This window comes from Phasianus colchicus, chromosome 1, assembly GCF_987193195.1.
Source record: "Phasianus colchicus chromosome 1, bPhaCol1.hap1.1, whole genome shotgun sequence".
Lineage (NCBI taxonomy): Eukaryota > Metazoa > Chordata > Aves > Galliformes > Phasianidae > Phasianus > Phasianus colchicus.
Window position 1 is genome coordinate 117,183,223 of NC_143436.1, and position 69,804 is coordinate 117,253,026.

General features: G+C 38.9%; 1 protein-coding gene and 1 long non-coding RNA gene across 10 annotated transcripts; one reads left to right on the forward strand and one right to left on the reverse strand.

Annotated features, from left to right (window-relative positions):
• The first annotated feature begins 3,404 nt into the window (after positions 1 to 3,404).
• Positions 3,405 to 45,515, forward strand: TAB3 (TGF-beta activated kinase 1 (MAP3K7) binding protein 3). 8 transcript variants are annotated; one of them, XM_090124166.1, is made up of 8 exons: positions 4,067 to 4,371; positions 27,782 to 27,970; positions 29,489 to 30,938; positions 33,788 to 33,948; positions 35,231 to 35,324; positions 36,028 to 36,111; positions 36,998 to 37,076; positions 40,809 to 40,889. In XM_090124166.1, the coding sequence occupies exons 2-7, from the start codon at positions 27,869 to 27,871 to the stop codon at positions 37,033 to 37,035; spliced, it is 1,929 nt and encodes a 642-aa protein (XP_089980292.1). In that variant the 5' UTR covers positions 4,067 to 4,371; positions 27,782 to 27,868; the 3' UTR covers positions 37,036 to 37,076; positions 40,809 to 40,889. The 8 variants fall into 8 exon arrangements, with proteins under 8 accessions (XP_031455136.1, XP_089980292.1, XP_031455134.1 ...); XM_031599274.2 differs by lacking the exon at positions 36,998 to 37,076 and adding an exon at positions 14,553 to 14,624 and having other exon boundaries at positions 4,068 to 4,371; positions 40,809 to 45,515; XM_090124176.1 differs by lacking the exon at positions 36,998 to 37,076 and having other exon boundaries at positions 4,068 to 4,371; positions 29,489 to 30,620; positions 30,765 to 30,938; positions 40,809 to 45,515.
• Positions 45,516 to 52,585: 7,070 nt separating this feature from the next.
• On the reverse strand, positions 52,586 to 58,915 carry LOC116232713 (uncharacterized). Of its 2 annotated transcripts, none has more exons than XR_016459063.1 (4): positions 58,876 to 58,915; positions 55,177 to 55,333; positions 53,557 to 53,673; positions 52,586 to 53,450 (listed from the first exon to the last, which is right to left on the reverse strand). It is a non-coding gene; the product is annotated as an uncharacterized LOC116232713 (long non-coding RNA). The 2 variants fall into 2 exon arrangements; XR_016458993.1 differs by lacking the exon at positions 58,876 to 58,915 and adding an exon at positions 57,538 to 57,658.
• Positions 58,916 to 69,804: the final 10,889 nt, after the last annotated feature.

Below are 69,804 nucleotides of genomic sequence, written 5' to 3' on the forward strand. Positions count from 1 at the left end.
CTCAATAACCTGGGTGTATCTATGTCGTGCAAGTCAGATGAACTTACAGAAGTTGTTGTGTTCTCTGCAGAAGTATAACCACATCTAAGATAAAAAAAAAGGACAGCTAAATTTACAGAATGCTCTACTTCTGCACAACAGCACTGGCTTGGAAGGAGCAAATGACATCATTAACTTAAATTCCTGCTACTATACAGGGAACTCTACATGTTTAGAAACCGACCAGAACATCAGAGTTAACTCTGATGAAAAATACCCCTAGCGGAATTATTCATATATATCACCAAATGGAAAAGCATGGTGTTTCCATAGCTTCAGAGAAAAATATCACCAGTTCTCTTTTAATTGCATCATTAAAGTTTAATATAAAATACCCATGATCATAAAGGCATATATGCAAGCACAGCTCTTCACTTTTCTCACATGATATCCCATTCAGAGTCAAAAAACACTTTATGACACTGATTTTATATACATTACTGACTTGTCTCTTCCAAGTCGTTCTGGTGCCAAAGATTGTGCCAAAACTGCAGCTGTTGCAGAAGACTCTATAAAGGAACACCTGAAATTTTCATGTTTTTAAGCATTCTAACAGAATCTGCATTTCTGTACAATCTGCTTCTTGCACGTCACAGGTTAGAAACTTCAAAAGCAGCAAAAACTTACTTATCAAAATAGCAAAGAGAAAAATTGACAAGAATGCAAGCCAACTCAAATGTGTGTGCTGGCACTAGCTCTAATGCTATCTGCATGGTCACTGTTGTGCTCTAGGACAAAAGACTGCTCTCCAAACAGTAGCAGCATTCTGCCCCTTCCTGCTGAGAAATCTGCCACAGCACTTGAGAATACTAAGGCACGCCTTGAAAAACTTCCAGTGTAAATGCAATTGTGATTGTACCTCAAAAGTGGGGAACAAGAGACACTCAGAAATTACCAGTGAGGGACAACTCCCCCTTGTCTGTTGGACACGTGCCCATTTGCCCATATACCCAACACCCATCAGTTCACCAGACCATGTCAGCTATAGCCCATCAAAGGATATAACTAACAAGTGACAGTTGCTTGGGTTTGTATATCATAAGTCATATGTCATATGTCATAGGTCAAAAAAACCCACTTTAATACAAAGTAATACAATTTTTGAGTGCTCTTTTCTCACAAGTTTATTTTAACTTCTCAGCTTGAGCATTGCTGTGTTTGCTTTTTAAAGCCACAGCACCTTCACTTGGAAATAAAATTCTTCATCCATAATCACTGTGAAAACAATGAACATTTTATTCTGTTCTCTTGGGGTCACGTGACTGACAAATCTTTGAAATTAAAAAAGCAACCAGTGTACCTAGAAGAGTCAAAACAATGCTTTCATTGCAAAAGGAAAAGCACAAAGGGGGATGCATAGGTCTTAAAACTTTTAATTAAATTTGGAACCTAGTAGATGAATTTTGTTCTACATACAGTTTTCAGGGGATAGAATTCACCTTAAGGTGAGGAAAGACCGAGGATATATTCCTTAAAACATAATGAAAGTGAAAGAAGTGAGGTGATCTTATAAACCAGTGATGTGGGATTTACAACTAGATGGTTTGTGACCTTTAAACTGACATAGGGGGACCATAATGTTGTATACGTAATTCTGTTGGCAGAAGTAGAATTACTACAGAAAGGACATTCTCCATTGTGAGCTCTGGTTCTACAGGATTCTAGCTAAATTAAATCTGCAACTTTGTGTGTAAGAGTAAACTGTAACAGGAGTCAGCAGGATTTGGCATTAACATGAGGTATTATTACAGATTCTTCTGCTCAGACTTCATCCCAAGCCAATTTCTTTCCACGTGAAAAATGATATGAAAAACGGTACCTCCTTACTCTAGATACAGTTTCTTGGATTTCTTAATAATACTATCTAGTTCTATGTCTAAAAAGACAGACATATTACTTCTGTTTGTAAACAAAACTATGACAAATGGATGCATGCCTAATGTGTACCTTTCCTTATGAATCAACAATTAAAACCAGTAGCATACTTCAGTGACAACATTACTGACCACACATAACAGGGAAAAAGAACTCTGCCTTTTTAGATCCAAGATTGAAGTTTATAGTGCTTACATTAAAAAAAAATCACAATTTCAAAGTAAACGGAACTAATTCAGCATAGAAAAAAAATATGGAATATTAGAGAACCACTTTATCACATTACTTTTTTTGGCTGCAATTCTTAGGCACTGCAAAATTTTGCCTTATTTGCCAAGAAACTGCAGAAAATTGCCTTATTCCAAAATAAGAAAATTGATCTCTTAGACAGCTGTTCATAAAGAGACAAAGAGGAGAACTAACTATAGTTTTGTTCTGTTTAAAAAGGAGTGTAGCACAGTCTTTAAATCCCAACTTGAGACCTTTTGAAAATGGCTAGCAATAAGTGCCAAAAGCACCAAACAAAACAAAAGAAAAAATAAATAAAATGAAGAAACATCTTCTTTAAAGTTACTACAGAAGTGAGTTTAACAGTGAATTCCATTCTACTTTGAATTATGATTACAGCAGCAAGCACTGAGGTCTATTTTTCAATTTTTTCATCACATGTAATTCATTTTTTTTAACAGTGATGCACTGGTTCTCACACAGCTGTCTAAGAACTGCACTGATTACTCAGTGCAAGTTCTCCTTGTTTCCAGCTGCTAAATCCCATTAGAAGCAGCTAAAAATACTTTAAATACATTCTAACAGTATGTTTTTATATAATCAGTTGTCACAGCTGCCACGTGGTTAACAGGAGACAAAAGAACTGGATCAGCAATAAAAAGAACTTTCAGAGACGTGTTCAGCAAAGCTAAAATGCACAATCTTTGATTTTTTGGGGTAGCAGACCCCTAAGAGCCATATGGATTTTTTTTCTAAATTCTTAAGCAAAGCTTTGGATCTGCTGAGATTAATTGTGAAGTTTCAAAGCTGATTAATTCGCCAGTAGCGCAATCCCACTCTGAAATCTAAAGGCTGATGGAAAACACAATACCAAGTCTCCGCATTTTCTGTCAGAACTCTCCTGCTTTCAGAGTGATGCAGGGAAAGATAAATCAAGCAATTGCTAGATGACAAAACAGTCCATGCAGAGGAAAAATCGTTTTCAAACAAAAATAAAGGATTGGTGGCTGCTAAACCGAAATGGAACTTCGGAGCTTACTCTTTAACTAGCCTGGCTGCAGCACAGGGAACTTATGGACAGACAGAAACAGCAACAGGGAGGTTTGACTCATGTGAGTTTGAAGGAGCTGGACGAAACAAAAAATGCTGAACAAACCAGGGCCAGTATGTGTAATACAGGGCACGGACTCTTCACTAGTTAAAGATCAGCATCTACCCATGGGGCTTTTTCTTACATTTCAAGAAAGTGAGACACAACAATTAACTAGGTCCAGAAGCACTCATTTATATTTATTTATTATGGATTTATATATATTTTTTCCTGAGGAACGTGCACTTCGGGATCTTGAAGTCCAACCAAAGGGAAAGAACGGGTCTCAGATAACAGCACGGTTGCACGGAGATCCTGTTTACTCCTCTGCCTTCTGCCTCCCCCTAAATGCACCGGTCGCATTTGGCTGGTTTCCAACGCAGGAATCAGAACACAGGAATTCCGTAATTAACGTTACACAACCTCCGACACAGGAACAAGGCCTCAAGCCTAAGGAAGATGACGTGAGCAGCGAGTGATGGCAATACAAGGTGCGTGCCCGCTCCCCCCACCGCTTCGCCCTGCAACCCCCGGGGCTTTTCCAGAGAAACGAGGCAGCTCCGTGCCTGCTCCCGTTACTTTCGACTACAATGGGGCCGTGAACGAGGCCGCCCGGCGGCGAGGACCGTCCTTTCACAGCTCCCGCCGCTCTGCCCTAGGGTTGTGTATGGAGGACGGCGATAACGGCCGGCCGCAGCACTGAGGGAACCCCGCGCAGTGGCTAATCACCCCCCCACACCCCCGCGTCCGTTTCTCCCCGCGCGCGTTCAAACCCCGGCCCCGCGCCGCCAAATCTCGCGAGAGCGAGCGCCATGCCGGAACCGGGCCCGGCCCCTCCCCTCCGCCGCGCGGCCGGCGGCCTCAGCGCCGCGCACTGAGCGTGCGGCGCCGCCCGCATCCCGGAAGCGCTTTACGGCCGCGCTCCAGGCCCCCTCCCCCTCTCCCTCCTTCCCCCCCTTCTCGGAGACCCGGGGCAGGCCGGAGAGCGCCCCTGCACCCGCAGCAGGAGCGGGGGGGGGTGCCCCCCACCAACGGCCGCCGTCCCGACTCCAACGGCCGCCGTCCCGGAGGCCCGGGGCAGAGCGAGGGGCCGGGCGGGCATGCAGCCGCCGCCGGAGCCGAGCTCCCAGCGCAACACGGTGAGGGACGGCCGAGAGGGAGGGGAGGCTGGGGACGGGCCGGGGGCGAGGCCTTCGCGCCGCCTCGCCGCCGTCCCGGCCCGGGGAACGTGGTGAGAACGGGCCGGAGCGGGCGGCTGCCCTCGGCTTGGGTTGGAATACGGGGAGGTCGGGTCGGGGCCGCCGGGGCGCGGCGTCGGGAGCTGCGGGTGGCGGCATTGGATGCCGTGCACCCACGCAGGCGGCGGGGAGAACTTTGTGTTTTGTTTTTGGGGCTCTTCGTGCCAGGGCGAGAGGGTGGGCGGCTTCCAGGAGGGGCTCCTGGTCTGCGTGGGCTGCTCCCGGTGTGAGATATAAGGGGTGTAAATAAATGGGAGCGCGGGTAAAAGGGAGCGCTGCTGTCTCTTGGAGGGGCTGACTGCAGCATGATGCTGCTGCCGTGGTGGTTTGGCTCTGGAGGTAGCAGGGCCACGGTTATGTTTATGGTGGTGTGCTTAGTAAGATAAGGGAGGCGACAGTCCCTCTGTACTCAGCACTGGTGAGGCCTCGGCTTGAGTACCGTGTTCAGTTTAGCAGTTTTAGGCCCCTCGCTACAAGAAAGACGTTGAGTACCTGGAGCGTGTCCAAAGAAGGGCAGTGAAGCTGTGAGGGGTCTGGAGCACAGGTCTAATAGTGAGCAGTTGAGGGAACTGGGATTGTTCAGTGTGGAGAAGAGGAGGCTCAAGGGAGACCCTCTGCAACCAGCTGAAAGAAGATTGTAGCGAGGTGTGGGTTGGCCTCTTCTCCCAGGTAACACAGATAGGATGAGAGGTAATGGTCTGAAGTTGCACTGGGGAAGTTCAGGTTGGATATGAAGAAAAATTTCTTCTCAGCAAGGCACTGTTAGAGGCTACAAAGGGAGATGGTGGGGTCACTGTCCTGGGGTGTGTTTAGGGAAAGGATAGGTGAGGCACTGAGGGGCACCAATTAGCGAGCATGGTGGCGATGGGTTGACAGTCAGACTAGATGATCTTAGTGGTCTTTTCCAACCATAAATGATTCTATGATTCTGTGCTTTGTTCAGAGTCTTTTCTTGAGATATGCAGCAGTTTTCCTCTTCTCCTCTTTGTCCATTTCAAATAGATACTAAAAGTAGATAGACTGACCAGTCTTGTTGGTGTGCTGATATGTGCCCATTATTTTTAGTGCTGTTATCTACTGTGATTGAGATTGAGTAGTAAGTGTTCATTTGTAGGCTTGTAACAGATTCACTTGATCAGGGCTGTTCTCAGAGGACTTAGTAGAAATATGTGTAAAACTTACCAGGAAAGCCTGTGTGATCAGAGGTTGATAACTGCTTGGGTAGCTTTGATATTTTTATTTATTTTTTTATTTTTTCTTCCAGACTCATGAGAAGAGCACTGCTATCTTTTGCCCCTTGTCCAAGCATATTGTGTGTTAGCATATTTCATGTAAAAAGAAGAAACGTCAAATTCATTTCCTCTTAGCAATGAGAGAGGAACAGCGTTCTTAAAAATTAAGTATTTCACAACACTTTTTAAAGTCAGCCCTTTGTTCTGCCCTGTGAATTAGTGTTGGCTGAAGGCAGCAATGTAATGAATAATCTAACAAAGCGTGTATAGGCTGTTTCATTTCCTCTATAAAATGTATCAATTTTTACATGTGTTAGTAAAGAGTTATGTAACCAGCATTTGTCTGTCTTTAATCTTAAATCTTTTGTCTTAAGCACAGCGAGATGAATAAGAGTGATAGATGCATTCTGTAAGTTGACTGCACTTTCGGGATTTATTTTCTTCTGGCTCACATCATAACTTTTAATATAGGTGAGTGCAGATAAATGTGAAGAGGATATTGTGAAGTCTGTGTCCATTTTTTTTTTCCTAGATCTCATTGAGGCTCCTTCTTTCTCATAGTCATCACCGTGAGAAAGACAGGATGAGTTGAATAGCTGTTGTGAAAACCTACCTTCTTTTCCATCTGGTTTTGGCAGTATGTCTGTGCTGATGCCTACCCACTGAGTGGCAGAGGAGTAACCGTTTCTAATTCTAAATGATTCTTTTGCATTCTTCCAAAAGGATAATACACAGTTCTTAATGTTGTGTGTTAACAGCTTGCCTCTGTCACCTCTCGAAAGCTACATAGATCTGAAACAAAAGCAAGTTTTTGGTTGAGCTAAGCTATAGATGCTTTCTCCTAATTTTGATCCTGTAATGATTTATAATGTGTACTTGAAATAGGATACGTAGCCCCAAAAATATTCTTGGTTGGATGCAGATTTGCATATTTCTATCATGTCTGCTTAGTCATCCAACTCTACTATGACACATTTTGCTCTAGGAGTGTCTACATAATACTCTTTCCACTACTGTGAGCTGAAGTAAGTGCAGTGTTTGTTGTGTATGTAGTTGTCTCTACACGCATAAATGTAAGTAAATATATCTACAGAGAAAGACTATTTGTTGCTTTTGAATGACAGGTGACAAGCTGAAACTAGGAGAGAGTTGTATATAGCCTCAGATTTTTTCAGAAACATCTGCTGGACTGCTTTTGTAGGCAGGTGTTTCAAGTTACAAGGTAGAAATATCTGCTACTTGTGGTTTTGCAGTGTGTTTTCCTGTCCTTACTACTGTCTTTACACAAACAGGGAGGTACAAAGCCTAAACTGGGAATTGGTAGTTATCTATGTAATGTGGATTTTCTGTTTACTTGTTTCTGTGGAGGCATAATATAATAAAATACTGTCTAAAGAGTGATGTTAACTAGCTTGTGAAAGACCAAGTATCATATTGTTGAGATTGCATGTGTGGTAATGTCACAGTGGCAGTTTTGCACATGGGAAGCAACTTCTTTGACATGGAAAGATGAGAGGGTGTTCAGAAATATTTGTTTAGAGTCATTTCTGCAAATGTTAAAGGTGTTGATTTAAAACATCTCCAGAACAGCTGCTTAAGTTCTGCCAAACCTTGAACTCCTTCAGAGTTACCCATGTGAAAGGCTTTCAAATTAAATATGCAATCTGCAAATTCATCTCCAGTTTAAGGCACAAGATGTTAGACTTGATGCTGCTTTGGTTGGAGGTTTTGTGGTACAAAGTATCCTTTATGATCTCTTATTCTGTGGAGGTACATAATCTGTCAACAAGTCCTGTGCTGTGTCAGTCAGTGCTTAAAAGATGGCACTGTAGTACCAGTATCCAGAAGACTCTTGGATCCTGAACCTTTTTTATTGGCATGAGAAGCTGCAATCATCTGGCAAAATTCAGTGTGTAATAAGATGGTGAGACAAACTGTAGTGTTGCTCGTAAACCATACAGATCAAGATTGTCAGGGAGTTCTTAGTGTTTGTTCTTTTTCTCTCTTTACGGATAAATTATACTATATAGATCACTCAGGGTGAGTCTCAGTTTCATGTCAGAGTGGACCTAATGTTTCAGTGTTTGTGCATCTTCTTGATTTTGACTTCAAATGTTTCTTCTGTTTCAAGTGCTGTTTTGTAACAGCCAACATATCAGTACAGTATCAAAGTGAAGAATTTCATCTCTATTGCGTTTATGTAGCACAGGTTTTTGTTCTTAAGAAGCAATTGTTCTTGGATTCCAGTGGGCTTTATTTTCTCAGGGCCTGAATTTGAAGTAGTGATATTTGAAAAGCATCTCTAATGTGTTACCAGATTCTGTCCTGACCTAACTCTTTCGTAAGAAAATTACTTCTCCTTTCATTCTTTCCAGAGGTTGTATAAAACAGTAAGCAAATAGTAAAGCTACAGAGTTAAAGGTCGTTGTTCTATAGCAGCGTTCAGTAGCCTATCACAGCTAGAGTATACATGTTTTGCTACTTAGTGTATGCTTGCTGATGGATAATTGAGAATATTTTCTTAAAAACATTTTTTGGCTGATTACATTCAGTCAGTCGTGTTCCGCAGTCAATATGCTTTAATGAAATGCTTGCAGTCAAATGAAATTGTATGTCCACTGAAGTGGATATTAATTTGAAAAGTTGATTGGTTTCTGTGAAATCATAGTTGAGTTAAGGATACTTTCAGAAAAAAAAAATATTTAATACTATCAGTGCTTGTCTCATGTATGAGGCAGAAAAAATATGGTTACTTTTCTAAAATGTTTTCAGTGTTGACCGTTCAAATTTGATGAAGAGATCCCCAGCCGTGCTAGTGTTTTAATCTGGTTGTGGCTTTAAGCTTTCCTTTTTCCATTCCTTGGTTATATTTGGAGGTATTTGTCCTGAAGTCTCATCTGTTAAAGACGTTTTTACTGGTTTACAATGTCTTAGGCTACTGAAAATAGCTTGTGAAAGGCTTCTCTTATTCTTTATGTGTCATTGAATTTGTCACACTGTGTATAAAACCTCAAGTGTGATTATTTCTGTTCTATGGGGAGCTTGTATACTTTGGCTTAACTCAAGCATGAATGTTTACTCCTAACACTTGGAAGAGTCAGGGATTTGTTTTCTTCTTTTTTTTTTTTTTTTGTATTGAGCATGCGATAAATAATAGTATAAGAGAGCATAGAGGATTATTTTTTACCTGGATTTTGTGCAAGTTCTGAAAGGAACTTAAAATTTCCCTTTTGCATGTGTGTTCTTGAAGATGAGCTTGTAGAAGCTGTGGGCTGGGTGCTAGAACATTGCTGCTGAAACGTGCTTGGTTTTCTTTCCTGAAACTCTTAAGATCATCCTGATGGGATGGTGATTCTCGCTATCATCGGATCAAAAGTGACATATACAGTTAAGGCAAAGTGGTAATTCCGTACAGTTTCACTGTTCTTTCACAGTTGTTCAAAAAAGAGGTTAACAGGGTACATTGTTACTAACAAACATTTCTATGTCAAATATCATCTTTCTTCCCACTGATGCCTTGAAGGCATTAAAACCTCTCTTTTTTTTTTTTTTTTTTCCTCCTTAGCAATTTTACAAAAATGCCCTTTGTACAAAACCAGGTTTTTGCTTCTGGGTGATCTTATGGTGTACAGATGTGACTTTAGTAATCTGGGGATTGTTGGCTGTGTGTTTTAGTTGAACTCAGAACACCCGGATTTTAAAAAGAAATATTTGAATGCTTTTGTAGATTGGTGTGTGTTTGTAGCTCACTAGTAAGTTTCAAGTGGGCAGTACTGGGCAACCGTTCTTTTAGTGAGGATCTCTGCTTTGTTTCCTGCTGTTATGACAACACTGTGAAAGAAGTGGTCATAGAAGTTTTCTTACTCTTTTTTTTTTTTCATGAGCAGCATTGATCTGTGAAGTCATTTCAAAACAAATCTGCTTGTCTGCAACTGTTTTATGCATTCTGAGTTCATGAGCTTTTGAGTAATTCCTTTGGATTGATGTATGTAGTTTTATAATTTCTTTTACTTCTGTATTGGAGATACTAACCTTCAGTGTGTACCCATTCCACAAGCAGGTAATGACAGTGAGATGAGTCTCTGTTCATGTCTAGATTCCTTTTGTGTTTGAATCTTTTCTTTTTTTTTTTTTCTTTTGCTTTCTTGGTATATCCAGTTTACAGGAGGAGAGGTCTGTGAGAAATAAATCTCAAACTTATCTTTTGCAGTGGAATAACTTTTAAAATGTCAGAGTGACCCTCTAAAATGAAATCTACCTCTTTGCTTCTGAAGCCCTTGCTAGATAAAGCAAATACTTCTTTTGCTTTAAAGAAAGTTCTGAGTCAAGTAAATGTTCCACCTGCCAATCCTTTTTTAGATTTGGGAGCTAAGGTGAATGAGGCTGAAGATAGCCTTAGGCCTAAGAGACCTAAGTAAGATCAGTTTTTTTTGATCAGTCTTCAGAAGTGACCTTCTACTATGTTGGAGAAAAAAGGAGAGAGAGAAATTAAAGGGTCAGAAAGTCAGCAAAGCTGTGTTGAAACCAGAGTTTCGTCTGTGAAGAAGGGTTCTATGAGGGGGAGTTAAAGACTCCTTCAAGTTTCATTTCTGTAGTTGGTAAACATGCTCTTAGCAAGTCTGGAGCAATCCTTGATGTTTTTAGCACCACTGAGTGGATAACATCTCCCTGTACTGATGTGGACATTGAGGGATCTTCAGTGATCTTTCAGTGATCACTGTCTTTCCTGTCGTTTCTCAGCAAGACGCTGAAACCAACCACACAGGCATTGCTAGTAGAGTGACAAACAGCACTTCTGTTTCTGGAGGAGCCACCCAGTCACTTGAAAGCTGCTTTTCCCTAACTGAGACTGCTTCCTGTAAAAGTTGTAACAAAAATGCCTGACAGATCTCTGAAGAGCATATGTTACCCAAGCTGTGATCAAGGCAGGGAGATGGTGGCTTGCGGTATGTGTGCAACTGAGGTCTCTGCTCTTCATTTGCAGAAGTCCTGGTGCAGTTTGTTCTCATGAATGGCTGTTAGCAGGAGGTCAAGAATTAGTTAGCATAATTGGCCAGGTTGTTAAGTCTGATGGATGATTCCCCTCTTGGAAGCAACTGAAAAGATAGCAGAAATGCTCCTACTTTTCTCATATTTTAAGTAATTCTTCTCAAAGGGAACTTTCTGCATGCTTATTTCTTTTTCAAGACAGAGAAAAAGCTTTTCTATTTTATTTTTTAATTACTAGGCTTGGACGCATTGAAACAGTCCCATGGGGATTGCTGTTTATGGACTTAATATTTGTAAGAACTGGATGGAGGGGCAGTGGTGTTAAGGAACTGACAGGAAAGTATCAAAAGAATTTGCCACTCTTATCTTGCATAAATTCTATTTAAAACAAAACTAATAAGATTTTCTTCCCCCCTTCCCCCCCCACTGCATTCCTGTTAAAGTCTACATTTGGTTTGTTTTGTAAAGAAGTCTAAAGAGTTGCCTTAATATCTCATCATTTTTGAACGGTATGAAAGAATTGATAGAATGCTATAGAAAGAAAAGATTTAAGTGTTTATCATGGTCTTTGAGGAGGAAGGAAAAGTAGTTCTGACTTGAACATTTTATTATCTCTTGGTCTTATTCTCTCGTTATGTGGCAGGACATAAGATCCAGGGAGTACAGACGCATCTTAACAATGAAAGCTGTTCTTTCCTAACAATGGCAAATTTCTATTTTGGGGCTACTCAATAAATTTGCTTGAGCGTGATCGTTGGTGTAGCTTTGATAATTGTATCCTCTCGTCCATTTGCAGAGTATTTTTTTAAGATTTGTCAGTCGCAGTTTATAGTAAATCCCCCTGGTATTTTGAGTTAATTTTTAGATGCTATTTTCTTAACTATGTTTATATACTTTTTTTTTGGCCAGTGTTTTTGCTATCAGTAAAAGTGCTTATGGTGAGTGCCACATGCTTACGTAAGCTGCACTCATTTTTAAGTGAAACTATTTATGGCACAGGCTATTTAGTCTGCTCAGAAAATGAGCATTCCACATGCTTTGGTTGGGGGGGGGGGGAATGCATGTAGACTCGCAAAGAGACTTTTGGTCTCTTTTCCTGTTTATTTTGTTGTTGTTGGGATGTTTGGGGAGGTTGTGGTTTTTTTTCATCTGGAGTCTTTTTCTTTTTTTTTTCAATGTTAAATGATGGGGAAATCATTTCTAAGTATTGTAAAATATGTGAATTATGTAAACATTATATAACTGTAAATAATCTTAATTATTATTAAACTGTAAGAGATTGCAAGCAATCAGAAAACTGACCATGATGCTTTTGACTATTTGTTCACAAGTAGTGATGGCCTTATGTTTTCTAGTTAGAATATCCTTGTTGGTGCGTGCATGCAACATGACAGAATGGCTATTCAATAGACAGGTACTCATTTGTTGCAATTGCTGTGGTTATTTCAGCAATATCTTAAGAAAATAGTAAAACAGTGGAATTGCAATTGTATTAAACAGTGTTCAACTAGAGTTCCTGTGGATGTTGTTTGAGTCGGTGACTAAAAAAAATAATGCTTGAACATGAAATGAGCTTACTAAGTTGCAAACTAGAAGATTGAATTATAATAGATTGTAGCATATGTAATTTTATGAAATATGTTAGACATGATGTATAGTTGCTAAATATTTTAAGGTAATTTTAACATTTGCTATTGAGTACCTTTTTAGCAGTGATATATGAGGCTTGCAAACATGCTTTTAGGTGTTTAATTCTTTCATGACTCTAGATTAAACTCATTTCACTTCTGTGTATCTCATAAAAATACTGACATTTTCCCAGCAATATAGTTTGTACAGTTTGTCCCCCTGTGTAAATTATCTTCTGTTCTGTGATTCTTGATTACTTCCTTCTCAGCTCACCTGGGTAGATAGCTATGACCACAATAAAAATCAAGCTAAGACCTCTTCCTGATTCTTTCAAACAAAAGAAAACGATCACTTGGAACAGAAAGTTTTCAGGGAGCTGGAAGCAATCAGTCCCTCTGCAAACTTGGCTTCCTGGCTTGGCTGAATGTAGGTCATTTGGATGTCACAGGATACTGACTGCTCTATCACTTAGCCTTGTAAATAAGATTTCTGGTTATCAGTTTTCTTCTGTGTCTAACATACTAGTATAACCAGTCAGTCACGTCAGTCTCTTCAAACCTATGGCAACTATGAGGTGAATATCCCAAACAGACAAAAAGCTGCTAGAAGGAGTGAGAAATGTGTGGCTTTTGCTGATCTAATAACGAAATAGTCTCATTTGTTGCCCTGCTTTCTGTCTTACCTAAAAGAGGAGTCTGCTTCTGAGATCCTCCTGGCCAGATCTCTTCATGATCTCTTTGGTCTGCCACCTCTCACCCCTGGCCACCTACCTCTGGCCCAGCGTTTTGTATCTATTCTTGCACAACGTTTCATGTGCTTTTGAGATGAAGGAGGGAGCTGATCCACGGAGTGTTTGGTGTTTGTAAATAAAAGCTTTGCTTTAGTAATCAGTTTAATAATCAGTTTGCTGTTTGATCTGCAAAATCTATTCTTGTGCATTGGGAGGAGCAAGCATACAGGAAAAAGGAGAAGCAAATTCTCTTTCCAGAATTGTTGTATTAAAGCTGTTTTGAAACAGTCAGACCAGACTTCCTATGCGATAGTTGCCTCTTGTGCAAGCACCTAATTCAGTTGTTAGTTTGTGCTATAGTATTTTATGCTGATAAATACTTGCTGAGACAAAGGGTTTTTTCACTCCAAAACTGAATTCCTCAAATTAAATATTGTTTTGTAGCTATTGGAGGTTGTGGATGCCCCATCCTTGGAGGCATTCAAGGCCAGGCTGGATGTGGCTCTGGGCAGCCTGGTCTGGTGACTGGCGACCCTGCACATAGCAGGAGGGTTGAAACTAGGTGATCATTGTGATCCTTTTCAACCCAGGCCATTCTGTGATTCTATAATTTAATGTTTCCAGAGTTCAGCAACAGCAGAAGCCCATCTCCTTTTCTGGGATTTTTCTGGGGTTTTTGCTGTTTGCTTGTTTGTTCATTTTTTTGTTCTCAGCTGTAATAACCCATACTAGAGAGAAAATAAAAAAATTTGGATGTGCAGTATTCCTTTCATTTGAAAGTCAAAGGTAAACATTTGAATTTTAATAGTCATTTGCTGTATTATGTTATTAAAATTATTCATGTTACTAAAAATTCTCATCTCTGAGTCCAATTCAAAAATGCATGTTATGATTCTTGACTGTTCGATTTTTGACAGCTGTTATGTAGTAAATGCTTTGATATAAAGGAATAGTCCATAGTATGGTGTTTGAGCCTTTCTTTGTATGTACTGTGGGTTTGCTTTTTTTTTTTTGAATCAGTTGATCTGAGTGAATGTAACTGCATGAAGAAAGTCTTTACTCTTACGCATATTTGGAAGTGTGTTGATTGTTAGGTCAGTGACTCACTACATTATTTTTTTTTTTGACTCTGGTTTTTAAAGTATGTGGAAAATTGTTCTGATTGAAGTGCATGATTGGTTGTGGAAACATGACAATTATCAGGCAAAGTAACTGGTATCCTGTATTTGGGCATGTATGTACGAAGAGTTCAGCTTATATTTTCTTAATGAATTTTCAAAATGACTGTAAAATCTGTTGACTTAACTTGAAAATCTGGCAAAATATATAGTAAGAAGGATAAGCTGTTCACATAACAGAGAATTAGTGGGCCATGGGTGTCTAAAGTCTGAAGAAGTCATTAGGGCTGTTTGGTTCAGTAGCGGGTGTGATTATTCATGCTGTGATTTTAGAATCAAAACATTAGGTTACGATGTTAATTTTATGTATTTTTGCTTTTTCAGCTCTTTTGCTTCTGAAATCTACAAATGTGCAAGTGATAGGACAAGAGATACGAGGTGTCAAGCTAAAAGAAAGTAAGTTTAGATTAGACATGGGGTGGAAATTCTTTAGCCTGAAGGTGGTGAGACAGTGGAACAGGTTGTCTGAGAAGCTGTGGGTGCCCCATCCCTGGAAGTTCAAGGCTGGGTTGGATGGGGCCCTGGGCAGCCTGATCTCTATAGAGTGGCAACCCTGCCTGCAGCAGTGGGGTTGAAACTAGGTGGCCTTTCAACCCGAGCAATTATGTGATTCATGCTGCTTGTTTCTGTGGTATACATTGTCTGTTGGTTCTTGGCTGCGGGGGAATACTGGTGGCAGTTTGTTTGGCTGATGAGAGGTGACTGCAGATTATTTTAAACCTTAGATTTTCCCAATGCTTAGGCTTCTGCTGTATATGGGACTACGCTAGTCTTGCGGGCAATTATGACGCATGTTTTTTCATCTGCATCCTCAGCAAATGATGCTTTTCTAAGACTCTAAGGAGTTAGACCAAGAGACCTGGCTTTCAGATTCAAATTCTTTGGATCTGAATAAACAGTAGGAAAAGTAAAGATACAGGGAGGTTGGTTAAAGAACTATTTAGACACTGGGTTTCCTTCTTTGCTGCAGCATTTAAGTGAAGAAATCACTAAACCATACCAAGTGAAATAAGGAATGTTTCAGGCAGTTCTTTTGCTATTGTTTTACCAAGTTATCTGCCAACCTAACATGGAGGAAAGGAGAGGTCTGACGCAACAGAAACAAGTGTCACACTTAGAGAACACACCTACCTTGAGATGCTGGAGAGCACTGTTGTTTTAGCAAAGTGAAATAATCTAAACATCTTGAAGAATAGAATGAGTTAGTAACCATTTTAACTTTGAACTGTCTTTGAGCATCCCCCTTTTTTTTTCTTTCTTTCTTTCTCTAAAGCAGGATTTTAAGTATAGCTTCTTCAAACAGAAATGAAATCAGAGCAGTTTATCCTACCAGTCTTAATGGAGTACAGTAGGGAAGATCAGCATGAAAACAGTCTCGCTTTAGAGATGTACTGATTGCTTTAAGTGTTTAACATGCATGTTTAATTCATATTTGGAAAAATATTTCTGGTGTGGAATAAAAGTAAGATATTATAAAAACTGAAATTATGAATGCAGACTATCATGAAAAGTTACTTATTTTACTACTCCTGGAAGTTTCAGAAAATGCACTTGATCCATTTATCTTGTATTCAGATTCTTTCCTGTAGCTTGATTTGATGAAAGTGAAATTTGCTCATAACTTTTGCCATCAGACTGCCATGCAAAATCAACTGCTGAAAGACTGACTACTATTAAGGACCTCTTTCCTTTTAATTTTTTCCTATAAGCCTAGATGTATAGAGCAATATTTGTTTAACATTTTCTTGGTAAAACTCATGATTATAGACAGAGGACTCAAGTTATATCATCACATAATTGGCCTTTTTATACTCAGCTATTCATAAAAAGTCATGCATGCCTCAGCCAGGAATTGTGTTAATCTTATCTCCTGGCTCTGAAATTTTCTGGCCTGGTACCAGCCCAGCAGAAACAAACATGGCCTGACTACTAACAACCTGTCTTTGCATACAGTAACAGGAATAATCAAACTATACTGCAAATATAGATTTTCTTAACCTACCGAAGTCATAACGTGTTTTAAATGAGAGGCCAAGCATGGTCTTTAGAATCTCTTCATGCTGGTACATAGCAGAATGACTGAAATTCATAAAGCTTCTAATACAGAGGCCTTTGAAATGTCAGAAAAATTGTTCCCAATCCTATGCTCTGGCTGGAGCGCACAGGAAAGCACAAAAGTTATTTACAATGGGAAATTGAATGGGAAAGTTATTTACAATGAGAAATGGGAAATATCATTTGGGGAAAAGTTCAGCATTGGTTGCTGTCCCTTTAGTGCTGCCATCTGTGGTCTCTCAGCATGCCTTTTTTTGATACTAAAACACCTGATTTAGTGCCAGTCTCTTTGTAAGGAAGAGGATGCTCCAAAGCTTGAATCAAGGAAAGCTGTTGGTTACTGTTCAAGTCCTTTGAAGCTGTACAGTAATTTTGGCAGGGATGTATTAGTGCTTTAAGATGAACACTTCTAACCATGGTCTGATCTTTCCATTATCTGTATTGGTTTTCCTGTTTATGACCCGTGATTAGGGAAGAAGAGTGTCTCAAGTATCTAGATTTTCTTACAGGGATTTGCCACTGAAGCAATTCCACAAATAGAGCACCTACAGCTCTACCTGAGTATTGATTAGTCAAATGTTATCCTGTACTACCAAGATTTTCCTCTCTGATAGCTGGGGTATAGAACTTGCTTAGGAAAACTCTTAGAGCTTTCCATCCACCAGACTTATTTGTATCTTGTTAATATTCATTGTAGAAAAGGCTAAAGAGGAGGTAGAATGAAACTTCTGTTTAAGTGAAGGGGTGAAAAAGGAGTGCCTTAGTATTAGATTTTTGTTTGCAAGACTTTTTTTTTTTTTTTCTGCTAGGGTCACATTCATCTGTTATCTTAAGATGAAAATTATCTCCGCTTATCCCCCAACAGACTTTCTGGGGAGATATCTCTGTATGCAGATATTTTAAACAGTTTAATCTGGACTTTTATACGACATACATACAACAATCTGGTTCTATCTATTAAGGCATATAAATGGTGGAAGACTTGCCTTATTTAAAGGTGTCTTTTCCTTTTTAACTAGAAAATTGGGTAAAGCTGGTCTTCATCTGCAACACATTCAAGCATCTGTGTTCCTATACGTGTGTATTTATAATCATATCTATAAATATGCTTACATTTATTATTGTATTATAATCATACAAAAATGAAAATTAATAGGTAAATATAATTAATGTGGTGCTACATATTATGTAATTTCTGGCATGGCCTCTCTGTGACACTTTGAGGGTATTCATACAAAGAGTTGTCTGGGTCTATCACTGAACGGGCCAAGTCTTATGGTTTCTTAACCAGTTCTCCTGCAATGATGCGAAAGACAGGCATGCTGTGCAACTTCTCCACTGTAGCTTGTAGCAATTAGATGTGTCAAAGAAATTCCTGCACTTGGGAGGTGGAAGCTTAATTAAAAACTTTAAAATGGTCATTCATGTTTTCTGGTGATTAGAGAGTGTTTGGTTCACGTTTTTCTGCACTGTTGTTAGTCTTTGAGCTGCTCCTCTGTATTGCCTCTTCTCTTCCTTGTTTTTTCTTTGTCTGCCCCGTCCCTATTTCTGTCTTATTTTTTGTTCCTTTTTGTGTGTGCTTCTCCACTTCCCTCCTCTGTTTCCTCTGTGTAGAGTCATATCCTCCATTAGCATGTGTTTGCTGTGGATCCTGAAAGGAGATTTTCTTATCTTCTCAATTGACTACGTATTTTTCTAATCTAAGGTTTTCTTCTAGTTTCAAGTGGCCAGAGTGAGACAAGGCTAGCAGCAGGCAGGCCTGAAACAGCATTCCATTGGTGCTTGTAGCACTTTTTTCTCTTTCTGCTTTGTAGTCTTAACTGCTCCTCTGGGTATTAGAGTTCTAGCAAATACAGTAGCAGCCTTTATAATAGATGTTGCTCTTGACATTGTTGTCAGTTATATGAGCTGATTATAAAACAGCTCATTTAAGTTGAAATTAATGCTAGTTACTATCTTGTTTTATCTTTGCATAAAAAGGAATATTCTCCGCAAGTATAAATATGTTTTTCAATCAGTTTCTTTGTGGTGTGGTGGAATGAAAAAGTTTGAGGCCAGTGTTGTTAAAAAAAAAAAAAAAAAGTTGTCTGCATTGTGTCTTGTAGTGTTCTTATATATGCAGTTCTCAGCAGAATATTCTTTAAGTTCAGCTGGTGTGCTTAACACAGAATATATTCATGATATTCCATATAGAAACCTCTGGGATACTTATCAGAAGACTCCTGCTCATCTGGTTGTTTTTAACTGTAGTTTATGACATTCTTGCTGTTACCTCAGTCAGAATTTTATTATGGCTATTTCAGAAGCAGTAAAGCTGATGATTTAGGTGAAACAGTTGACTTAGAACTTTTTTAAGGTAGAAAGAAGAGAAAATGGCTGAAATCTTAACTTCATTGTGAAGCTTTTTGCTGTGGGCCACCCAAATAAATCAAATAACTGACAGTATACCACTGAACGCATGAAGTGCAGCCATGTGCCTTTGTAGAACTAAAAGCAGTCTCAGACAACTGACCTGATTATGCTGCTTTTACTCTGCAAATGGACAGTAGCTCCTTTCAGATTTATTGATAGCGACTCATTTACATAGAGCAGAGCAAATATTTTAGTAGGGAGGAGGCTGAAGAACGATGAAGGTGTAAAGGAATGAGGCATTTAGGTTTATTGTTTGAATATCAATTTGCATGTGAAGCATTTGATTTCTGAGTGTGGTTAACTCTGATGTATTACTTTTTTGTGTGTGTGACAAAGTGACACATTGGTATTTTTCAGTTGCAGCTGTTGTCTTCAGCCTTCTTGAAACCTCTGGCTTCAGTGAATGCTTACTATGAGTTCCTGCAGAAAGAACAGTTTTCATTTTGTGGAAGTCTTGTAGGAGGTCTTGTATTTTGACAGGTGTAAATGCCCATCAAAGCCCACTCAGAATGTCTTACGAGCAAATTCAGTGTGGCCATCCATTTGTGATGCAGGAGCAAGAGTTGATGCTGAAAATCACTTGTCCTGTGTAGGAGCTGTTGAGCATCTCCTTGGCTGGGACAGCATTAAATTCCTCTGGTTGAGAGAAATGCTGGATAGAGTCAAATTGGTAAGCTGTGGATAATTCTCCCTCTTTTGCAGTACTCCAACATATATTCTGTGAGAAAATTTAATGTCACTTTTGAGAAGAAAGCCCACTTTCTGGAGTAATTGTGTATTAGACAATGTTCCAATATTTTTTCAGTTTACTGGCAGAGTTTCTCTCTAGCATAAATCTTGGCTTTTAGTAGCTGTTAAACTTGGAAGTAGGAATAGCAAGCTACTTCACTGAACCCCTGGATTTGTAATACGCCTTTTTCCGTACTCCTTAGTACATGTTTGATATATATTCCCTTAAGAGAATATATTATATCCTTTCTGACTCATTTTGACTCTCGAAGTAGGATGTAACCACGCATATATGCAGCGTTATCAAACTGCTTTTAGCAGGGCTAAAGTTTAGAGTTTGTGAATTAGGAAATCTCTGAACTGGTTTACCTCAAGGTTTTTTTCAGCTACAGCCAGCCTGTAGTTCACAAATAATCAGTCGGTAATCACAGGTGATATTTCCTGTCAAGATTGTCAGTTCATCGTCCTCCTGGCTTTTGGTACTAATGTCATAATTGTGATCAAGATTATCTTTCTGGCATACAAGCTCAGTTGTGCTGACAGCTTTTAGTTTCACCTGATATCCTGCAGAACATTTCTGGGAAGTTAGTACTTGCTGCTTGGTGGTACCATTCCTAACTGTTTCAGAGCATAGAGAATTTGTTGTGTTATACATGTCGTGTAATGAGAGCTGCATCCAGTTGCTTAGTGGAGCAAGAGAGCCATAGATATCTAATAAAGCATTTAGTAATACTCAGTTGTTAATAGAATTAGTAGCCAAGATGCTTGCTTAAAGGATGCTTGCTAAAAGGAGGATTGCTTTAATGGTTCTATAGATTTCTCATTATCATTCAGTTTTTAGTATCTCCTGCTGTAATGTTCTGTGGAGTACCAATAAGTATACTCCACTTTGTGGAGATTCAACTTGTATATAGAGAGATTTTTTTTTCACTCCTTTTCTTTCCAAAACAGTGGAACAAGTAAGTTCTCCAGTTGTCAGAAAGTGATGCTGCCTTACAGGAGAAATTGATTGTGAGCAAGGCCATAAAATAACTTGTGACTTGTTTTGAAACTGTTGGATCTTTGTAGGAAATAACTTTTCCCTACAAACTAAGTCCTTTTCCACCTTGCAGTGTGGTGCCTGTTGTTTTTGTTTCTTTGTTGCAAACACCATGGCAGTTTTTTTTTTTTATGCCTTGTATCAGAGATGGAAGAGGAAGAACAGTAGATAGCATCTAAATGGACTGGTGTTATCTAGTGGTTTACAAGGATGACAGACCATAATAAAGAGCAAATAATAAAGCAAAGCAAATAACAAAGTGCACAGAGCAGTACAAGACATGTATCTAAGAGGAAATAGCATTGATTATAATTCCTGATTCTTTTTCTAGCAGCAGATGTTGTTAAAATGCTTGCCCGTGCTTTATACGTTAGTCCTATTTCCTGGCAATCTCACTGTTGTGTATAAAGGATCTCCTCTATCCTGGTATCTGCTGCCTTGAGATTGTATGTTGCCTTTTGTGTGGTGAAGGCAAGCCATGTTGTATCTCTGTGTTCTGCATCTACAGAAACTGTTAAAATTGTTTTCAATTGGTCATTGCCTAAATTTAAGCAAAAGAAGAAGGAAACAGAGAAGGAGTGTCTTCATTATTTTACACTCCTGTTTCATCAGTGTGAGCTAGCAGTATTATTGTCATGCTTGCTTTGAGTTATGTTCCATCTTGGTATGCATGGCTGTTGTAGACCATCAGGTGACACACCTGTGTAACTGCACAAGGAAATGGAACCAAGAAGTGTCAGGTGAACTTGTGCAACTTTACCATGGTGTAAGAAAACAATTGGTCAGCAATTTGTCAGCTCTATTTTTAGTTTTAGTTTGCTATATACTCCTTCGTATTTCCCACTGCCTTCCTGTTATCCAGGAGCTTTTGAATCTGTTGATCTTCTTTCATACAAGTGAATGAATGTTCATAAGACAGCTTGCCAAACTACTCAGTTGTGGTTTTAGTAACTTAGCCAGTCACTTCAGGTTAAGTGACAGCAGCAAGCTGAGCTCTGCTTTAAACAGACGACTTTTCTTTTGCTTTGTTGAGCTTAACAGATCTGTATGAACTGATGAAATGTCTTGAAGTTGTGCATTGTATTTCTTTCCAGCTTGGCTTCCAGACCGTGAAGCAACATACTCCAAAAGCTGTTATGTGTCTCACGCTGTAAATAAAAAGCATCTCCGTTACCAATGATCATTGTGATCTGTGAGGCGTGAGAGAAATTCTTAGATATACGTAATCCTAAAAATTATTTTAGCTGGAATATTGTGGGGAAAAGTAATTCTTGGCTTTTGTGATGCAGTATGGTTTAACAGTGTGACTTCGTGCCTGGACAGGAAAAAATGCTGTCTTGGCAGTGCTGTAATAGTTTAGTTTTTTACATTTCTGAGATTTCGAGATATTAATTTAGTAAATCTTCGTAGTTGTCACATTACCATAAAAGTACTTGCCTTGCTTAGCTAGATTGGTGACAGCTGTGGGATGAGTTATTTTAGTTTATTAGGATAGTTAAATGGAAATTTAGTGTACAAAATTGTTTGTTTTATTATTCCTAGTACCAGTATAGTATGATGACTTTAAACCATTTATAGTCAGTTTAATATTCTTCTGCAAACATTTTTGATTTTAAGATAACCATGCTTCCAGAGGCTGCTCAAGGATTAGAGGTGTGATTATGTGATTGCATTTGCAGTTGGGTCGCATGCCAGGCATGTTTACAAGACTATAATTGTGTACACATGCCTATTGAACTGTAGGTATGTGTGGGATGGATGCTGTTAAAACAAATACATATTTTTGTAATGTTGATCCTTGTTGTAAAGAAACTCAGTTTGAATGATCTTAAAACTTTATGGTCTTTACTTATGCAAAGATGCTATTTATTGGAAAAAAAAAATATTGCTACTTGACAGCTTTTCTACAGTGTGTCATTATTGGAAGCACCACTGTAATTATACACCTCTGCATCTCCTTTAGTATTGAAATACAGTAGTGGAATTGGGATGTGATCGCATAGCATTGTAGAATTCACTTGCCAAAACCACATTTGTTTGTTAACACCATTAATTTGTTAGGTAAAAACCAAGATGTATTAATTTGTTGTCTAATTCACTGCTTTCAGAATCTGTCAGCAGAGCTAATTCCTTTCTTGTCTTCTCATGATTTACTATTGGCATGCAGTGTCTGGAGAGTATTCTAGCCTTTGGAAGCACATAACCAATGTGATAAAAGTATAATCAGGCAGTACTACGGAGCTAGACACCGTGATCAGTTGCTCCTTTGTTGTTTTCAGAAAGACTTCTTGTGCAGAATAATATTGAGAGGACCATGGGGTGATGACTTGGTGTTGGAAGCAGAGTTTCTTTGGTTCTGACCTCTTGCTTATAGTGTACCTTCTGAGTTGAGCTGCCAGCCAGCTGTCTTGCAGTACCACAACTGTTCTCTAATTCCAGTATGGTCAGAAAGCTGTTGTGAATGAGTTGTAACATAGCGCGGTGAGACTGATCTCACTGCTTTTTCATGCTGCCTCACAAACAGTAAATCTTGGCAAACTTTGTAACCAAAGCTGCAGATGACTCTGGGGTCCAGTGATTTGCCTATAGCTATTCTGGAAGCTAAGCTGATATCTACCAGTAAGCAATCTGCATGTAGGGTAACTTCTTTGAAGAAACTAATAAATGTATAATTCACTGTTTTCAGTTTACTTACATGTCTGCTTTAAAATTCTTCACTCGTAACACAGTTTCTGGGAACTTGCCCATGTTTTTTATTCCCAGATAATAAAAAACACCTTGCACTAGATTCTGAATTTGAGTGCTGAAGATGGTTATGTTTTCCTACTACGAGAAGTTTTTCACCTGTAAATCTTCACCATCTTTCTTCTGACTTAGGTTTTAATAAAGAAACTTCTAGTAAGCAGATTAATCTCTTTAGTGCACCTTAAATATCTTTGTTTATGGTAATGGAGCGTAAGTCTCTCAGTGTTGGGAAGATGATAGATGGTTTAGAAAATCTGTTATGCACTGAACCTGTTGAAGGTGATCTCCACAGTTCAGTACCTGGATGACTTTGGGGTAGGTTTATTTCTATACATCAGACGTCTTGCATTTAGGCAGCTAGAAAGAAATAGTCATGAAACAAGAATGTAGATGTTTTTTATAAGCACCTGTTGTTTCCAGTTATGAATGCTTTTATCTATATTAAATATATATTTTTTTATTCCTAAGCACTCTATGTGCTAGAAGCTTGCCATGTACTTTAGTAAATTACTTTCATGTAGATGAAGTCTAATAATCCTATTTTTTTGTGTGTGCTAGGGTTAAGAATACTGAGTTCCTCTAAAAGGCATTTCAGATTAGAGCAGGGTTGGTTGATTTTTTTTTTCTTTTTAAGATGGAATACAATAAGTAAGGAAAATGCAACAACAAAAGTAATTTCAAGAACTGTTCTTCATTTATCATGACCAAACTGAGAAACATGATTTGAAATTATCTCTCAGGTTGAAATCATCTCAAGAAGAGAGAATGTGATGCATGACACATGCTCAGAACTTCTTGCCATTTAACAAACTGTGATGAGTTGAAGGGCTGCATGCCATGTGCCCACCCTGCTGCTCCCACTTCCCAGGAGTGGGGAGAGAATACAGTGGAGCAGCTTGTGGGTTGGGGTAAGGACAGGAAGATCACTCAACAGTTAGCATCACGGGTAAAACAAATTTGGCTTGGAGAAGATTAATTTATTGCAAATTAATAATAGCAGTGAGAGTTAGAAGCGAATTAAAAACACTCTTCCTCTCATCTGCCTTTGTCTGCCTCCTCCCTCTGAGCACTGCAGGGGAACAGGTCAGTCTATAATGTTTTGTTTCTGCTGCTCCTCTGTGGTCACTCTGCCCTTGCTCCACTTGAGGTCCTTCCCATGGGATGCCATACTTCCTGAACTGATCCCCTGTGGGCTTCTGATATGCTGTAGCTCTTCCAACAGAGCTCCATACCACAGGGCCCATCCTGTGGGCACTGCTTCACACATGTCCCCAAGGGTGGCAACTTCTCCAGCCCTGAGCTGCTCTGGATGGGTCACAGTTCCCTGCCAGAGACCTGCTCCTGTGGGGTTATCCGTGGGCTCTGCCTCCTTCAGGCCTCATCCACTGCTGCCCCATGGGCTCTTCCATAGCTACATGTGGAGATCTGTTCCACACAGTGCCTGTGGGCTGTAGGGAGATGGCCTGCTCCTCTGTGTGCCTCTCCTGGACTGCAGAGAGCTGCTGCTGTGTGCCTGGAGCACCTCCTGCACTGGCCTTGGTGCCTGAAGGGCTGCTTCTCTCTCATTTCTTACTCCTCTCCCAGCTGCTCTTGTGCAGCAGTTTTTCCCTTAGCTGTTCTGCCAGAGCATACCCAGTGTTGCTCATGGCTCAGCTCTCACAGTGGTGAGTCTCTTTGGAGCCCCTGGAATGGCTCTGCTCTGACACGGGGCTCTGGGCTCTGCGCATAGAGGCAACTGGGCATATTAATTTCGTATCTGATATTAATCTAATATTAATTTTGTTCTGAAGTTTCTGTAGTTAAGAATTTGGTGTTGTTTTGCTGTTGTGTCAGCTGGAATTTCATGGTTTGTCCATACTCAAGTTCTAACAACGTTCAGACAAAATGCAGCATTCAGCTTTGCTCACTTTCCTTGAATCCTCTTCTATAGCTTGGTTAAGAGCCTCTCAGTCTGGTGCAGGTGTTTGAAAGAAGTGCACCATGAACACTTAAGTAGAAAAATACATGTATTTATTACAGTCAGTACACACTGCATTCATGAATTTGAAATGTATACAAATCTTGTCTTTGATGCTTTGAACAACAGTGGTGAAAAAAGAAGGAAAAAGATTAAATTTACAAATATTGGGTTAAGTGTACATAAATGCCATTCAACAAATCTAATTTTTAACTGTGTCAGCCTGCCTTTGATTAGAAGTCAGAAAAGAGGAAAAATTGACCTACCTAACTGTAATTAATCTTGTTTTCTCATGATGTCTTTAAATGGTTAATTTTTTATAAACTGGTTTGTTTGCTATTGTCTTTTGGTTTGGATGTGTTTTTTTTTCAAGGCCCAACTGCTATTCCAAACCTTGTAACAATTTGTTTTAAACTGATGAGTCCTGCCTGAGAAAATGTCTCAGATAACCTTTTTTCTGGAATTTCACTCAAGTCATGATTTCAATTGCTACACACGTTGGAGCTGTGCAGTGCAATTGCATTGTAAGTGTTGGCCATCACATAATTTATAAACTTTAACACGATATGCATATACCTAATTTATTTTGCAATTGGATCTCGTTAGTGATGATTCATTTATTTTTATTATAGGTGATTTATTTTATAACAGTAGTAATATAGATCTCCTTCTGAATGTATTTTGAACACGTCGCGGGGTGTAATGGGACTAGAAATGTTGGGTTTTTTCATTCCTTCTTTCAGAGGAGAGGCATCAGTTGACTGACGGAACTGTGGACTTAGTTCATTTTCTCAGCTTATAAGATACGCAACTTACTTTAGGGAAAAAGATTAAGATACTGTCTTCCTGTGCATACAACTTGGTCATATAAAATGTGTTAAAAACTGATGGGTGGGATTGTGTAGGATGGGAATGGTGCTTTGCAAGATCCCCAGTTTTTACTTTAGGCTGCCAAGGTCATCTCTGTCTTACCACAGCAGGGCCAGTTCTGCAACAGTGTCCTTTGATGTCATTGCTGTTGTAACTTCTATGTACATAGCTGAAAGTAAATTCACATTGCTAGGATTTGAGTATCCTCAACTTTTGGAAGTTGTTGGTGAAGTGACTTGCTTCCACAGAGCAGTTCAAAAGACACAATGAACTTTCGGTAATTACAAGTCTGTAGTGTGGTGTACCTCATTGTATTCCCAGTCTGTGCTTGCCATGAAAGAGAAGCTTTGGAGAACTGCTTTTCTAATCTCTTGTGACTCAGCAGCAGCTTGTTGTGTCCATTCCTATCTTAGCTCCATTGTCTGCACCGTAATGTGAGCCATTGGTTCTCAGCTCCACTTGCTTTTGCATTTGAAGAGAGACATGATGCTCTGATTATACAGTGTACATTTATTGCAGTGTATCTTAAATCAACAGGATAATTGAGATATCTCACTGTTTTTCAAACTGGAATTGTATGATTGTAACAGGTGTAACACTGGATACTAGGATGGATTGGATATAACAGCAGCCCAAGCATGTGTGTCGTTTAGTAAATGTTATTTAAGAGCTGGCGACATGCATACTAGCTGGATGGTGGAGTGGGCTTCTATTTCATGTTCCTGAAACTGTTTTACTTCTTTTCAACGCAGGGAAGTAATATTTCAAGAGTTGGGGAAAAAAGAAAGGTGTGAGTGTTGAATATTCAAAATATCCCTCTCCCTCCCTCCCCCCCAAAAAAGGTATTTTACCCTGAACCTGACATTTTGTATTTCTTTGAAGATGTATTTCTTGCTTATGAGACTTTCTTAGGAAAGATGTAGGGAACTGTTGGGAATTATTATGTAAAGGTGGACATAAGTTTCTGACTTTAGCTATCTGATGATTGCTTCTGTGATGGTGAGCCGTGAGTGAGAAAAGCATTTACTGACTCAGATGGTTTTTGCCTTCCTCTGGTATTGATGTTCAAATAGTATCTTTTTGCTCTAGAATACGAGAATCCTAAAAAAGAAAGAGGTTGGCTTTTGTCACTAATCATTTTAGTAATTAATATAGTAACTGCTATACAAAAAAACTTAAATGGATTATCATAGTCCTAAAAAAGGGCGTATTGAATTATGTTTAACTCCCGTTGTGTTTTGCAAAAAATGCTCCTAACTCTTTAAATTTGTGGTGATGTAGAAGTGTTTAAGTCCCATTATTAAAAAAATATTTTTGGATTATTATGCTACTTAATTTTTCAGCCTTTTTTTTTCTGACCTATTGTAAAGAACAAAGGCATGCATGCTTTGTGACCTTAAATGTTCTGCAGCCTCTCCAGATTTTCACTGGGAATAGATTTGTAACAGTACTGTGTTGTACAGGTCAGATTAATTTAAGTCATGTCTGTGTGGTACTGCAAGGGAACTATATAAAGACCTGAGCCAGCACATTTCAGTGAAATGTCATGTTGGCAAACCTGTGCTGTGTTAAGTGTTTTGTGATTAGAATTTGAGAAATGATGGTTCTCAGCACTGTGTTTAAGCTGTTCTCTCTCTCTTTATATCTGAACCTATAAAAGTGCTAGTCATTTATTTATACATGCAACTGGAGAAAGGAAGGAAAACTGTTGCGGTAGCTTAAAAATGTATTTATTTTTTCTTATAGAAAATGCCAGAAGCCTCAGAAGATCATAATCACTGGAAGGTCTGTTGACTTCCATTTTTTGATAATCTGGAACATCATCCGTCTGGCATGGCTCAGGGCAGTCAACAACTCGATGTGCAGGTACTCCATGATCTCCGACAACGTTTCCCTGAGATCCCTGAAGGGGTGGTATCTCAGTGCATGCTACAGGTATGGTATGGAATTCTAAAGAGTCTGTGTAGTTCATTATTGTAGTTTGAAAACTTTCTAGTAATCTACTTAGAGCATCAGTTTTCATTCTTCTGGTTGTATTTTGAAGGGATGGGAGACTCTGCTATTTGTTTTTTTTACACACAAAAGTGTTATCATTTTTCTTTACATTTATGGTTTTATATTTCTGCTGATTATTCATCCTTGCCTATGTGATATTTGATTGTATGCCCACAGGAATAAGGCTAACAGGATGTTTATTGATGGCAGCATCAATAGGAAATTTAGCACAATGGCACCTTTCTCCATAATAAGGAACTGGCTTTACCTAGAAATCTAAGGTGTTTTTTGTCTACATGGCATATAGATGAAGTCCTCTCTTTATGAAGTCCTTCAGATGGCATGGAGCTGATGGTGACAATTAGCTTTTTTTTTTTTTTTTGAGGCTGTTGTCTTGACACTGTGGTGCTGATTATTATTACATTTCCAAATATTCTGTTTTTTAAATGTGTGTGATACATCTGGGTATTCCCATCAATCAGTGGAGTTTCAGAGGGTAGCTTAGCATGGAGGAGAAATGAGCTAGTTTAGGTATCTGCACAGTGAAAGTAATAGAAAATTAAAAGCTGGACTGTTCTCTCTTGTTAAATTCAGTGGTATGTCTTCATCTGAATAGATGCTGAATGTCTGTGTTAGTCAGGCACTCAAAACTTTGCAGAATTTCATTGTCATCTTCACTGTAGGATTAAGAGATGAAGCAAAAATGAGTAGAGATGGCAGGAAGGGAAGGGGAGTGTCCCATTTTATATTTGCTTTGATTTATGATTTCATGTTTGTATATTCAATTGCTGGCACCACAAAAGAAATCAAGCCCTTTCAAGGGTTATTTACTTTCCTCTCTGATTAAAACGAATAAACCTTTTTTTAGCTTTGAGCCTGGAATTCATCAGAAGAGTTGAAATTTATGTCATAATTGTAAGGGGCCTTAGGGAATTGCCAGTACGCTTTCAAGCAACACTAATTCTGGCTTCATGTAGTTCATTTTAAGGTGCTAAATTCTATCTCGAAGCTGACTTAAGATGTTGGAGTTCTAAACTTTCAAGTTAAGAGATGTCCTTAGGTAAACAGTAAAATGTTATCTGTGTCTTTGGACTATCCAGAGTTTGCAGTTTTAGTCTAATTTAATTTTGTGTTGTTAAAAATAGTTAATTGTACATTCCCGTTCTTTGCCTTCCCCCAAACTAGACTGGATTTGATATTTAAGTGTCATACTGTAGGCAGTGTTACTAGCCTTTTGCTAGATGTAATAGTGAGCGATATACTACTTGCAGACTATGACCTCGTCGGTATTATCTTTTATTTCAAAATTCTTATCTGTATCATCTACAATGAAATATTATGTCTATGTTAGACTCGATTGCAGCTCCAGATGAATGTATGTTGAACTTTGAACGGGTGTGTTTTTTTGGTTTTTTTTTTTGCTATTAACTGGTAATAGATGTCCCTTCTTATTTGTAGAACAACAACAACCTGGATGCCTGTTGTCGAGCCCTCGCACAGGAGAGCAACAAATACTTATACATGGAGTACCATAGCCCTGATGACACCAGAATGAATAGAAATAGCCTTTTGCACATTAATCTGGGTATTCATCCTCATACCAGCTATCATGCAGGGGATGGAGCTCAACTTAATGGTGGTCGTACACTGGTACATAGTTCAAGTGATGGACATATTGATCCACAACGCACAGCAGGTAAACAGCTGATTTGCTTAGTTCAAGAACCACATTCTGCTCCCGCTGTTGTGGCAGCTTCTCCTAATTACAATCCATTTTTCATGAATGACCAGAATAGAAATGCAGCTACTCCTCCTCCACAGCCACCTCCACAGCCATCTTCCATACAACCAGGAATGAACACGTCTGCTATGCAAGGCCCTCCTCCCACGTATATGCACATACCTCGGTACAGTACAAATCCCATTACTGTTACAGTATCACAAAACCTCCCCTCTGGACAGAGTGTACCCAGAGCTCTACAAATTCTTCCACAGATTCCAAGCAATCTTTATGGGACTCCTGGCTCTATTTATATTAGACAAACATCTCAAAGTTCTTCAGGACGACAGACTCCTCAGAATACACCGTGGCATTCATCGCCACAGGGCCCAGTTCCACATTATAGTCCCCGTCCTCTACCTGTGTATCCACATCAACAGAACTACCAACCTTCTCAGTATTCTCCTAAACAACCCCAGATCCCTCAATCAGCCTTTAGATCACCACCGGCATCCCAATGCCCCTCTCCCTTTGGCTCTCCTCAACACCAGGTTCAGCCTCAGCTGAGTCATCAGAGTTCACATGTTTTTATGCCTCCTAGTCCTTCAAATGTCCCTCCTCATCCATATCAGCAAGCATCGCAGACTTTTCAAAAACAAGGCAGTCACTCTGTATCGTATCTTCCTCCTTTTGCTGGACCTAGTTTATCCAAAGGTTCCATGAATAAAATAGAAATTACAGTTGAACCTCCGCAAAGACCTGGGACTGCAATGAACAGAAGTCCTTCACCAATAAGTAATCAACCATCTCAACGAAACCAGCACCCACTGTATGCAGCCACTACTCCTCCTTCAAGCTCTCCATCAAGAGGTATGTCGGGTCAACCCAAACCTCCATTTAGTGTTAATCCAGTATATATTACCTACACTCAACCAACTGGACCTACAGGTGCACCAACACAGTCTCCTCGGGTAATGGTATCTCAGCCAAACCCAACTATTTTTAAAATCACAGTAGGTCGAGCACCGACTGAGAATCTTTTAAATTTAGTGGACCAAGAAGAGCGTACTGCAGCACCAGAACCTATTCAGCCTATTTCTGTAATCCCAGGATCTGGAGGAGAAAAAGGAAGCCATAAGTATCAGAGAAGTTCTAGTTCTGGATCGGATGACTATGCTTACACTCAAGGTAATTGTTCTACTCTGCACATTGTTTTCTGTGAAATGCATTTTCACCTTGATTTTGCTACTAAGTGGGAAATACCAAACCAATACAGAGAAAAACACAAATCACAACAGAAATAATCTATGATTAGCTTACGTTCTATTTTTAAAAAATGGTACCAAATATTGATCTAATGCATTAAGAATTTCTGAAACTTGGAAAGTTTCTGTGCTTTTGAAAAAATAGGTTTCCTTAAGAGAATGCTACAACTAACATATGCCACGTGTCTGGTTTGTGACTTCTGCATTGAAAAACTATGTTACAGTTTTATTATTTATTACACAGTTTATATGTTTTTTTTTTTTTGAAGAACATTGCAGCACATAGATTTGTTTGGTACTGGGTCCATCGTAATAGGTGAAATGCAAACTTCTGTAAGGAATTTTAATCCAATTTATTTGGTTTAGATTGAAGAGTATTAAATAAAAGAGGGAAAACCATTTTTCTCAAGGTAACTTGCTTTCAAGATTTGAAACATTTAAAATGGAATTAAATGAATCAGACTGCAGGCATTCAAACCAATCAGTTAGGTTAATGACACAGTGATTATCAGCAGCAAATATTTAAAGAATGTGCTTTGTTTCTAAATCTGCGTTTGAAAAAGAATCTGTTCCTATATTGCTCCTTTTAGCCTTCTCAATTTGAGAGATCTAAAGCAATGCTTAAAATCCTTTGCTTTAGTTGTTGATTTATTATTTTGCTTTGTGCCTGTTGAGCTGTTCTAGCTTGTCGGCAGAGCTATCCTGTACCTGGTTAGACCCAATTAGAAGTGTTATTTAGAGAAAACACTAGTGGCTCTGTACCTCATAGTTTATATGCTTTCTGTGGTAACTTTTCTATTGCAACTTCATTAAAGGCACTCAGTTATGTAAGAAAACTGTAAGTATCTTATGAAATTGAAGATAAAAAATGTTCTGAAATGTAAAGATCTGTTTTTGACTTTCAAAGCTTTAGTCTAGATTTCTGTATTTCGTAAAAACAATTAGATTTGCTGGTATGTACTCTTTGGGCTTTCTGCTTTTGTGGTAATGCCACAGCCAGGGTTTCATTAGCATTTAGTGTTGATGCACTGTGAACCCTTAATAGAAATAAATTGTAGAAGAATAAACATTATACTTTTCGCTACCGCAAAGAGGCTTAGAGAGGACTATCCTTAAAAGCTTATTATAGAGAACAAGATTACTTAATTTCCTTCTGAATATGAACCATTGTGAAAACAGTTACCAAAAAACAGTTCTGGTGTCTGTTCCTCCAGTGTTTCTTTGCGGCAGCAGTCAAGTTTGATCAGTTGTACCAAGACATAATGCCAAGCTATGAAATGCATATCCACTATTAAATTGGAAAAGTCATGGAAAAACAGGATTTCATTCTAACAGTGGCAAATCATACAGCTGATATCTGTATTTCTTTTTACATCTGTTTTCTCTTAAACTCTGTTTTGAATGACTAACATACATCTGACTTCAAGGAGAAGATGATTTTGTTCAGTATTGGAGCATGTGTTATAAAAAATATCTGGTTATTCTTCAAGATATACAGTGTTTATTCTTTGAATTGGTGGATCCATACAAGTCAAGAGTAAGGTGCTGTTGTTTTGCACAGAGTACTGACATCTGATAAAAGTACTGTTATTTTTATGCCCGTTTTTTTATGCTTCTCTAGTAAGCTGCATCATACTGTTGCTTACTTTTTTTTTTATTTCTTTTTCTTTCCCCCAGCTAATATGCAAGTACTTCTTTTTTTAAATTTGCTTGGATAGAAGTGAAGAAAAGGACAAGTGCTGGCTGGTACTTAATATGAAACAGCGTTTTTCAGATTCTTTAGATTCAGTATCTTCGTGTAATGAATCAGTTTGCTGAAAGATTGTTACTTTACTAGCATGCTGGTCTGAATACCGGCAGCAAATTTCTTATTTTTCTCTGTCCTGGTATGCTTTCGTCAGGTAAAAATACATGGATCGGAAAGTGCGAAGCATCACGCTAATTAACTTAGTCAATTTTGCATCATGATGGAATGCTGAGAAATATTTTCCTGCAAAAAATGAGTATAATTTTCTAGGTAATAAAAATTTGTTTATTTCAGCAGAGAGAGATGAAAGGGCAGCAAATTATAGAATTAATTACTTTGAAGGACCTGCACACTCCCCCAGCTATGTTTTTTTGTTTGTTTGTTTCCCCTTCAGGATTCACATGTCTACTCTGTTTTATTGACGTTCTGTAGTTCTGCCTTTGAGCAATGGTGAGCTTGTAGTATTGAGAAATTTAGTACACTCTAAAAAGCTAAAAATACTTAAAGATATTAGTGTATGATCTGTAATAGTGCTGAAAAAAAAAAAATCAGCTATTGAGGTGCTGACATTTGGCTGATGTCTTAAGGCTACTCTGTCAGTCACTACTGAACACTGGCTATGAAGCGTGTATTATCTTCTGATCTTACATCTGGTATTTAGTTTTCTGTCAGTATAGTATTAACATAACTAGATTGCTGTTTCATCCTGAGAAGCTGTCTCCTTGTACAGGTGCCTTTCTATTTTTGAGACGAGAAAGACCAAAAAAAGAAGCGTTGACCAAAATGGTAATATCAACTTCAAGTTACTAAAACGAATTTTTATTCTGGAAGAATCTTGTCCAAACCTGTAGTTCATTTGGCATGAAAGCATCTTCACACTGGTATTTGGCTGCATGTTTATGATCACGTTGTTTTTTTTTTTTTTTCAGAAAGGCCACTCGTGAATATTATATATAAACTAAAAGTTCAGTGTTTCAAGGTGGTTTTTTTTTGTTACTAACTATTTCTTCCATGTGAAAAATTAGCCTTGCTATTACATCAGCGAGCAAGGATGGAGAGATTAGCAAAGGAACTGAAGCTTGAGAAAGAAGAGCTTGAACGCTTGAAAGCTGAAGTCAATGGTATGGAGCATGATCTAATGCAGAGGCGACTTCGAAGAGTTAGCTGTACAACTGCAATTCCAACAGTAAGCAATTTGTTAGTATTTTAATTCAAGATACAAATTTATTTCTTATCCTTTCATAAGCTGAAGTATAAGATACTCCCAAAATCCTTCAATATTTGGAAATGTTTTTTCTGTAAGTTCTGAGCCAGTCCTGAGAAATGTGCGTCCAGCTTTTTCGGATTTCAGAACAGAATTTCTGAGAATTGTGTGCTTTTCTGGGCTGTGGAACAGTTAGTTATTTTCTTAACAACCTATGGAAGTGTACATCCAAATCTGTTTATAGAGTCGGAGCCGTATCCGGCTTAACATAGCAGAGCTTCATGGTTTTTTGTTTTTTTTAAATAGTATTTCACTGTATCAAGGTATTTTGCTGTTTGGGTAGTTGCATCTCTTAGACATTCCATTTCCCATTTGGTATGTGCACGATGTGCCAAGTAACGGTTCACTAGTGGTGGTGACTGAAATAGCTGGTACCTCACTCCTCTTTTCCTCTGTTATTTCTTCCTATCTCTGTGACTTCTAACCACTAGTGACTCCAGCCCAGACGTCTGTATGACTCTGATAAGAGAGCTCATCTGACTGAAAAATAGCTTTCAGTGTATGCTGTTGTTAGCCAAATCACTTCAGTCTTTTCGCTGTGCTCTCATAAACAATGCAGACAGATGTAGGCAGGAAAGCATACTATGCTTGAGTAACAGCACACAGGCTGTGAGCTGCTAAAGTATGTAGCTGCTGTATGTCTCATCTGTCCTAGATATTTAGAGAGGTATCTATCAGGTATGGTCCAGGCAGGATTACAGAAGACACTGTCTGAGAATGCAGAAATAAGGTTAGGGAAACCAAAGCCCAGCCTGTCCAGGATTGAATCTGGCCAAGGGTGTCAAAGATCAGAAGTTTAAGTGAACTGCAGTTCATATTCCTTTTCCAGGTACTTGTGATGTAAACTGATGTAGCAAGTCATCATTTTATATGGGTTTTTCTAAGCTGTGTGATTACTTTAGACTTGTGTCCACAAGACTAGTGTTTTACAAATGGATTTTAGTATATTGTTCATTTTCTTTGGGTGGGTTGGTTGGTTTGTTTTTTTCCTAGCACCTCTTCAAATGCCAGTAGGAAAATGTTTCTTGAAGAAAGAAATTGAGTGCCGGGAAGGGGTCGACAGTGTAATCTTGGTTGTTTTGTTCAATGCCTTCTCTATACTCAGTTTCCAATAAAGCTGTTCACATAGATATAGCAGTATTATTTATACACTGGATAAGTTGCTGACTCTCCTACAATTGCTGTCTTGGTTATTTCTCCCTAGCCTGAGGAAATGACCAAATTGAGAAGCCTCAACAGACAGCTCCAGATAAATGTTGACTGTACGCTGAAAGAAGTTGACCTCCTTCAGTCCAGAGGTACAGAACTGATAATTTTTGAGAAACATAATTTAAATACAGTGCATATTTAAATAAGGGTATCCTTGGACTCTTTAATTAAAATATAACTTTATATTTTTATTTATTTATTTTCAGTTTCAACTTTGTAAACTTGACTTGCAAATTTTTCTGGTGGCCGAATTAAATTACATTACCAACTAAACAGTGACTTTGTCAAGAGTGAATCTAAAAATAATCCTTATTTAATCAAGGTTCTTTACTTAATTTGTTTTCTTTGCCTCTGGCAAAAAGATACAAATCAGAAACACGTGGCTGCCAAGAACCTGGCAATTCTATTTAGGTATTTAAAATTCTTTCTGTGACCAAAACTTGACATAAATACAATCAAATAGATCAAAAACGCATAGACTTCCTTTTTTTTTTTTCCTCTTCTCTTTTTAACTAAGACTGTCATACAGAAGATTTGACATTTCCCAGGTTTTTAAAACATTACAGAATGTTGAACTGGCGTTGATTGTTCAGTATGGAGTTAGCTTGCTAAAAATTAATAGAATAAATGCAAAACTGAAAATATGTGACAAAGGACTGTTGGGGAAAAGGCTGAAATAAAATGTAATAGTAAAAAGATGTGTAAAATCTGAAAACTCTAGGTATTCCATGTCACTGGTTAGGCATGTAAGTGACATTTACCTTATGCTTTCATATTTATATTTTATGACAGGCAACTTTGATCCGAAAGCCACATGTAACTTCTATGATAACATAGAGCCTGGTCCTGTTGTGCCACCAAAGCCATATAAAAAGGGTAGGTCGAAAAACGAACATCAACTTGCCTTATTTGCATTGAGAAATGTTTTAATTTTTGTATAAAGCAAACCATACCTTGTTTATATAACTGCAGTCATCAGGCAGGTTGTTTCCATTGTTAGTTCTGTTACTATGTTTGTGAAGACTGATATTCACTCCTAGAAAAGGAGTTGGAAGTACACAAATTCCTAAAGCTTTACTAGAGCTTCCTAATTATGTTTTTTGTACTTTTAGATTAAAACTTCTGTGTCAGGAGTTCTTTCTAGCTGTCTTCTAATACATGCTTTAGGATTTAATAGTTTAACTTCTTAAAATTTGCATTTATACTTTTAATTAACTTTAACTTTCCTGGCTATGCTTTAACTTCATGTTTAGAATGTGAATTTCACAGTAGTAGCCATGAAGTTTGTGCTTTTTAGTGCAGCAAAGTGCCTCGCATAATTTAAGGACTGATGAAGTAAGTTTTCTTGCATGGGTCTGCAGTGTCCCACTTACACAGGTTTGTTATTGGTCTCAGAAATATTTTGTACTGTTTGAATAGCATATAGGATTTCTATGTAGCTTAGGACTTGAGTTTTATGTGCACACAGGAGCTACATATTTAGTCTTAGTTTTGTGGAGATTCAATCACTGCATAGTAGAGTGATTCAGCTCGCACTGAGTAGACACCTAGTGGCTGCATAGCTCAGTAGCACTCTGGACGTGAGTATATACAGAGGTCATTTTGGAGCAGAATCCTACCTTTTGTCTCAGTTATTTTTTGCTCACGTGTTTGTCTGTTTTTGTTGTTTTTTTTCTAAATTAGTTCTTGAAATCTATTGAAAGAATTAATTTCAAGCGTTAGCAAATGTTTTTATATACTTTATATCTTACCACCAAAACAGCTTATCCAGGATGCTGTGCTCTGTGCTCTTTTCTCTGAAAATATTGTGTGATGAGCTTATAATACAGTCTCCTCCTAATGTGAGTAGTGTGTACTAAAATTACTAGTGAAAAAACTTTTCTGATATTGTAGTTATATACTGTGCTTGAAAATCCAAATTTTATTTTTAATAATAATGATAACAGTAAATAATCTAGTTGCTAGTAATCACTTCTTTCCCTCTATCTTCCAAACCAACTATTTTTCCCTTTCATTTTTAAAATGCCTGTGGAAATTTAAAAGAAAGGCCTAGAACTACTGCTCACCTGTATATCAGCTTAAAAAAAATAATAAAAAATTGGGATATGTTCCCTGCACAAGTGCTAGTGCACAATAAAGACAGATGGAGCATCAGGTGAGCAGTGGCACAAAAGCAGCTGTTTGAATTCATGTTAAATTGCAGTAATGGTGTGATTGATTCAAGGTAATTAGTGATGTTCAGCAAAATGCTCTTAATTACACTAGTCTATTTATTATTTCTAAGCAAAATAATGTGTAGGACTTGCATGAAATGCATAATTTTACTGACAATTAGAGCATTGTGTGATATTTGTATGACTTAACACTAGCTTCCAGATTTTGTCTGTCAACTTGATAGAGATGTGTGTTAGGGTTAGTGTTTTGTATTTTGAGCTCAGCTTTTAACATAGATTTGTCAAGTTCATTTCTCTCCTAGAAAAATTCATTTCCTTAATATTCAGTTACTAAGGTATGGATAGACAGGCAGGTGTGGGCATACAAGGTTCTGCTCTGTGCTTCAAGGTGGCTAGTTAACATGTATGAAGGCTTGTGCCTGCACAACTTGCTTGCTTAGCAAGAATCTGTTTAGGCCACACACCTGCTAATGTGATTATACTGCATCTGGACTGGATATTTAAGCAAGGAAGGTACTTTTTTTTTTTTTCCTTTCCTCTTTAAGTATGTCTTTGAAAACAAACTTGGGTGTTATTTGCATCAATGTTGTTGTCAGCCATCTGTTAGATTTCTGAGCAGACAATATTGAGCAGTGTTTGCGCTTTGAATCACAAATTGCTCCGCTTTTTTTTAACAACATAAGTTGCTTTTGTTTGTTTTTAATCTGTTGATTTCTTTTTAGCAGATGGATATCTTAACCTTTACCTTCTAAGTAATTCTAACATTGTTTGGGATATTAATGTTTTGTAAAATGTTGGGTTTTCCCATCTTAGAAAGTTTGAGTTATTTTTTCATTTGAGATATCCTGAGGTCTTGAAGAGAGTTGGTAGGGTACATCAGAAAACCTTTCTTGGTTCCTTCCATGGGTTAAAATCTGACGCATAATCATACATGTATTAATATGTACTGATGTTTATGAATGGAAACAGATTTAAATACTGCTTAGTACATGCACATGCCTGCTGGAAAGCCGTAAGAGAGCCATTTGGCCTTTTCAAGGATCTACTTGGTAGAATCCTGTGTGATAAGGCCTTGGAGTCCAAGAAAGCTAGTTTAACATTCAATTATCATCTCTCCCAAGCCCATGAGCAACGCTTTCCAATAAAGAGGAATTCAGGCAAAATTGCCTGGAGGCCTGCCTGAGTGAACAAGGAGCTAGCCAAACTCAAGCACAAAATGTAAGCGTTCAGAGGATGGAAGCAAGGACAGGTAACCATGGAGGAATAGAGATACTGTCAGAGCCTCTAGGGATGAAGTTAGTGAAGCTAAAGCCCAAATGGAATTGAATTTGACCAGGGATGCCAAGGGCAACAAGAAGGGCTTCAGCATGTACTTGATAGAATGGTTTCGATTGGGAGGGACCTTAAATATTATCTAGCTCCAAGCCTATGTCATGGACAGGGGCATCTTGCATTAGACCAGGTTGCTCAAGGTCCCATCCAACCTGGCCTTGGAAAAGTCTACATCAGTGACAAAAGGAAGACTGTGGAAAATACATACTCTCCTGAATGAAACAAGAGAACCGATTACAGAAGACAGGGAAAATGATGAGGTACTGAGTGCATTCTGTGTCTCAGTCTTTACCAGCAAGAGCAACATTCAAGAGTGCCAGGCTGCAGAGACCAGGAGGAAAGGCTGGAGCAATGAAGAATGTACTGTTGGTGGAATGGACCAGGTCACGGAGTACTTAAGCATGCTGAACATTCCTAAGCGATAGAATTCACCTGTTAATGCTGAGGATGCTGACAGATTTGAGTGTGAGGCTGCTCTGTATGATCTTTGATGGATCATGACAACTCGTAAAAGTGCCCAAAGACTGGGGGAAGACAAATGTCATTCCTGTCTTCGTGAGGGAAAAGAAGAAAGACCCAGGGAACTACAGGCCTCAATTCTTGAGAAGGTGATGGAAAAGCTCATCTTGGAGACCCTTTTCAGGCTCTTGAAAGACAAGAAAATAATTGGAAGTAGTTAGCATGAATTTACTAAGGGGTAGTGCCTTCTGTCCAGCCTGATAAGCTTCTGTAATACCATGACCAGCCTGGTAGGTGATGTGAGAGCAGTGAATATTGTCTTCCTGGAGTTAATAAGGCCTTTGGCAGTGCCCCCCCCATAACATCCTCATAGAGTAGCTGATGAAGTATGGGCTGGCTGACGAAATAGTGGAGTAGATTGAAAACTAGCTAAAGGGCCAGGACAAGAGGGTGGTGATCAGATCCAGCGATGTGCCCATGGCTCTAAGAAAGCTAGTAGTACTCTTGGCTGTATTAGGCAAAGTTTTACCAGCAGGCCAAGACAGGTGATCCTTCCCCTCTACTCAGCACTAATGAAGTTGTACCTGGAGTGCTGTGACCAGTTCTAGGTTCCCCAGTAGAAGAGAAACTTAAAAATACTAGAAGGAGTGCAATGTAAGACTGTGAATATTATCAAAGGACTGGAGCACCTCTCCTACAAGGAGAGGTTGAGAGAGCTGAGTCTGTTTAGCGTGGAGAAGGAAGGCTCAGGGGGATCTCAGTGTGTATAAATACCTGAAAGGAGGGCGCATAGGAAGCGGAGCTAGGCTTAATGGTGCCAAGTGCCAAGACAAGAGGCAGTGTTCCATCTAAACATTAGGGAACAGTTTGTCACTGTGACTGAATACTGACATAGATTGTTCAGAGAGAGACTATGGAGTCTCCTTCCTCAGTCTTCAAAAGCTGCCTGGACATGGTCTTGAGCAACCTGTTTTAGGTGTCCACTCTTGAGCACAGGGTTGAACCAGATGATCTCCAGAGCTCCCTTCCAACCTCGGCTGTTCTGTGATTCTGTGAATAAAAAGCAATCAGCCTGTTTTGACGTAGGCCTGTCGTTTTATCAGGCGAGTTGGACTCGATGCTCTCTTGAGGTCCCTTCTATCCCTCTCGATTCTGTGATTCTTCTCCTGGATAAATGCTGGAAAATACATAGGAAGTATATTGTTTGTCAAGCTATTTGAAGGAACTGATTTAAAGTTGTCTTTCATTTTGGATAAAAGTAAGATTATTGGAATTTAAAATGTGGTAGGAGATCTATATAGACATTGGGTCATTCTTAACAGGATGATGTTGGAGTGCTAGTAAGAAACTTAATCTATTATGTTTTAAGCTATTAAGCCTTCAGCAGTATCTGGGGCCTAACAGAAGTGACTTGCTTTTGTTTTTAATTTAGTATAGTTAACGTGACTCTTTACAGAAGTAAAACACTTAAGCCAGTTTGTGAAATTTGATTATTTTAGATGTGCTATAGGAAAAAAAAAATAGCATTATCTATGTGGAAAAATTGTCTATCCTCCTTCTCTTCTAAAATAAGAAAAAATAATTTTTCCTTTTTTTTTCTTTTTTTAGAACATCCAAACAATTCCAAACAGACTGCACGGACTCAGCCAAGAGATGAAGACTTTGAAGGAGCTCCATGGAATTGTGATAGCTGCACCTTTCTAAATCACCCAGCACTAAATCGCTGTGAGCAGTGTGAAATGCCACGATACACTTGAAAATCAAGAAGGGGCTTCATTGGGTTGAAAACAGGCTCTAAAGCCAACAGCTGTAGGAGAAGGAAACATGGGGAACCTTTCAGTCCATTTGCCCAGCCTTTGCTAGTCTCCACTCTTCATAGTGCAGAGGGGTGGGGGAAATGTGTTAAGATGTTTCTGCTTTGTGACACACTAAGAAAGAAATAAAGGTGAAATTCTTTCTTATCCTATTACAGTGAGCAAAGCAGAAAGCAAAATCTGAAAATGTAAAAGGATTAATTTCAGGAGGAATGTATGCAGGAAAGCAAATAACTACTGGTGTTTAGTCCTGTGGTTGCAGTTACTGCTTAGTAGCTCTTAAAAAAAAAAAAAATAAAATAATAAATTTAAAAAAAAAAATCAAGTTTATAGGACTCTTAGTAATGGTGTGAAATGTTACACTGATCACAAAAAACTGAAGAGCCAGAGTTGATTTAACCTGGCTTACAGCTAGCTGGAAAACAAAGGCTCCCTGTGCTTCTAGATTGTAAGCTAATGAAAAAGAAGACAGGTAAATGCAAACATAAATTTTTCAATGTATAGAAAGAGGAGGGTAAAAAAAGACACAAAAAAAACCCTTTTCCTTGTTGTTTTTGTTTTTGTTTTTTTTGTAATTGCTGCTTTTTTCAGGGTAATTTATGTCTACAAAAAATTACTGTTTGAAATAGTGACCTAAGGTGACTAGATGAGATACTGTGTGAGTGTTACAGAGAGTTCAAATCAAAGGTAATTTTTTACAACCCCTTTTGCTTGTACAGTGCTCACCTGGCTGTGTCAACATTGGTAATAAACAAAGAATGAATTCTACCATATTATGAATGAAAATACTACTGCATGCTTTCATTAGACCATTGTGTTTAAAAGCGAAAAGTATGCTTTTATATATAACAATTTTCTAAGACTGTGCTATAGCAGCACAGTGACATGCCAAACACAGACTACTCCAGATTTGGTTTGAATGACTTGAGCTCAGCCATGATTATGTATGAGAAGTGTTTGTACCCAGTTTCTTAGGCTTTTTCAGCTTCCAATTTATGATGAATTCATGATGTTTACAGCACAGGAGGTACCTTCTGTCCCAGTTCAAAGTTAGCTGAAAAATAATTAATCAATTAGCTCTTCAGGTTTATTTGCACATTGTTAATAAACCAGCCTGTAAAAAGTAGCAGATGGCAGATTTTGAAAAAAAAATTACACACTGCATTCTTTTTATTTTGATCAGGAAATATTTGCCGTAGGTTGAAGAACACAAGACTTGCAGCTGAAAATCATACTGGTACTTTCATGCATACAATCTACTGTATTATAAAGGTGATCTTCAATTTGTCTGAATGCTTCAGATTGCTGTAATAAAGCACTCATTATTTTTGGAATTGAACTTGGTTTTGGGCAGCTGAATGAATGTGTTTCAAAACTGCGACTGAGTATAGGATGTTTTGTGTACCATTCAGAAGCCGGAACAGTGCACTGGAATTTTTTATGGTGTAACTTCTTCAAGAATCAGAGATGAAACCAAGCATGTCAGCTGAGTTCTGGTAATTGACAGGCAAAACATGCTAGCTAAACCTCACTAGGAGAGATTCAAACTATTTAATTATAAATTCTTCTTAATTTATGGCAATCCTATCCATGTGATCAATTACCACAATTAATTTGATGCGTGATAACGTTTTAAACTGTGGTAGAACAATCATGCCTGAATCCTTATTTAAAAGCAGGCAGCACTTGTAAAAGGTGGGTGGAGGAAAATTTATCTCGACTTCATTGCTCAATCTGGTGTCTTCTCTCCCTGCAGTTTATAAAGATGATGGTAAAAAAATAAACTTGACCTTAGATGAGGAACCAGTATTTGACATTTTTCAATATGTTCTTGCACTAATTAAATCTTCAGCATAATTTTAAATAAGCTAAAAGAACTCCAGTAATCAGTGTGCACCGCTGACGAGCAAAACAAAGTCAAAGGCATCAGAGGTAGTTTCTCTCTGTTCCCTTCTTCTCTTTTATGCTATGTGAGGAGCTCATCATGTGAGGGGGAATCAATGTCCATATAAAGTTAGAAAACAACTATTAATTGTGTTCATGTAAGTGGATGTGTTGGCAGTACTGATAACGAGAAAACAGATGAGCAGAAGCATTATACCTAGGATAAGCAATACCACTGCTGTTACTGGCTGTATAATGAATTACTCAGAACAATACCAGTAACTTCATGACTTTTCTATCATGATGCCTTTGCCTTTGTATTATTTCAATTTTCTATTCACTTGTACTTCTGTTGAAATTCTAGAAGCGTTTGTTTGCTGGAATACAAAATGACAGCAATTAAAATGGCAGTCAGCAAATGAGAGTAGGTATTGTGCATCATTATAGTTGTCATTTTCAGACAGAATAGAAGCTACTTTTGATTAAAAATAAAAACGCGTGCAGTCCAGTAATTCCCTGAACTGAAATACCTATAAGTGCATAGTGTCTGGTGTTAACAGAGACATCTTAAGTCTTAGCCATAGCTGCACCAGAAGAAGGCTGCCTTGACACCAAGATACTTTTTGGAAGACTGAGTGAGTGCCATTAAAATGCAAGCGAACTCCATTGTACCAACAGTTTTACTCCAGTCATTTACTTACTCTCATTTGTTGTTTGTACAAAAAAAAAAAAAAAGAAGAAAAGAAACAAACCCTTCCATTGTTTTCCTTTACTTGTAAATGCCCTTGCATAGACATTAATAGTGAAAACTTTACAAGGTGCTTAAATATTTTTTAATTTCTTAGAATGTAAATTGTATTTTGGATGATGATTCATTTTCCTTCTGAAAGCTGGTGATGCAGGTGATTTCACACCCGAAATGAATTGTAGATTATGCCAAAAAAAAAGAAGGTTGGTTTGTGTAATATTTATTGAATGCACATAAAACCCTGATGTCGGCTGGCATATAAAAATGCACTGTATTGTATAAAACTTTTGTGTGTATGTGTGAATGGTGGGATGCTGATGCCATTGTGTTGAGTTAATGCACTACTTGTTTTTTCTTTGTTTTCCTTAATGATGGAGTTCTCCCTCAAACATGTTACTAGATTGATAGAGTTTGTAACTGACTGGGACATTTGAATATTCAAAGTGATTTCATTGTTCACTGAAATTTTATAAAGCTAATTTTATATTTACTGTGCTATTAAGATGAAATCCCTATAAGTACAGAATACTACTGTAGTTCTTTAAAAGTTTATTTAGAGTGGGGCTTGTGGAAAATGATTCAGAGTATAGTAAACCAAAAAAAAAAAAAAAAAGAATTCTGAACTTTCAATCTACTTTTAATTTGATGTAATTATTAGTCTTGTTTGGTTGAAGAGGAAAGGGGTGGGAAGTCAAGCAAAAGGAAGTACTTTGTAAAATGTAGTCTTAGATCAGATTGAATTGTGTATCTGTGTGTCTGTGGTATGTGTGTGTTACTCTTGAAATCTGGGAGGTGTGGTGAAAAGGTGTAATAATTCTTAAAAGAGCTGGTCTCAGTACTATGTTATGCTACTAAGTCACATTTTTAAAAATACCCCTTCAGTTACTTTATCTCTCCCAGTTATACATCTCTCATTTCAATTTCCAAATACTTTTACATTTTAAATCGATTGTAAAAAAAAAAAAAAAAAAACAAACCCTTTGAAACTGAAATAAAAATACTTGAGTTGAAATGGAGACAAGAAAAAATGAAAACAAAAACGAATGTTTTTAAAAAAAAAAGAATGTGAGAATATTGTCATCAGGATGATAGTTACTGTTTAAAATTCAGTGATACACCCTAGAATGTGAAAATGACTATCCTTACAAGAAGTGGACCGTTGGACATAAACAATTCATCAGCTTCTTTGGCACAATAGAATTTACGTGCTCTATACTACAATGACTCTCCATCCCGTAAAGAAAGAAGACGTGCGCAACTACACATCTCATAGTCAGTACTGTTTCTATGTGCTGCTGCGTTTGTTTTGTTTCAAAATGTCAGCGTTTTTTGAAGCTGGCCATGACTGAATTTTGCTAGATTCTTCAGTTTCGGGCTTTCATTGCTGTTTATGTCCATCAATATTAATGCGACTATTTTCTTGGTTTTGAATAATCATAAGTCGGTGGAGTTAATGCAATATTATAATCCTGGACTTTCAGTACATTTGAAACGATTTTAAAAAATTGTGTTCTTGGAATTTATTTATTTATGGTGGCACCAGTGTATCTAATCCATATTTCCTGCTGTGTGAAACCCTGTTAAATTTTTTTCATTAAAACAAGAAGACACGATCTTGTTTAATCCTGTATATATGGTGTCTACATTCTAGATTTGTGTATGCTGTGAATGAACTTATTACTAAGAGATGAAATTGTATAAAGGCATTCAGAGGCTATGCATGCATGGTACCTCCAGAAAGTGCATACTCCGAGTTGCAGATTCCTGCAAAATAAATTAATAAAACTAAGCAAACATCACATCCTGCATTTGTTCTTGTATATAGTAGGAAAGATTTAAAAATACAGCATTTTTGCTTTCATCATCAAATTGTCTCTAGTCTTCTGCTTGATCCCCCAGCTATAGCAAATTTCTTTCACAGGGGGTGGGGATTTTCTTCTTGTGGTCAACGTAATTCTCATGAGGCAATGGCTGAATATTGAACTGAGATTCAAATCCTGTTTCTCTGAATATCAGGTTGTACTAGCAGGTGTCCCATTGAGACTATGAGTATTCTGTGCAGTTAATGGTGTAGAAACAGAGCTCAGGATGTTCTGTGTTGATAACTTTTTTCTTATTTCTGAATGGAACATTGTTATTGGAGGAATAGCTTTATACACTTACAGCAGCTTTTCTTTGCAATTTTGATTACAGGCATTCTGGCTTATCCTAGGCAGTACTGAGTATATGATAACAAAAGTCTGTCTTCAGCTGCAGCTTCTAAGACAGAGGCTTTGTGGCAGAGCAGAGAAGTTGAGTAGTGACTGCATGCCAATTTATTAGTATATATTCTTAATAACCTTGTTGGTAACAGTTTACCATACCATAAAGCTTGAAAGCTCTATGGCCGTATTACAGCTGTATTCTTATTCACATTACGATTTCAGTCATAAAACACATTCTGATCTAACAAACCCACTTCTACATTTAATTTTTTGTCAAGTGTGTAAGGATGTAGTTGTGCATTCATTCCTTTTGCTAAACTGAATTGACTTCTGTAGAAATTTCAGGTTAGGTTTGTATTTTAATCAAGCATTCAATTCTTTCATTTTAGAAATCACTGCAATTGAAAGATTCTTTTTTTATTATTCATTTAGAAAAAGGCTTTAAAATGTTAAGGTACCTTTTTAAGTATGCTGTGTTGACAGAGAGAAGTCTAAACTGAAAGACATACATCTAACAACAGACTCTGCCAGCTAATTTATTTTTTCCACTGAAGTATCTATATCTTTACATAAAGCTGTTTGTGTTATTCATAACCATTGCTTGGTTTTGACCTGTGAAGTTTAAAGAGATGATTTCTGCTATGTGGTACATCTTCCAGGAATTATATCCCAGTTCTAACTTGTCAAGGTGATCCACAGTGCTGGGTAAGTACTGCATTTTCTTTTAATTTGCATGCTGTGTTGTAAGCACACTGTTTAGAAGGAGGAAGCTTAGATGAACAATTTCATCTAACAACTGGTCTCAAATGAAAATATATGAAAGAGGTTACCTAGAACTTTGCAGAAACCCTGTGAAGTTGTTTGAGAAAGGGCTATGCTAATTTTTAGATTGACAGTAAATTCCTCTTGCAGAAGTGCCATTTATTTTACACAGTATTCTCCCTTGGAAACAGTAGTTGTTCCTCAAAACACTCCGTAGATAATTTATTTCCAGATAATTTATTTTGCAACTTAAAACATTTGAGGTGCTTGGTAATTTCTCAGATTCAGCTTTGAAGATTTTGACAGTTTAATTATCCCTTATTTTCACACCATAACGACCTTGTTGATGTCAGCAAAGGCTTCCTTGATAGGTTTGCTTTCAAAAACAGAAGTAAATATATTACTGCTTTTAGAAACAAAGCCAAAAGCCCTTTAAAACTTGCGGTACAGGTGACACTTGATTTTTGACTGAAAGCTCAATGGTTTTCAAAAGCATTTTGAGAAAAGTTGAGGGATGTGGGGTGGGTGTTTCTTTTTGTGTGTATTGCTGTTATCAATATGCTGTTAACAATTAGTACCAAATTCTGATGCTAAGTTGCAAAGGTGTGGGATAGCGGTGTGTCTGCAGCTCTTGTAGCTGACTTGGCTGAAATGACATACACGGTGTCTTTGACGAGCATTGAGCAGACGTGTATGTAGGTCACTCCAGAAGTAATGCTTCTGTCAAAACTGAAAGAAGGAGCACGATAACACAGTTTGACAGAGCAAATTCTCAGCTACGAAACACTTTGCTTCCTCACCCTCGAAGAAGGGACAGTTTTGGAGCTGCCTGGGAGTCAAGGACTTGGATCAGCCAAAGCTGCCCTGCATCAAGACATAAATCACAGCCTGGGGAAACGTTCATCATAAGCTTTCACAGCCTCCTTTACTGATTTGTTCTGAAGTGTCCTGAACCAGCCTTGCAAATAGCTGGTATTAGGGAATATTAGGGAATATACCTCCCCTTAAATTTTCTTCTCTAATTTTGAGTCCATTCAATTAATTCTTAGCAAAGCTGAAGTTACATTTGCCAGTAATGGGTAAATGTGTCTATACAGAGTACAGTGTGCTTGGGAGAGTGCATCACTGCTAATGAGAGTGACTCTGCCTGGGGTCTGGATCTATGGGTTTGTAGCCCTGTAACCCATCCTGCATGTAGGGGATAACACTCAAACTTGAGACAGATGCACAGCTTTGAAGTAAGCAGAGGCTGAGGAACCTTTGATGTGTCTTATGATGATCTGTGAGTTCTTTCCTCTAAATAGATGTCTGTATAGACTTTGCTTTCACCAGGATGAGCAGCTGTTCAGTAAGTAAAAGGCATTGGTCATCTTTTGTCACCACAGGTATGGAGGCTTTACTGATAGGCTTAGTCGCTGCTCCAATTTGTACCTCTACCTGTTGTTCTTAAGCCAAATGGTTGCTCTTGTTCTTTCCTTTTTTCTTTTTTATTATGACCAATAATGGAATATGACCACGATTCTGTTGCTGATCATTACCTTTTACAAACTGAAAATTTCAAAGCTACAAAGAGTAAGTAATAAGTGTACACTGATACTCTTTGCAGTTACTGATACCTCAGGTCACTGTTGTACCACACAGAAGGAGCAAGAAAAATAACTTACAAATCCATAAGGCAAATCCTTATAAGTATGATTTTGAAACTTGCTTCAGGCTTTACCATTACTTATGTGAAACTATTTGAGAAGCAGACTGACTGGCCATTCTGTAGACTTTGTAAAGAAATCAGACCAATGGTACCAGTAAGAATTGTCATCATAGGTACAACACCAGCTGCCAGACAAAAATTTGCTTATCTTGTAGAACTGACATTAAATACATGAAATAACATGTATTTTAAAAAATAATGACCTTGTCACAATTTGAGTAAATAGAATACTGTGTAATCTGCCTGCACAATGTCCTCATCTATTTGTTCATGCATTAATTACAGTATTAAAACAGACAACCATCAGATTTTTCAAGAGACTGATAAACAAGATCCTTTTTATTTTAAATTGTAGCAATAATGAACTTACCAAACATGATGTTCACAGCAGTGTTCCATCATGTTTTCCTGGCTCATTGCCCTTTAGTTCTACTCCAAGCTGAAATACATCCTTCTTTGACAAAGCAGTTTCCCCAGGTATTTGATGGTTCCTTGACTGATTTTGTTTTCTGGATTTCAAAAATCTTCTAAATTTCCACTTCTCAAGTCTGTAACACTTCTTAGTGCAAATGATCACCTTGTGAGCAGTACTTCTGTAACTGAAGCGGATTGAGAAGAGAAAGTCCAGCTAGATTAACTATGAACTTCTGTCACCCTAATCTGCTAACTCTGCATTTGAGTGCTTAACAGCTGCATGCATGCAAGATTTGTCATGAAGAATACTCTTCACTATTGAAATGTTATGCTTGTGATGTTATTCCATCGGTGGTATCGTCTGAGGCAGCTGGTAATTTGGTGCATGAGCATCTATCTTCTTATCTAGATCATGTGTGGTTCCCTCTCCCAGTTAAGTCCTTTAGAAAAGCACAGTAGTTTAGGAGCATCACTGTGCTTTTTTTTTTGACTGTATCCTTCTAAGTTTGCTAGTGAGTTCCTTGGTTTGAAAAAGATTACATTCTTCAATCAGTGAGAATGCGGTGCAAACTTCTGGCATTTAAGATTCTTTACAGTATCTATTACTTTTTTTCTAATAAATCCTTAGTAGGATTTCTATTTTTGTGAGGTTGTTTCAAATCCCAGCTGCATGTTTACAATAAAGAATTGAGAATCGTGGTATAGAATTGAGTTGGAAGGGACCCTTAAAAATCATCTGGTCCAAGTCCCCTGCAGTGAACACCTACAGCTATATCAGGCTGCCCAGAGCTCCCTCCAGCCTGGCCTTGAATGTCTCCAGGGTGAGGGCTTCTACCACCTCTTTGGGCAACCTGTGCCAGTGCCTCACCACCCTTACCATTATACAAAACACAACCTTTTCCTTATATCTAGTCTCAATCTCTTTTAATATGAAACCATTTTTTCTTGTCCTATCACTACAGACCCTCATAAAGAATCTGTCCCCTTTCTTCTTATAGCCCCTTTTTAGTACTGAACTCTTGGGTCCCTCCAGAACCTATCCAGGCAGATCAGCCCCAGTTCTTTCAGCCTGTCCTCATAGGAGAGACTGAAAGAAAGAAAATGATCCATCTCTTGGATCATTTTTGTGGCTCTCCTCTGGATACAGGTTAATGTCTCTCCTGTACCGAGGACTCCACCTCTGGATGCAGTATCCCAGGTGATGGTTCACCAGCACGGAGTAGAGGGGCAGGATCACCTCCCTTACCTGCTGGCCATGTTTCTTTGGATGCAGCTCAGCGTACAGTTGGCTTTCTGGGCTGTGAGGGCTCGCTGCTCGTTCGTGTCCAGCTCACCTTCCACCAGCACTCCTAAGTTCTTTTTGGCAGGTCTGTGCTCCACCCTTACATCCCCCAACTTGTAGTGGGGGTTGCCACAATCCAGGTGCAAGACCTGCACTTGGATTGGCTGAACTTCATGAGATTCACCTGGGCCCACTGCTCAAGCCTGTCTAGGTCTCTCTAGACCTGAGAGCCAGGGTGCCTGTACCCATCCGAAAGGATGTAGAAACACCAACTGAACTCCTAGGCAAATGTGTAGCTGTCCTGGCCTCCTGCTGCAGAGAGTGTCTGAGCCTTTCATGGGCAGACCTGGGGCACAGAAGCACTGCACCTCATCTCTGCCAAGCTGTGGATCTGGTAGCCCCAGGGGGCTGCTGTTAACCCAGTAATGAAAATGCACATCAGAAGATACAGTACCTCAGGAAGAGAACCACAAATAAAACTTGGAAAAGAGGCATAATGATAACATTGACTGCAGAGTAATAGCACAATATTATTATACGATATACAATAATAGTATTATTGTATTCTGGTTGTGACAGAAATTACCTAACCACCGAAGGAGGAAATACAGATGTTTTCATGAACTATAAAAATCACCAAGTGCGTGAAATTCCCACATGTTGTTGCCTGGCTTCGAAAATGAAACTGGGTTTATTGCAGCAGTGAATGTGGGGTATATAAATGTTTCCCAGTGGTTTTCAAAGCTGTTCCTTAAAGCTGGAAGTGAAAGATAACTGCATTGCTCTTTTTCTGGCTCATAAATTCTGCTGACATCAAATTTGTTCAGTGAGAGGAAACACTTTGAAAGAAGTTCTCTATCCAGGGATGTGTGTATTACCCTAAGAAATAACTTACTGCCTCCTGTTTTATATGACAACACGTGCATACACACACACACAAAATTTTCAACAAATGTGCATCTGAAGGTGTATGAAAAACATGCTAACTCTCCAGTTGTAATAGCAAATAGCATGCTGAACACTTCACGCAAGTTCATTTAAAATTCTCTCTTTTCATTGTTTTCCCAAATTCTGGGAGTAGAGAGGTAGAGGTTCAGCTTCTTCAGCAACCAGAGTAGGGGCTGCATCATTGTGGTGGTGTCAGAGAGAAAGGGCCGATGTAGGATCTTTCACAAGAGATGGTTAACGCACCCAGGTCTGTGATTCACATATGAATTCAGCAACCTCAAAGCTCATTGTACTTTTAATGTTACATCTTCTTGATGTATTTCTTTTTCTTTTTGACGTAGAGACTTTATGCTTAACTTCTTATTAATAAACTTATAAACTTCTTATTTCACCTCTCAAAAAGAAGAGCAGGGAGCCTACAGGAAAGCTGGGGAGGGACTCTCTTTAGAGAATGTAGTAACAAAGAGTAATGACTTTAAGTTGAAAGATAGTAGATTTGAATTAGATACAAGGAGGAAATTCTTTCCCCAGAGGGTGGTAAGGTGCCCATAGAAGCTGTGGTGCCCCCATCCTGGAGGCGCTCGAGGCCAGGCTGGATGGGGCCCTGGGCAGCCTGAGCTGGTGGGGGGCAGCCCTGCCCATGGCAGGGGTTGGGGTGGGGGGCTTGGAGGTCCCTTTCAGCCCAAACCATTCTGTGAATGTTGCATTTATTATGGAGGAAATATTATTTTTTAAGAAATATTTTACTATTTATTTATTTTTATTTATTTATGTTGTTTGTTTCCTCCTAATTTTCTCACATTGCCTGGTAGGACTGCATGGCTATTCCCAGTCTTTGTACCAAAGACCAAATGCACAGCTTGACAGATAAAGAGTTTTTATCTCATGTTTTCCTGATGTTGTTATCTGTCTGAAGAACTCAAATAATCTGCACTCTAAAGTGTTTCTCTGCACTATGTCGAGTTTGTATGAATGGCCAACGAACCTCTACAAAGGAGAATCTTCAGGAGACGGGCAAGGAAAATGTGCTTTTGAAGCTCAAGTGTAAACTATAGGGAGTGACCACATCTGTTGTAAAGGAAGATGAAGTTAGCACCAGGGGGACCGGAAGGTGGCTTGTTTTTTCTATGTAGATAAGTATCTCTGTCAGTTGAATTAGTCATAGGCTGTGTGAATAGCCTCACTCGAGTTCACCAGAAGAGCATGAATGTCTTTACGGGACAGCCAGACCAGCACGGGCCAAGTGGCTACGTGGTTCAACCCAATGCTGAGTGCAGAAGCCAAGCAATCTGCAAAATTAACTTGGAAGAAAGCAACAGGCTTGAGCTGGCTTCAAGCAACATGCTCCTTCCTGGCAATTAGGATGCCTGACATCCTGACAATGAGTGTATAAAGTCAGTAATGGGAATCATGTTTTTACTGTCACTCATCCGTACTGCAATTGCAGTATTGAGTGGTGATTTCAGTAAGTTTATCTGCTACATCAAGATCCTCTGTTTCATCAAATACCTTCAAGCAGGTAAAATGCGTATTGAAACATTAAGCCCTCCTCGTGTGGACTATCTGAAAAGGCCTGGCCAGAGAGTGCTGGGCTCTGGCAGCTTGCCACTCCTCTCCCCGTGGGGCTGCTAGCTGTGGGGCTGTTTGTTGCCTCAGCACAAACAAATCCCCCTCCTGATCAGAGCTGACGGGTTACTTACTAAACAAAAATACAGGGAAGGAGAGATCAGCTGAAAGAATTAGAGTTGACTGTTGCTGCACACAACAGATTTTTGGATCTGCTTTTAATATTAATTTGCAATAAATTGCAATTTAAATACCTTATTTTGACTCTCTCTTTCATCACCTTGACTGTAGTTTCTTCATTTTTTCCCCCTACCTGAATGGGTACAGACTCAACCAAATTAGTTTTCTGATAGTTTAGGGTTTATGTTTCTCAGGCATTGACAACATAAACATTCTGCGAAGAGGTAAAACAGATTTCAGATGTATTCTTATGCAAAGTGGTGATGAAGGTGCAGTGCATACCTTCTAGTCTTCACAAGATCTATAGAATCAATCACTGATGTTGGAAAATACCATTACAATCATCTGATCCATCATCACTGTGCCCACTAACCATGGGCCTATGTTTGTGAACATATTGGTTCATGTATAAGGGCTCATTTACTGGTAAAAGGAGGACCAGAACAGTGCCATGAACAACTGGCAGAAAAACTGTTTGGACAGGTTCTGCAGCACTGGCTTTAGCTGTTTGGTGCATCTGAGGTTACTGCCCCCACAGCTGGTTGGGAATCCAGATAAGGTCAACCTACAGTACTGCCAAAGAAACAAAGTGTTAGGACGTGGCATCTTCTTTGCCAGCTCCTGTCACTTCTGAAATGGCCATCTGAGCACGCATTCCCCAGATCACTGAGAGGCAGGAGACCATGCTGAGCTCTGCAGGAAGTGCTTTGCCCCTTCCGTGGAAGGAAACAATGGGAAGACTGAAAAAATGGAAAGCAACAGGTAAGGAAGGGAGGTGCAGATGAAGAAATGGGGATGGCATTGCTTGTTTAAGTAAATGTAGTGATATTAAGGGTAACATCTCACCTGAGCTTGAATAGCTGCACAACAGATGTCTACATCTGAGCTACTTGTTTTGGGTCCTCTTTTAAAATGGAGAGGAGCAGGCACAGGAATGGGATCCATCTAGTCTATGTTAGCCTCCTGTAAAACAACACTTATTTCACCCCAAAAGCGCCTCTTTCCCTTTGCAAGCAGAAAAACAAACCACCTACTTCTAATGAGATGATGAATTCTACCTTATGACCAAATTTAAATTCCAGCTATTGTAGGCTACTTCTTCAAAGACGGTAGCAGTGAAATGCTGTGATCGATTGGCATTCGATGCAGGGCTGTGAATGGGGAGCAGAGTGAGGTGGTAATATTGGGGGCGTTTGGTTAACTTCTGATGCTGGATTTGTGTTTGTAGTCACCTAAAGCTTAAATTCAGCCACTTCTTATGGATGCGGTAATGATGATTAGTTTACCCCTGAATGTGTCAGAGCAAAGAAATAATAACAGCGTAATACCAAACTCCTTTACTTGCCATTGCCCTCCTGTACGAACAGTCACCTCAGGCAGGAGGTGATGTTTCTTCCTGTAATCAATTCAAATATAGATTTACTGTGAAAAATGGGGAAAATAAGTTTAGAAACTGCTATCTTTCTGTTTTGTTATTCCTTCTGGAATAATAAAAAGTAGTTATCTGCCTGCCTCTCATTTTTAAGCAATATTGAAGAAAGAGCACTCTTGGCTGCCTCTTCTCTGTCACTCCAGACCCACTGTATGCTGAAGACACAGAAAGGACCTGTCAGAAATACATTCTGCTTTGCTCTCCTTCAGAGGCACTGCATTCTACAAGCAAATTATTCTACATGGTTAACTCAAGCTTTGTAAATGTTAAAAAATAAATAAATAAAAGAGGAGGGCCGTGAAGATGATTAGAGGGCTGAAGCACCTTCCCTACAAAGACAGGCTGAAGGAAATGGGGCTCTTCAGTCTGAAGAAGAGAAGGCTCTGGGGAGGGAGTTCTTACAAGGGTATGTAGTGACAGGATGAGGAAATACTTTTTAACTGGAAGAGGGTAGATTTAGACTAGATAATAGGAAGAAATTCTTTACTGTGAGAATGGTGAGACATGTTGCCCAATGAGGCTGTGGATGCCCCATCTCTGGAAGCATTCAAGGCCAGGCTGGATGCGGCTCTGAGCAACCTGGTCTAGAGGGAAGTGTCCCTTCTATAGCAAGTGGTTGGAACTAGATGATCTTAAAGGCCCCTTCCAACCCAAACCATTCTATGATTCTATGAAGTGGCAGGCAAGCTGAGCTCGTAGTGAGAGGAGAGCAGCTCCTCTGTCTTGATTTAGTAGATTGTAGACTTTGATCTTTGGCTTTCCACTAACTGAAAAAATCAGAAATGGAAAGTCCTTGTCAGATGAAGGCACGATGTATGCTGTCCAGTGATTCACAGCATCACTGGAAACTTCGTGAACCTTTGGTGACCAAACGTGCAACGCTGATTCTTATCACTGCCAACAGGTGTGCTAATTGCACTCAAGCTGCATGACTCAGTTTTGCCTCTCAGCTCTGAGTGGGCTAACGTGCTGATGAAAGCCCAGATAATCCTTTGATATGTACCTCTTAGCGATCATGTTACATTTGTTCTCACCTTGCAGTAGTACAGAATTTCTAACAGGTTCATCACAAGGCCCTCTTCAAGGATTTCAACCATGTCCTACAAAGCAGCTGTATTGTCACGTGTTGGAATGATGGCCCTCACCTTCCAGGAGCAGGAGAACAAGGAGAAGAAGCGGAGAGCACGACACCTGTGGATATGGGAGCAATTACAACTTAATGTACATTCATCTTTATCGCTACAACAGCTTGTGTAAGCAACAACAGTAGAAATTAATCTGCAGTGATGATGGTGCAGGGCACTTCTTGCAGCACATAATGTTTTGGTATTGTTTTTTGCCTTCCAGTTTTCATAATTATTGTGTTTTTGTTCAACTGCAGTTAATTCAGTGAATTTAACAAAGAAAAGCTACCTATAAGGAAAAAATCATGGTACAACTCACAAGATGGATAATCAAAGCTGTTCTGTTTTCATCTGACAGCACCATATGGATGAGCAGGCTGTTTGGCATGGCAGAGGGCTGTGTGTGTATGCACAGACACAACAGACAACTAACTTACGGCAAGCTTGTAGCTCATCCCTGGGGAGCTGCACACTCACATACTTACATGTATTAAAATAATAAGAAATGCATTACGGTGGTGAACCTATCAACAGCTGTAGTCACATTATATTATAACAATAATTAGTCTTGCTTTGTATGCTTGACCAAACATACTACACTGTATTTTTATCTACTTTTGCATGGAACAAAAAACATGTTTAAGGATTACTTATATTTGCTTTTTTAATGTTATCTTTATGTTAAATCTTATAGCTATGTAATTCGCCGCATTGTGGTGAAGCTCTTAAAAACTGCAAACTGGCCCTAAGTAATTGAGACAACAGTTAAAAGAAAGATCCCAGAGCAGTAGGAGGGATTCTAACACAAAATTAGAAGCAATTCATGTGTTTCCTCTGTAACGGTCTCTTCTGTTCAGTAAAAAAGCGTCTGGCCTACTGAAGGTAACCTCCTTTGTTTCCACCCATGTTCGAATGCTAAGAGCAGCAAGGCAGTGGGTGGTCAGCTCCAGCTTGATGACAGCATCACTCAGGGAACAGTTATCACCAATTTGTGCATTACCATCTGCTCTAACTTTTCCAAGTGCCCAGATATATGCTAAAACATCCAGAAAACCACACTGGTCCAGAATACCAGGAAAGCTTCCCTTTCCCACAGCTCAGCCTTCCAGCAGTCCTGAGCTAGTATAACAATTACTTTTCTAATAAAACAAGAGAACAGCTTTTGAGAAGCTATAGAGCTGGCCTCCATCAGACTGGCACAGAAGCCATCAGTCCTCTCAGCCAGCTGAGCACAACTGCTCTTTCCACGTAAGGAGCACAACCACAGAGGCCCCTTTTGGGCAGTTTTGGAGGAATGCCAGCCAAGGCACCACGGAGGAAAACATCATCATTGTTTTCTTGATTGATCCTACAAAGCAAAACCAAACTGACAATAAAATACAATCTTCACTATTAGTACTAATTATTAAACAACTGGTGAAGGATGTAACTGTAACCAAGTCATAGTATTAATATTAGTAAATTACTGCTGAATACGCTGGCTGGTCCTTATCAGTTTGAAAGAAATTTAGATAGGCAAATGGAAAGTCCTAAACACTGCTGAAGAGCCATGTAAAAGTTGTTTGCCATCAGTACATTTGAGCTGAGTTCATTGGAGCTCCGTGTCTGCAGCTTCAGCACCAAACCCGCATCGGCGTTTTTCATGCTGAAAAATAACCTCCTGCACAAAACTGCTGTCAGTAGAAGTTCTCAGGATGAGTTACAAGGACAGCGTTTCAAAACCCAAATACAATGAAAAAAGAGTTCCCTTCCTCCAAAATGTCTACCGGACATACCCTCAGTGCTGCTGCCCCAAATTAGAGTGTCTGGGGAAATGAATGGCAATCTCTTTTCATGTTTATGAAACTGGGAGGTATAGATAATGACTTCATAGCTAACACGTACCTCAGAAACCTCAAATGTTATTATATCCCCTGATTTCTCTATACCCACTGTAAATGTAAACCATGTCTGCAATGAAATCTACATTGAAGAGAGTACCAAATCCAGCTGTAAAACTAAGAACTCTGTGTGACGTGCCATTGGAGAAGGCAGCTCTAGAGCATAAGGTTGTGCTCAGGCCATTCCTCATTGTGAAGAGACAGAGGGAGTTGCTTTCATAGCCTTGATTCAGCCAAGCACCCGAGTGTCCACCTGTGCAGGCACGATATCCCAGAAGAAGGCTAAGTTTGGGCAGACACACATCAGCTCAATGGCAGAATCTACAGCTAGCCAGCACACCAGCAACTGTGTGCCAGCAGTTACAGATAGGCACTGCCATAGGGAACTGACCTTGAGCTGTTTGATATGTTGGAGAAGCTGGAGAGGTCCTCTGGAAGGTCTCTGGTGCTGGAGACAAGCTCTCACTGGTTTATCAAGTCATCTGATGATATCTGAATTTGTCACTTTATTGTAACTGTGCAAAACAGTGCAAATCAACTTAATGAATTTAGAATACTTATCAGCTACTATTGCAGACCTATGACAGTCCTTAATATACTTTACAGGAATACTTACGAGAGCCTGTTAACTGCAGCGTTCAGAGGGGGCCCAACATGCCTTCTTCAAACATGCAAATTATAGTGTTTAAAGAGATTTCAGTGTACAGGAGAAAAAGATATTTGATTGGAAAACACAGTTTTAAGTTGAGAAGTTAATTTGATTTTACAGCAATGTATGGAATAAATCAGCTCCAACACTAGTGCAATTTCTCATTTCCAATTCTAAGCTACTTTTGAATAATAGAAAATCAGTGAAGAGTGTTAAAGGAATGATCTCTTTAGAGTTCATGTACACCCTTCAGATGCCTTTCAGTGAGAAATAGCATTTCCATGTTTGCATCTTCCAGAGATGCACACTTTTAAATCTATTTGTGATATCTGGTGACTTTAAGCTTTGAGAAAGGCACTATATACACAAATCCTGACACAACAGAGTACAAGCAGCAAATTCTTGTGCTGAAATATGGGGGTGACTTTATCTAGTAAACATAATGACAAAGCATTTAGAACATTTAGAACAAGATTGAACGTCACAAAAGACAATACTTAGTGATCCATCTATTTTCTTCTTCTTCCCATCCAAAATAATAAATGTTTAAATAGTCCTACCTGAAGTCCTAGTATTTCTAGGAAATACAGAAATGATCACATCTTTCAAAAATCATCAGAAATCAACCTGTAAAGATAAACATTTCTCCAGGTTTTTGATGGGGGTGGGGGAGGAGTGGGGAAGATGGTTGTATGAGATACCAAATAGTTATATGATTAAGGGAGAAGTATTACTATTTTCTCCAAAAAGAAAGCAAAAAGATCTTCATGACAGGTTCTATGTAAAATAAAGAAAATAGACAATAGAAGAGCATAAATGATGCTCTGATTGCCTTCCAAGTTTGCTGTAACTCTTCCTCTTCTGCTGCTGCCCATGGAATTATTTAAGCAGGTGCTCAGCATGGCCCCTTTTTATATTTTCCTATCTTCAGAGAATGTTCAAATGCAATTAATTTATTTTTCCTCAAATGAAGCCTCCAAGCCACATTCCATTGCCATTAACTAGGACACCAAAAACTGAAATAAAAACAACAGAATAAATCATAGGTCCAATACTATTTTAAAAATTCTCATCTTTTACCTGGTAAAAAGAAGGAAATTGGAGCAAAGCAGCCGTGGTGATTCTCTCTTTTTTTTTTTTTTTTTTTTTTTGGCTTAATCTCCATGAATCCCCAAAATAACAGAAAACTAATTCAGCTGATTTGGGTTTGCTCTAGTCCCAGGATGCAGCTGGAGCCATTCAATCACACCTTCCCAGGTACAGCTGGGCACTGGTAGGGTTTGGCACTCTACTATCCTCTCCTAGCACATTCCGATTAACTATATTCATGCACCCAGAATTTTGAGTAAATATAATACAGAACATAAAGGCTTACATTTTAAATTCCCTTAAGAATACTTTTTTTCTTTTTTTCCCAGCACAGGCATTTAACCTACACTGGGAAAAAAAATGGTTATCTGGAGAAAGTAATCCTAATGTTGGTAGGCTGCTAAAACTGAAAGGAAATAAAGTTGTAAAGTAGCACTACACAGAAGGATTAATTCGGGGATTTCTTATTCTTTATGTTCTACTGTACATTTAATATTTAGAGAAGATACCCTCTTCTCTATGAAGCTACAGACAATGTAAGAGAAAATAAGAAAAAATGAAGAAAAGCTGAAGAAACTGAAGAAAAAAAAGCAGTCCTAAAGCGGAAAGGGCAATGAAGAACTGGCACCAACATGAATTTGAGCTGCTGAAGGAGAGAAAAATAACCTGTGTATTCTAACAAAAACTTAAAGTGTAAGGCTGGCAGGCAATATGATATAAGTGAGAAGTCAAATAAATATTGCACAGTGGTGCAGTAATTGTTTTGGTTTAGCCAATTGGATAGATGGAATAAAAACAACGTCCCAAATTCAGCCTTCTTCCTTAACTTCACACAAAATGAAGATGCATCTGATTGCCAATACCAGCAGGAATAAAGTAGTTATGCACACTGTTGTCCACCCAGAGGCTGGCCTAACCACCTACTAAGTTATTTCCTTACTAAACACTACACTACTGCTCATGTTTGTTTATACCAGACTCCTACATGTATATGTCATGGGTTTAACATCAAATGGTAAAAATGATGGTCATAAGTCAGCTAACAGTAGGATGTTGGTTAATAATCAACTAAAAAAAGCTAAAATAAGCTAAAACAGAAGATAACGAAGTATTGTTTTATGGTAGAAATAAAACTTTTTAGAAGGGTTGTGTGTAAACACTCACAGGCAGTAATAGAAACTTCAGATTTTTTGCTAGGCACTTGAAACCGTTCTTTCTTATGTACGATGTGGAACTAATGGCTTTCCAAAAATAAACAGTTGCAATGACTGTGAGTAACAAATACTTCGCTTCTGAGGATGGCAGAAGTCCTTAGATCTTCAGGGTTGCTCTATCTAATTCAGTAATGACCTGCAAGTGCCTTTCAAAAGAGGCATAAAAATCAATACTGAGTCACAGAAACTTTCTGGTACCTTTCCCATTATTGATTAAACTCTTTTTAGAATTTAAGGCAATTTATTACTTTTTCAAACTTTCTTTTTCCTGAAAAGTGCTTACTCCTTTTTTTTGCAATCCTATATTTACAGTTACTAATTGCACTTTATTTCAAGGCATTCCATATTTCAAAGAGTTTGTGGTGTATACATAGGAAGATCTTCCCTACTAAATATTTTATTGAGGCTTCTAAAAAGCCCAGCACTTAAAAGATTACCACACCAGCTCTGCATATTCGTCATTCTCAGTCGTCAGGGAACCCAGACCTTCTGCCTCTATTGGCAAGGATTAAGCATGCAAATTGATTGGAGTTGGTTTCTTAGTCTGGAAACACACAATTACATATTTCTCACTGAAGTCTCATTGAGCATTAGAACACAGTTAAACACCTTTTCTAAATGGAAACATTTTTCTGGATCAGAGCTATTGCATTCAGCACTTTGTTCTGGGTATTATCTTTTTTACACTTGCCTACCCTGAAAAGTTGAAGAAGAAATGGACATCGTCAGTGGAAACTAAATTCTCATCTTTCAAGTTAAGGCTCAGAAGTGGGAGAAGTACAAGAGGAAATAAACCTAATGACCAGAGAGAGTGCCATCCCCACAGACCAAGAAGACAGCTTTCAATGTACAGATATTTTGGTCAGATGCTGGAATGGACTGCCCAGAAAGGTGATGTAGCCACTGTCCCTGGAGGTGTTCAAGAAACGTTTGATGTAGTACTGAGGGACATGGTTTAGTGGGGAAGTACTGGTGGTAGGTGGATGGTTGGACTGGATAATCTTGGAGGTCTTTTCAACCTTGGTGATCCTATGATTTATTAAGATTAGATTGTACTTAAATCATAAAGAAAACAGTGATAAACAGTTCCTTTCATTGCATTTCTATGAAGTCTTATGCTCAAAAACAACAACATAGAGTGATAGTTTTGTAGAGTTACAAAGTTGAAGTGTCATATATTCACAATTAATGAAGACTTAAGATACCTGCCCCAATTTTTATAGTTCACCTTCCAAAAATTTACACAAACTTCAGCTGAAATAGACAAAAGTGCCCTCAGAGCACAGACTGTGTTTTGGTTTCCATGTATCCATTTGTGCCATCATATAAGCTAGTATCAAAGACCCACATCAAGCTCAAATGAGTTTTCCCATTCTGTCTACATCCAGCACAGTGTGCTATATGCTCTGGGCAGCTACATGCCAACTGACCAGAGCAGACACCAGCAAAGAGCTGGATTTATTTTAAGCTCCAGCTTCCTGCCACACAAACGTGCAGCCATCAGTGCTTGATGGGAGAAACTTGTAAACAGCGTGGAAAATGTTGAGGTATCTGTCCAAATTAAAAGGCAAAATCTTTCTCAGTGGCGTGTAGTGCTAGGACAAGGAGTAGTGGCCAAAAACTTGAACACAGAAAGTTCTGTACTAGCATACAGAAGAACCCCTTAATGGTAAGGATGATGAAGCTCTGGAACAGGTTGCCCAGAGAGGTTGTGGAGATTATGGAGATATTCAAGGCCTGGCTAGATGGCTACCTGTGCAGCCTGCCATAGGGTTCCTGTGACCATCCTCTCCAACCCCAACCTGCTCTCCATATCCTATCTAAATCACAGAGAACAAGGAGAAAGCATCATATTTTTAAATTTTTCCCAACTTTCAGTTTTGGTAAAGGCAAGCGTAAACCATCTCTTCAGATGTAGTGGCAGTTCGGTCAACATTTGAACAAGTGCTCAGGTCCCTAAATCTTCTCTGCTTGTTCCTGAATATTTAGAGATGCCGTCAACAGCCCACTACATAATATTTATACTGAAGGAGCTACATAAACAGCATTTTGCTGATTTTAACTGACTAATCATGGCTTGGAATAGCAATATTCTCGTTAAAAAAATGCTTCTTACCAGCAATTAGGTACTGTGCTATTAACTGCTTCTGGGATACTCACTGCTCATTAGCTTCATCAGGGATCAGAATTAAGGTTATTTTAAAACTAAAATGAATGAGCAACAAATCAAACTCCGGGGCTGAATGCTTCAGCTGGAGCTGATGGGTCATCACAGTCAATATGTAGTATATCTCTGAAGATATAATATAAATAACCCAAGTACTTATCCGCCTACTCATAATTTGATTTCAGAGCACTCTGTGCATGTCTTGCATTCTAATAACAAACCTCTTTTATCCACTGTTTCTGCCCATCTACATTAGGAAAAACAAACAGACAATAACTGAGATTTTTTTTTTTTTTTTGTCATGTTAAAGATAAAATGTTAAAAGCTGAAATTACCATTTTAGTAAAACTCCAAACCTCTTCGCTGGTGATCTCTTCATTAAAACCTGGAGCTCTTTTTTTTTTTTTTTTTCTTTCTTTCTTTCTTTTTTTTTCAGTATTAAAATCCCCAAGATCTCATCACTGGTGGCCTTGTTGCTGGCATTTCTATCCCTAGTGTTGGAGGAACCTTATGTTGCAATTGCAGTGTAAGCATTCTCCTACACTGAAGGACACCCATAGGAACAGAGATTGGGCACCACTGGGCTCCATATTGAGATGTATCCCAGCAGCATCTCAGTATTACATGGCCACTTGCTCTCACTCCAAGTGGGATGAGGGAGAAAACTGGGATTGAATTATAATTTGTGGGCTGAGATAAAGGATATTTACCAAGACAGAAGGGAAAAATGGAAACAGAAATGCAAGTATAACAGCATAGATACCTGCAATGCAATGCAATTACACACCACCAGCTGACCAATGCACAAAAATAAATAACAGCTGTTGCTGACTGACTCCCACCAGCAATGCAAGGACAGCCCTCGTCCTTTGCAGGTGGGCTCAGCAGAGCTCTCCAGGTGTGGACTGAAGGAAGGATTGGGATGGCAGTTTTAAAAACACATTATTTAAGTACCTATCTGCTGTGAGTTCAACTTAATCCAGAGAATTATGCCTCTGCGGGTTCCTGAGCAATGTGCTGCATGCCAATGGTCTGCAGTGGGGCTGCTCTGGGCCTTCCTCCCTATCTGTAAAATAAATGCCATAAACAAGCATTACACTGCTGCAAAAGGCTTTGCAGAGATATGTCAAAAGCTTTTAAGGTTCACAGACAAAGAAGTCTATGGATTCTGTGGGACCTGTGGGTCTTTGCATTACCTTGAGTAAATAAACTGGACCACCATGGAACTATCAGTACTAAATCCTTAATGCTTTTTCTGTGGATGTTGGGAAGTCACCGTGTAATAACCAAACTGAAATAGAGAACCAGAAGTGGAGGATACATTTCCTCAAATACACTAAAATGCATTTCCCTTCATATATTTATGTTTCTACAAACATAGTATGTATTTGATTATGTGTTTTATCAACCCTCTCATTCTGAACTCTCTAGATATAAGATGCATCTCACTTGAAACATTATTTTGTTGTAATTAGTTTTAGTTCTACTGTATGAGGTAAGAGCTCAGCTTAGTGCAGAATTAAGAGAAATTGCTTAAATCCAGTGCAGTGATAGCCTTCAGATTCTCATGCAACTGCACCAATGCTTCTTAGTGTTTTCAATATGGGTGTCCTGGAATTTTTCATACCCACAGCTGGAAACACAGGTCTAGAGTGTGTGCCAACAGGATTTCAATTCTGACTCGGCGTTCAGGTAGAAATGTGATAAATACTAGTATTTAGAGAAATTTGCCTTTTTTCTAATCCTATCATTATACATAACAATTTCATTTATGCTTATTTTTAGAAACATTTAATATCCAGTTCAAAAAAGATACATGTGAAAAGCAGTTCCCTTGCCTGTGCTCATTTGAAAGTCAAATTGAAGAATGGACCAGTCTACGCGAGTTGATCTTCCTATCATTCATTTATGGAGCACAAAACAGATTAATTCATTTGATAGAAAAGAAGAAGATAAAAAAGACAGCAAAACACAGTTTCTTAGGAAATTGGTAGAAAACGAACTCAATTTTAATGAGTCTCTCTTCAATGCAGTGTCCATTTTCATTCGGGAGTCAACTCTACAGTGAGTTGCCATAATTTATGTATGGAAGCTAGAAATTACAAAGATTTTATGTACTTACCCGCCTTCATAATTTGATTTTAGAATGTGAACATCTTGTATTCTAATAATAAACTCCCTTATTCACATATTTTTACTGTAGGAAGCACTATGGTGTAGGTTCCTATTTCAACACTTTACAAAGGAAAGCAATGAGAAAGTAATTCCCTTCAAGTGGAATAATCCTGATGCATTCACATCACTCTACAGAGAGAAGGGCAGAAGGCATACAGAAATGAAGATAAGCTATAGGGGACACAACAGACCTCCTGAGAGCTGTTTTCCAAAGCCCAGTTAGAGGGGACAAATACGCTGCCTAGCCCAACAACTCAAATATTGCTTGATTTGAAAAATGTAATTATTTTTGACTACTTCTTGCATTTGAGAGAGAGAAAAATCTAGAATTTAAAAATATAGAACTATACCCGCAAGCAATAATTTTAATCCAGAATTCTAAGTACTAAGTAAAGATTGTATTAAAATCATTAGAGCTGACAACAGTGGCAATGCCATTAGAATTGTAGGGTCTTAAAATGGTTTGGGTTGGAATAGACCTTAAAGATCATCTAGTCCCAACCTCCATCCCTGGACGTGCTCAAGGCCAGGTTGGATGGGACCCTGGGCAGCCTGAGCTGGTTTGGGGCAGCCCTGCCCATGGAAGGTATTGGGATGGTGTGGACTTTCAGGTTCCTTCCAACCCAAACCATTCTGTGATTCTATGATTCTGTGAATCTTTGTCACACAATGTCAAAGGATGCACATGTTGACTAAAATTCTGCAAAGTTGTCTACTGAGATGTAGACTGAGTCAAAATCTTGCGGAAAAACAAACAAGCATTCTGCAAAATTTCAGTGCATTTGTCCACCACAATCTTCTCCTAGCCTGCCCCCAAAATTCAGATTATTTTCCAGATTAGACACCTTTGACAACCCAGATACCACAGAATCAAGTCAACACAAGCCCTTCCCGCTGCCATAGCCTCAAGCAGTGTCAGTGGGTAGGAGGGAGGCTCCAGAGCTGCACACACCAAGGTCTGAAACCTAAGAGCCAGGTTTTGTGTGGGGAAAAAGAAGGGAATTCTTCTAACTCCTACACTGCTAACTCCTGATGTAGAAGCCACAGCTCCACAAGGAGCTTCGTGGAGCTTCTCTTGCTCTTGTTTCTGCTCAGGGGCCTCACGCAAAGGGAGGGCACATACTGCAATAGAAAAGAACAGCTCCTGAATGTGACACATCTGTGTTTTGCTTGACAAAATATTGAGAGAAAAACTTGCTTAGAAAATAAATTTCCTTTGTGCAAGAAAGCTGTAATTCAGAGAATGTTAAGGCAGAACAAGGAAAAAGAAGCAATGGCTTTGAGCAGGATGCTGAAGGCACTGGGGAGGGAAGGGAACATCCTCCTGGAAAGTGGTGCAATGAGAGCACCACCTCCCCTTTCCAGATGTAAATGATGCCCAGCTGTTTCTCACCACTGAGAATATTACTTTCCTTCTTCTGAAAGGCATAGTAATGCATTTTATTAATCAGGGAGCAGTTTGAAGTGACTAATATCTACTTCTACAAAGACATTTTAGCACTCATTCCTCTCATTCCCCCTCCATCAGGAAAGCAGCAGACGAGGCTATGTTGAGTAGCCTTTGGTGATTAATGCAATTTAAGCCCTAGCATTTTCCATTTAAAACCTTTTTTCCAATTTAATTATAAAATTTAATTATAATTTAATTATAAAATCTGGTTGACTTATTTTATATATCAAAATAAATTGTAATTAAAACTTCTGTAGCGTTTTAAATCAATGCACTTTACAGAAATTACTTGATAAACCTGACAAATACATACAATTACAGCAGTCTGGATTTTTAAATTGTTTTCATTTTGTCAGGAACCCCTAATAGGTTTCCAAATGTCACCTGGGTAGAGGTGACATGATGTGAGAAGGGCTGAGCGGGAGTCGTCTGGCTGTTGTGCTGACTGGAGGCTCATTCTTTGACTAAACTGCTTGTATCCACAAAACAGTCTGTGAATGAAGGAAAGAAGATGGTTGGGTGGGATCTAGAATGCCTGGTTATTGGACAGTTCAGCTGCAGTGTAGTGGTAGAAGACCCATATCCTTGGAAGCTGGTTGTCCTCTGACTGGTGGTAGGGTTGGGAACTCTTTCAGTATCCTGAAAACAGGTAGCTACCAAAGCACAAAGAGTTGTCTCCTTGGGCACCCTGATACCAAAATAAATGGTGAAGATTCAGTTGGCACCAAGAAATGGCTTCTGTGCATAGGGGAAATAGAGAAAGACTTTTCTGCCCCTGAATAACTTTGTGAATATACTGAGGGCTTCTATTTGTCATACTGTCAAGTAAGCAATTGTAATTATACATAAATTGAGATTTCCTGAGAAATTAATGCAGTCAGCCTGTCTTATTTATAATTTTAAGTAGGTGCTACATGCTTCATTTCTGCAGTGGCAAAATGTTATTAAGAAAGCCAAAACAATTCTCTGCTCCTTTGTTCAGAAAATGCAGTTTATGCTTTAAATTTCTTGTCAGTCAAAAGTTTCAAATTCACCATAATCAGGTAAACATTTTTCATCCAGCCACTGTTCAAAAACTGCCCAATAATTCAGTATTTTCTCTCGTTACTTGTGGTGTTAATTAATGTTCATGTAGGCAGAGCTGGCAAATGATGGAAATGTCAAAAAAGCAAAGCAAATTTATGTTTGTTGAAAATGAGCATAATAAAAACTGCATCAATGTAAATGGATTTTGAGTACAAAACATACCTTAAATAGATAGTAAGAATAACATGCATGGCCAGCAATGTCTAGTTATTCAGCAATAAACAGAGACACCTACAGCTACATCATGTTACTCAGAGCCCCCTCCAGCCTGGCCTTGAGCATCTCCAGGGATGGGGCATCCACTGCCTGTCTGGGCAATCTGTTATTGTGCCTCACTACCCTCATTGTAAAAAAAACACAAAACAAAACAACTCATTTCTTATATCCAGTCACAATCTCTCCTCTTTTAGTTTGAAAACATTTCCCTTTGTCCTATCACCAGAGACCCTGCTAAAGAGTCCATCCCCTTCTTTCCTGTATCTCCCATTTAGATACTGAAAGGCCACTCTCAGGTCACCTCACAGCCTTCTCTTCTCCAGGCTGAACAGCTCCAGTTCTCTGTCTGTCTTCATAGGAGAGGTGTTCCATCCCTTGGATCATTTTTGTAGCCCTCCTTTGGATGCACTCCAACAGGTCCGTGTCTCTCCTGTACTGAGGACTCCACATCTGGACACAGTACTCCAGGTGAGGTCTCAGCAGTGCAGAGCAGGACAGGATCCCTTCTCACAGGTGCACACATCCAAATAAAGTGATACAACCATTTGAAGGCTTTTTATTTAACCCTTGCCATTAATTTCTTTCTGATAGTCTTTTAAATGTTTGTCTTCACTGAGGAGGTATTACTTTAAATAATCTTTACTTATTCTACAGTGTTTAAATTAGAAGCACTCTCTGACCTGGCCTGAGCAAGAAGCTATTGAAAGTGTTCTGCTAACAGTCTGGTTTCAAGCCCAACATGCCAAGGCTATGTCTGTAAATGCAGGATTTCTTAATGCGCAGAAATAAGATAGCTGTAAAGCAATTTTGCTGTGGTAATAGAGAGATTTCAGATCAGTGCCCACCTAAAATATCCATGTTGCCAATAAAAGCACAGCACTGCCACTATCTCTGGTGTGCAGGAGTGCTAGGATACCATCCAAGCAAAGCCTCCTTACCTCCGTGGGTAGCAGAGCTGTGCTGGCAAAGGGCTGCAGCGTGGGCCTGCCTTCAGAACTGGAGTTGGAACAGAGAAGGAATGTATACAAACTCAACTATATTGTGTATCATATATAAATATTTTTTTCTCCTCCTGATGCTCATTTCCTGGCCAGGGACCAGAAGCAGTATTCTACCATTGTCATGATGTAAACCAGACCCATAGAAAATCCTACAAGATGCTATCCTGAATCTCAACAGACATCCAGTGCATGGACTTCAGTGCAACTCTTCATCGTATCACCCCTTTGCACAGTGCATCTTTTGGACTGCAGCAATGGGCTATGACTGCCTGTCAAGATGTAAGACGAGAAACACCTCTGCAAAGGCAGATAAGGAGTGCAGGCGCTGCAGAATAACCCAGCAACATTACTAGCCTTCCGGGTGGATAAAATGCCTTCATTTTTGCCAGGGCCAGAGAAGAGAGAAGGTGGTAATGAAAGGCTGTGAAAAAAAAAAAAGGTGTTTGCCACTGTTCCAGTGGTAGATGTATGAGGGAGATCAAACAGAATCTGCAGGATCTAGAATTAGATGAAATTCAAGGAAAAGCAGGCAGCAGGGAAATCTGAAAAGTGAATTAAGGGCTTCTCTTTCAGCTTTTTATTTTCCATAGTACTTAGTTTTAAGTTTCTGGCTTGTTTCAGTGTTTAAAAAGCTGTTTTCAGAATAAAAGACAAGAGACATGGGGAAGAGAGAGGGAGAGGCATCTCTGAGATGCCTGTGCAGAAGTTGTAGCTCAGTATAATTGCCAATGAGCCTTCAGAAAAGTGCTGTGCGGATAGAGAAAAACTAAGGGGAAGCATCATCATAAGGAGAATTTGTGCTTCACATACTGCAAAACCTTTAACTTCCCTAAAAAAGTTTAAAAAAAAAAAGAGGCATGGGTCTCAGTTACATTCATTTTCTTCCCTAGGGAACATCAGTTCATTCCAAAGTCAAGGTGATGTCCGAGATAAGGATACAAGATATGGTTTAGTAGCTTAGTGGTTAGTAATGGTGATAGGTTGGACTAGATGATCTTGTAGGTTTGTTCCAACCTTGTGATTCTATGATTCCATATGAAGATACCACAAAGAAAAAGAAATTACCTAGTTGTAACAACTCTGCTGTGCAGTTAGACTGTTAGGTCCGTGTATTACCTTAGTGCTGGAACTTTGGTGTGAAAAATGCATAACATTCATAGTCTCGGGGTAACTGCTGCACAGAAGAATTGCCACTCCTTATGTTTTTTTGTTTTTTTATTATGAAAGAGTTCACTGTCTTTCTTCATATGGTGTTTAGCGTTACATACTTGCTGCAAGCTAGTTTGGTGTTACGATATGCAGCTTGTAAATGAGCTGCTCTTACGCTGATCTTATCAATGTTTCTATTGTAAGGCAAGATGGCTGTGACTCATGCTTTTGCATAAATATTTAAATGGTGGTTTCAACATTTTCATTTTGAGGACACTGTGCCAAATATTGCAGCGATAGCTTCAAAACATGCCCCTTTGAAAGGCAAGTAGGAATAACTGATTTTTTTTCTTTTACATGAAGCCGTAACAGAATCCTTCAAGATTTTCAGATTACAAGGGCACTCTGTAGGGCAGCATCACCCCACTGTTACAACCTTCAGTCGTCCTATTGCTTGCTGAA

Excerpts from the sequence above, each read along its gene's own strand:
- TAB3 (XM_031599276.2), top strand. The coding sequence starts at position 27,869 with ATGGCTCAGGGCAGTCAACAACTCGATGTGCAGGTACTCCATGATCTC. Across the intron at positions 27,971-29,488 it reads TATCTCAGTGCATGCTACAG|AACAACAACAACCTGGATGC; the intron begins GTATGGTATGGA and ends TCTTATTTGTAG. Across the intron at positions 35,325-36,027 it reads TGACCTCCTTCAGTCCAGAG|GCAACTTTGATCCGAAAGCC; the intron begins GTACAGAACTGA and ends ATTTTATGACAG.